We start from the raw sequence: 65225 nt of genomic DNA on the forward strand, positions 1-65225 counted from the left end.
ACATGGCAGTTGTGTTTTATGGGTATTGATAATAACAGTACATGACAGAACTGTTGAAAACATTCATTATGCAGGAGTTTTTCTCTTGACCTCCACCGGTCACATCACTGACACACTGTGAACAACACGCCGCAAACAACCACCAGAAACTCGTCTTTATTATGACTCTAATGTGTCTGTGTGTCCACAGCCGTTTGATGGCTTTGGATGTTTTTCTTCTGATAATGTTTTACATTGATACGTGACTGTATTCCCGTTCTGAGCAGCTCAAGGTTCTTGTCGTATTGATTTTGCTGGCACATTATTAATATAACAGCCCAATGGAAACATGCCAGAGTAATTAATGCGCTCCTACATGTTACACAACTCTGGATTTTATCCTGAGTCTGATGGAAATCACTGACACAATATAAACACCATTTACAGCTTACATGCATGAAATGTTTAATCTCAGTATCACTCAATGGACCATATTTTATCCAGTTTATCAGAACTTCCAGGTTTTCACTCAATGAAAAGCTGAACAGGAAACGATTGATTTGCGAATGATGTTGTAAAACATTGATAACAAGACATTGAGATAAAACAAGTGTATCATTATTGTTCTGTTGTATCTGTGCATAAAGGCCTCAACGAAATATTTTCCACATTATGACCTTCAGAGATTCAGCCAGTGAATTATAAACATTGTGAAAATCAATTGTGTGAATGAAGAATCATTAGTTGAGCAAAAACTCTGATGGAGAATGAATTTGTGCAGCTTCTAAAAGTATTTCGGGATCATTACAAGTGAAGCTCAATCGACAGCATTTGTGGCATAATGTTGATTACCGCAAAAATTTATTCTGACTCGTTCCTCCTTTTCTTTAAAAAAAAGCACAAATCTGTGTTCCTGTGAGACACTTACAATGGAAGTCAATGGGGTCAATTTTTGGAGGTTTAAAGACAGAAATGTGAAGCTCATAATTTTTTGGCCTTTTAATGACAGAGTTAGTGGAGAGGAGACAGGAAATGACAGGGGTGAAGAGTGGGACCAGAAAAGGACTTCACAAGCCAGGACTTGAACTCAGGTAACCCACAATGCATCAGCACCACATGTCATGAGTGCAGCCCGCTAGGCTGACAAAGCTTAAAGTTTTATTTAAGCACTTACATTAATTCCTCTGTTAACATTCGTGTATTACTGGAGCTGTAAAGTTGTTTAAAACATCATTTTTACAGTCGTTTCAGGGTTTTAGGGTTTGTTGACATTACATCGTCATGGTAATGAAGTTGTAAAATTGTCTATATCTTTCCACAGATGTGGTTAGTAAGTGATTTTATCACAGTAAAATCATGTTAACACACATAATGTTTATGTCTTGTGTCTATACTTTTGAAACAGTGAGTATTTTAATGTTTACAGATTATTGACCCCATTGACTTCCATTGTAAGTGTCTCACTGGAACACACATTTGTGCTTTTATTAAAGAAAAGGAGGAACGAGTCGACATTACTTTTTGTGTTAATCAACATTATGACACAAATGCTGTCGATTAAACTTAACTTGTATTGAACCTGGAATATTCCTTTAACCCTTCAACCTCGGATGGGCTTGCGAGATCAAAAATATATTGTCTAAATATTAATAACTCCAGTCTTGACCAACACAAAATAGTTATCGTTTGAAAGTTTAGAAGCTCTACTTTCCAATGCATGTAGACATTATGACCAAAACTGAACAAGTGCTTTAAAATTTACAGACAAATCAGAAGTGTTCCGTTTTGATCATTTATTAAAAACAAATTGCACTGTACATATTATTGTAATCAGTAAAAACATCAAACTGATCAAACATGTGTCATATGTTGTTGGAAAGCTCTCAAAGAGTAAAATACAACCAGCCTATTTGTTTTACTCACAGACAAAAATATAGTGAGTAATGGCTAAAGTATATGTCTTTGACAATTATGATGGTGTTGCTTATATGCCACGTTGTCACTTATAACTTTACGAAATATAAATGGAACATAAAATATCACATAGCATTACTTAGAGGAGGTGATTATCTTTCAAACGAGTCCACACACAAGATAATCAGATGTACAGATCATTAGATAATCCACATAAAGCACAATGTTACATATGACCACCAGGAGATGGCGCCAAATATATGACACAGACTCAATGATGACTCAAATGACACAGAATGAAACTCATTCTGTGAAATCTCATTACTAAAATCATGTCTGCATGCTATGCAAACCTTAAAACAAAAGCAGTTTTTCGGAGCCACCTCATTTACACCCAGAGATATATAATGTTAAATCAGAAAAATAAGGAAAAAAAGCACATTTTTGGCTCAATTTCTTTTGTGATTTTTCAGCAGTTTCTTAGGCTGAGTCTCAGAATGTATTATAATCTGTATCATTAAAAAATGGAAAAGTTTTCTTTATAATGATACAAAACACTTGAACCTCCTTTTTTTTTATTATTATTATTTTTTTTTTTTGAGTTATAAACATTTAATTTTGGGTATGCCACTGAAACAGGATAAATAGTATAGTTTTTAGGCTAGTTTTTAGCATAAAAGCAAATGCTCTTTCACACATTTAACACATTAAAGCACATCAGAAGAGGCATTTTACACAAATCATATTTGCAGGAGTATAAGCCCACCATTGCTTAAAGACAATAAAGAAATCTGTCAGAAACTATAAATACAACAGTAACACAAACAGCATTTGTGTAAACATTTTATTTACTTCAATGTTAACACAAAAAAAAAAAAAAAGAAAATAAAATATCCACAATGTAAGATTCAGTTAAATTTTAAATAAAACATCGAGGTGTAAAAATGCAGAGACCAAATATTTTCGTTCCCCGATATGTTAATTACTGACAGCAAGATTCATAAGAATAAACTCTGCACAGGTTGTAAAATCTCTACATTGAATAAAAAAGCATGTGATGTTACGGAGATTTCAAGGCATGCCAAATCAATACATTTCTCAACAGAAAGTGCTGCATTTTACGCTAAACTATTGTGTTGATCAAGGCACTATTTTCATTTGAGTGGAACAAAAGGAAAGACAAATAGTTTTTTCTCATAAATTACATCAGCCAAAGCGCTCACGTCCCGTAACAGTACAAAAGAGTGATTACACGCTCACAGACACACAGGAATGCTGGAATGGGGTCTTCTCAAACAACAAAGAGCAAATTCACAGCGCGCCTCGACTAATACGACTATTCAGACCTTCAGTCTCTCTTTAGCAGCGTTTGCCAACGTTAAACTAGGCCGTGATTAAACATCGTTAATTACCACAAGCTCCATTTTTCCACCGTCCTCTCCAAATATTTAAAAGTGTTGTTGGATCATTGCGTAAGTCACTGCAGTTGCTGTTTTTGTCTGTGAGTTCCGATAAGCATCGCAGAATGTCTCAGTTGTTTTCTTGTGAAACGGTCGTTTCCTGTGAGAAGAGAGAAACACAGATAAAGATAATGCTGCAAATGAAAAAATGAGGACATACTTAAAAACACGAGTTAATAACATCATGACGGGCTCATTGATACGTCCATATCTTATCTTATCAAAGTTCAGGCCTGATGTTGAAAACATTTTGTGCAGACAGCAATTTGGTCAAGGTAAACTTATGCAACTAGTGAATGAAAGATAAGTTCATTATATTTGGCCAAACTGGAGCACTGATGCCGTTTTCATTCGCTGGTAACTGAAGTGTGAGTGCAAGTTCTCACATGTGTATAAAATTACTCCCCACCTCCTTCTACATCTGGAAAAGCCATTCAATGGCAGAATTCCTGCATGCTGTGCAAAAGAGACGTTACAGCATTAAATCGTTGGCTCAACACACAGGAGGAATGTTGGCCGTGTTCACAGAACAAACAGTTCTTTACTGGTGACTGATACAGACTGAAGACAACAACATCACTGTACAAAACTCACAAACATCACTGCAATGAATAATACACTGATAAGGCTGTTCCTTCATTATCTGACCAGGACTAAATATTAACTTCTAAGCCCAAAACTGAGGTGCACTCTCCAGTGTTTCAGAGCTCATTCATATTCTTTCATGTTTATGAAAATCCTTTGCACTTTTCAGTGGTTGTGAAATAAAAATCATTTTAAATAGTCATGCAGGAATATTCAATTATGCTCTTCTTTTCACTTCTACACTGTCATCCACAGAGTGCTGAATCTAGAATTTCTTCTTAGCCAATCCTGAAAGTGACTGATACACAATGTGCACACTTACATACGGCGTCCTCTCGCCAAATTTACTCCAGAAGGTCATTTTGACGGTGTTGTGGTGTCCGGTGCGCTGGTCAAATGTCCGACATGTCTGGAACGGCGGACTGTACAGGTGCAAACTCACGGCGCACTCTGTGTGACTGACGTTCTCCACCCGATGGAGTCCGATGGAGTCTGAAACGAATTGACAAGAATGAAGCAGTTTCACTTCGCCAGAATGATCATGTTTGCGAGCCTGATCTCATATAAATAACGTGACTGTGGCGAAATTATATTACATGGTTCATGACATGTATCGCAGCAGTTCTGAAGTTAAATGTCCACTGTGTGGCGCTAAAAGAGAGTTAAATGTTCTCTCAAACAGATGAGGTTTTTAAGGATAATGCTCTATTGAGTTTAAAATCTACAAAATCGACCTCCCTACCCTAAACCTTAACCCTAACCCAAACACAACCACGTAATTTTGTGGTGCTTCTATGACACTTTCGTCTCACGTGACGACTCGTGCTCTTCAGGACTCGTACCCGCTCCTTTACATCAAGCTTGTAAATGTAGTTGATTATGTAATGTAAACATTAAAACAAGTCATGCACTATAGTAAAAGGGTTTAGATGTCATAAGATAGCATTGTGTGAGGCGGGGCAGACTGGGAAAAAAAATCGGTCCTGGAGAAAATTTGTCGAGCAGGTGGGGGGGTGTTGTGGCACCCTTCGGCATATCGTGGCACCTTTTTGAGGCCCACTTTGGCATATCGAGGCCCCGTTTCACTGCCGGTCCACTGGGAAAAGTCCCGGTTCTCCCGACGGCCAGTCCACCTCTGGTGTGAGAAACAGGGCGAAAAATAAGTGTTTATGAACTGATAATCTGCCGTTTTACTTGTGATTTGTGTGAAAGTGAATTAAGTCGTTGTTGTAGCGCCTCTAGTGTTCATTTCACCAGGAAACTGCTGTGATATGTACAACGAGCCACGTAAAAATGGCAAATACATTGCAATGCAAATAAAAATATTTATTTGAGACCAGGCTGGTTTTTACAACAGAAGCTTTCAAAGACTTTATTATCCTTCTCTGATCAAACTCACAAGTTCTGCAATATAATTAATAACCATAAAACCTGCATTTCTGACTTTGTGATATGAAGTTCTGCTCAGTCAGTATCATATTCCATGCAGTTTCATTATTGCCAGTCAAATTAAAGTGGTTTGGATGTTGTTACAGATTATTGATGAATTATTAAAGGGATAGTTCACCCAAAAATGAAACTCCTCACATGATTTACTCACCTTAAATATATCCCAGATGTGTATGACTTTCCTTCTTCATCAGAACCGAAGTGAAGATTTTTATAAGCACATTTCAGCTCAGTTTGTTCATACAATGCAAGTAAACAGGTGCCATCAGTCTGCTGACTATCTGACGGTCCAAAAGTCATATTTAAGCAGCATAAAAGTAATCCAAACGACTCTAATTGATCAATGAATGTCTTCTGAAGCAAACCGATAGGTGTGTGTAAAAAATACATCGATAATTAAAACGTTATTAACTTTAAATCGTTGCTTCCGGCCAGTGCTGGATTGCTGTTTGAAATGACCTAAAAGTGCATGCTTCTGACTTCTCGCGTGAACACGCCATAGGGCTTACGGTTCTTTAAAAGTTAATGTTTTCATTCTCAATTTATTTTTTACATAAACTATCGGTTTGCTTCAGAAGACATTCATTGATCAATTAGAGTCGTTTGGATTACTTTTATGCTGCTTAAATATGACTTTTGGACCGTCAGATAGTCAGCAGACTGATGGCACCTGTTTACTTGCATTGTATGAACAAACTGAGCTGAAATGTGCTTATAAAAATCTTCACTTCGGTTCTGATGAAGAAGGAAAGTCATACACATCTGGGATATATTTAAGGTGAGTAAATCATGAGAGGAGTTTCATTTTTAGGTGAACTAATCCTTTAAATGAGGGAATGTGAAGCTAATTACCTCAAAGAATATTTAAGCAAGAACACCATCAAGAGAAACAACATGTGAATGTACAGTTTTAACCACTACTGTTGATGTTACCGTTAATGTAAGCGCACTGGTTTTCCTGTAAGATCTGCTGTGATTTCTGGACCATCCCGCTCGCGAGTTTGCGATCCGGCCAGTCAAATAAAGTTTCCTTCAACTGTCCCTGTAGCAGCTTCAGGAAACAGTGTGAGTCTGTGTGATCGTGGATGCTGCTGCAATGATGCACAAACACACACAAACTCACAAACACATCAACACAGACTGACATCACAAATTAATATTCTGCTTTGTGATGATGGAATAATAGCCAGTTTACAGACATTTCACAGTCACAGTTTCATAGTTTCTGAAATATGCAAATATTAACAACAGATTCAGCCATCCTGTGATGATATTTTAATTTCTGGTTCTTTATTTTAAACATATCCCACTGTGAATAAATGCTTACATGTAACATCATAGGTTACGTCCTTATTCTGTTTCAATTATTAATGCTTTTCTGTAGATTATCTGTCTTTATGACTCAACTAATCACAAGACCATTGGACTCTATAATCAGGAGACTATCAGGTTGTTAATATCTCTGATTTATTGGCGCATGATTTCTGCTTGTTCAATGTCCACACATTCTTATTGATATTAATCTATAGCTTGAATATGACATAATTTGTAAATCATTTGAAAATAAAACACCTAAGAGATGTGAGTATATGAGTGAGTTCTCACCTGCCGTGCCCTTCACCCCAACATAAAATCATCAGGTTGAATTTTCCATTTCCCTCATCAACGAGATTCCTGGTGTATCTAAAGACATATTCAAAGAACAGTTTTAATCATATTTATGCTGGTTTAGGTTCAATGAAAAGACAAATGTGAAGTTTAAGGAGTTATGCGCACCTGTTCTGACCCATGAAAGACTTTTGTTGGTATAAATGTACAAAACATCTTTTACAGTGAAATGGGCAGATTCAGATCAATGGGAAGCTCTACTTTCAGTTTTACAAGTGAACACTGGAGTAACTTATAGGATATAATTAGAGTTATTGCTGTTAAATGTAATAACATGATTGCTCACACACATTGTGCAGATGTTGCTGAATGCTTTGGATTGTTAATTAAAAGGTTTTAATTGTGTTCATGGTGAATATTCATCCCCAGAACATGTTTAATGATGGGAAAAATCTCTTCTGCTCTCTCTTTCCTCTTGAAGCTGTTTGGGAAACAATGACATCAGATGAAGAATCTAGAAAGAACTGAATGTTCCGTGTGTTGGGAATATGATGCCGTCTGTTTGTGTTTTTCTTGGGGAATATCTGATTTGGAAACCGCAGGACGGGTGGAGAGCAGCGGGTGTGCGCCAGGAGCTGAACTCTGATTGGTTCCCTTTAGACACACCCCCCAACTGTGAAGCTCCGCCCCCACAGTCCCACACAACATCAGTGGAGGAAAAACTCTCCTCGCGGCCCGCGGCCACATCCACAGAGTTACAGACTTCAACAAGTATTTTCACCGAACAAACACGGGACATTCAATGTCAAAACCAGCAAAACAGCGATCATAGCACTCCCAACAATTCTGTCCTCTCTGATAATAAAGACAAATTATTATTATTATTATTTATTTATTTATTTTTTTTGAGGATGATGAAGAAAAAATGTACTATTGAAAGGTAAGCGTCACTCTTTGTGTTTACATTTGATGCTTAAAGATAGACTGGAAATATACAACATAAAAATGCGCATTTTGGCCCTGGTGATTTTAAGCAGACACGATAAACAAAAACTTAAATAATAATAATAATAATAATAATAATAATAATACAAATAAACAAACATATTTTGTATTTATATAATAATAATAATAATAATAATAATAAATATGTAAATAAAATAAAAATACCTGTACTGGTCAAATTTGGCAAACTTCATCCATTCCTGAGGATTACTGTCATAAGCTTCCATGATGCTCTGCACCTCCTCCACATTGATATTGTCACTTTCAAAAATCTTGTGCAGAGTTTTAATCAAATCGTCCAGAGTTTCTGGTTTGACTACTTCGGTTTGGTCCATCTTCGCTTGTTGTGCTGATGATGTTTGGAGTGTGTCTGTGCGAGTTCAGTATTTTATAGATTCTGCAGAACTTTTATGGACTGTACCACTAGTGTGAAAGGAGGGGGCATTAACTCACTTCAATCAAACCATTTACTACACAAGCTTTAATATAAACTAGCACTTTCAGACATTCATTGTATTGTATTTTATAACTTGCACCATAACAAATGAAAATATTAGAGTAAAATAAATATTATTTCTGTTTATTGTTTGATATTGGCCAACGGATCTCCCCTTGCACAGCTTGGATTCACCTGCTTTATTCTGTTGAGTTAACGTTCTTCAGTCGATATTATTGATTTACGATGTGTCATTAGAGATCTTTAATAATTACAACCCTAAATTTTACTGTACAGTAATTCAGTGAACGTGTCATAGTATTTGTTCTGAAGAAGAGCAGGATATATTTATATTTCTCTTGATAGTTTATATAGAATATCAACACGGGCGACAACAGTAGTAAAGAACACGCTTATTAAAAATTAATTTACACTTTTAAATGAGATTCTGTGTTCATTTGGCTCTTTGTGCATGCCACAGATTTATTATAATGATAATATTATTCTGCAATGTTACGAAATATATAAACGAATTTAAGAATGTACATGACATGTTCTCCCCGGACTGTAGGTAAAACAAAAGTTTGTCTTCACACTCTAAAGTACATGATTGTGTGATTGTGTGATTGTGTGATTGTGATTTCAGATTCTCTCGCGACATCATGTGGCGAATCATAAAGAAAAAAATCGAGTTTATTTGAAAGAGACACAGAAAAGGAAAATATGACACACTCTCTTTAACGTTCTACTTTATACACAATCTTTATTTTTCGTTTGTGGACTTTGCGAAGCGCGATTCTAACAAGTATATCTGGATTTATATAATTAACACAAACAAATGCATGCATGAAATCATGTAATAACATGCATGTAAGAAAGCAAAAAAAAAAAAAACAACAAAAAAAAAACACACAATCTAAAATATTAATCTATAAAGTATTTTTCTCTTAAGGACAAAGAAACTGACACGTGTAAATATAGCGTAGTAGTAGATCTGTATAAATCTGTAAAATCCGCTCTTGATGACTTTTATTTTGAAGATCTGTATAAATCTGTAAAATCCGCTGTTGATGAATTTATTTTGAAGATCTGTATAAATCTGTAGAGTCCGCTCTTGTAGATTTTTTTTTTGAAGATCTGTATAAATCTGTAAAATCCGCTCTTGATGACATTTATTTTGAAGATCTGTATAAATCTGTAAAATCCGCTCTTGATGACTTTTATTTTGAAGATCTGTATAAATCTGTAAAATCCGCTCTTGATGACTTTTATTTTGAAGATCTGTATAAATCTGTAAAATCCGCTCTTGTTGACTTTTATTTTGAAGATCTGTATAAATCTGTAAAGTCCGCTCTTGTTGACTTTTATTTTGAAGATCTGTATAAATCTGTAGTGTCCGCTCTTGGTGACTTTTATTTTGAAGATTTGTATACATCTGTAAAATCCACGCTTGATGACTTTTATTTTGAAGATCTGTATACATCTGTAAAATCCGCGCTTGATAACTTTTATTTTGAAGATCTGTATAAATCTGTAAAATCCGCTCTTGATGACTTTTATTTTGAAGATCTGTATAAATCTGTAGAGTCCGCTCTTGATGACTTTTATTTTGAAGATCTGTATAAATCTGTAAAATCCGCTCTTGATGACTTTTATTTTGAAGATCTGTATAAATCTGTAAAATCCGCTCTTGATGACTTTTATTTTGAAGATCTGTATAAATCTGTAAAATCCGCTCTTGATGACTTTTATTTTGAAGATCTGTATAAATCTGTAAAATCCGCTCTTGATGACTTTTATTTTGAAGATCTGTATAAATCTGTAAAATCCGCGCTTGATGACTTTTATTTTGAAGATCTGTATAACATCTGTAAAATCCGCGTCTTGATGACTTTTATTTTGAAGATCTGTATAAATCTGTAGAGTCCGCTCTTGATGACTTTTATTTTGAAGATCTGTATAAATCTGTAAAATCCGCTCTTGGTGACTTTTATTTTGAAGATCTGTATAAATCTGTAAAATCCGCTCTTGATGACTTTTATTTTGAAGATCTGTATAAATCTGTAAAATCCGCTCTTGATGACTTTTATTTTGAAGATCTGTATAAATCTGTAGCGTCCGTTCTTGATGACTTTTATTTTGAAGATCTGTATAAAGCTGTAAAATCCGCTCTTGATGACTTTTATTTTGAAAGAGCCGCTGCGTCATTGCGATGTTCTCACTGTAGCGGAAGTCACTCTGATGGCACGCGCTCTTCCGTGAGTGTCAGCTTCTGGTTATTGATTATTTGAATATTATCAGTCTATAAAAATAGACGAGTTCAGCCGCAGCTGGACCCGATCATACTCGGTAAACATGATAAAAGCCATTCTGATATTTAACAATCATGGAAAACCACGACTGTCCAAATTCTACGAGCATTACGTGAGTAACAGTCTGCTTTTAATTATTATTATTATTATTATTAATAGTATTGTTATATTAAAGATGAATATTGTGCGTATGTCTGCTTTAATAAACATTATTGTGCATTAATCATTGTAAGTCAGTGCGAAGAATTGATCTGTCAAGTATTTAACAGTTCTTTTTTAAAATATGTGAAGAGATTAAGAGATATTAATTATAACGCATGATATTAAACACATTAATAAAAAAATAGTTTAATGTGGTTGTCCTTGAATTTAATATTTCCTGGACAAATATTTGAGTTGTGTCAAAGACAGAACATAAAATAACACAAACCGTCTGTGTGTCTGTCTATCTGTGTGTGTGTGTCTGTCTGTCTGTCTGTCTTTGTGTGTGTCTGTGTGTCTGTCTGTGTGTGTCTGTGTGTGTCTGTCCTGTCTGTGTGTGTCTGTCCTGTCTATCTGTCTGTCTGTCTGTGTGTGTCTGTCTGTCTGTCTGTGTGTGTCTGTCCTGTCTGTGTGTGTCTGTCCTGTCTGTCTGTCTGTTTGTCTGTGTGTGTCTGTCTGTCTGTCTGTGTGTGTCTGTCTGTCTGTCTGTCTTTGTGTGTGTCTGTGTGTGTGTGTCCTGTCTGTCTGTCTGTGTGTGTCTGTCCTGTCTGTCTGTCTGTGTGTGTGTGTTTGTTTGTTTGTGACAGTGTGTGAGTGTGTGTGTTTGTCTGTGTGAGTGTGTGTGTTTGTCTGTGTGAGTGTGTGTGTGTGTTTGTCTGTGACCGTGTGTGAGTGTGTGTGTTTGTCTGTGTGAGTGTGTGTGTGTGTTTGTCTGTGTGAGTGTGTGTTTGTCTGTGACAGTGTGTGTGTGTGTGTGTGTGTGTGTGTGTGTTTGTTTGTTTGTCTGTGAGTGTGTTTGTGAGTGTGTGTGTGTTTGTGTGTTTGTCTGTGACAGTGTGTGTGAGTGTGTGTTTGTCTGTGTGAGTGTGTGTGTTTGTCTGTGTGAGTGTGTGTGTTTGTCTGTGTGAGTGTGTGAGTGTGTGTTTGTCTGTGTGAGTGTGTGTTTGTCTGTTTGTCTGTGACCGTGTGTGAGTGTGTGTGTTTGTCTGTGTGAGTGTGTGTGTTTGTCTGTGTGAGTGTGTGTGTGTGTTTGTCTGTGACAGTGTGTGTGAGTGTGTGTGTGTGTGTGTGTTTGTTTGTCTGTGAGTGTGTTTGTGAGTGTGTTTGTTTGTGTGTTTGTCTGTGACCGTGTGTGTGAGTGTGTGTTTGTCTGTGACCGTGTGTGTGAGTGTGTGTTTGTCTGTGACAGTGTGTGTGTGTGTGTGTGTTTGTCTGTGACAGTGTGTGAGAGTGTTTGTGAGTGTGTGTTTGTCTGTGACAATGTGTGAGAGTGTTTGTGAGTGTGTGTTTGTCTGTGAGAGTGTTTGTGAGTGTGTGTTTGTCTGTGACAGTGTTTGTGAGTGTGTGTTTGTGTGACAGTGTTTGTGAGTGTGTGTTTGTCTGTGACAATGTGTGAGAGTGTTTGTGAGTGTGTTTGTCTGTGTGAGAGTGTGTGTTTGTTTGTGTGTGTGTGTCTGTGTTTATCTGTGTGTGAGTCTGTGTCTGTCTGTGTGAGTGTTTGTGAGTGTGTGTTTGTCTGTGTGTGTGTGTGTGTGTGTTTATCTGTGTGTGAGTCTGTGTTTGTCTGTGTGAGTGTTTGTGTGTGAGTGAAAGTGGGTCAAACTCGCCTCAGATCTAGAACTTTCTCTCTTTATAAACAATATTTTCTCTGTACAGCTTTTAGAACTGATAATAAGCTTGGGGAAGTTGTATTCTTGTCACATTCTCTCTCAGTCATAAACTCATGATGTCACATGAGATTTGCCAGCGTGGCATTAATGTACCGAGTGAAACAGCGACATCTGCTGGTCAGACTGAGGAACTGCACAAGGCGTCACATGTTTCCATTGACGTTCATTTCGATATTTAATTCATTATAATGTGTGTTTTTTCTCTCTCTCCAACAGACTGAAGACACAGAACAGCAGATTATTAGAGAAACTTTTCATCTGGTGTCCAAAAGAGACGAGAACATTTGTAATTTCCTCGAGGGGGGAATGTAAGACACACACATGTATGTTTATGAAATTATAATTAATAATGTCACATAGCTCATTGTGTATTATTTGTGTCTTTTGTGTGTGTTCAGGTTAATCGGTGGGTCGGACAATAAGCTGATCTACAGACATTACGCCACACTGTATTTTGTGTTCTGTGTGGATTCATCAGAGAGTGAACTCGGCATTCTGGATCTCATTCAGGTGAAACTCACTGATCATATGGATTTCATGGAATATTCCAGGTGCAATGCAAGTTAAGCTCAGTTAACAACAGTTTTATGATTGCCATAAGAATAGTTTTGTTAAAATCCAATCTGTAAACATTAAAATACTCACTGTTTCAAATGTATAGCTGAAAGACATAAACAACACGTGTGTTAACATGATTTGACTGTGAGAAAATACTTGTAATTTTGGTATTGGATATCAGTTTGCACAGAAAAGGTTAGTAAGTGATTTTATCACACTAAAATCATTAATTTATGTAATGTTTACATCTAGTGTCTATACAAGTGTAGATCACAGATCTATTGTTGATGAAATACGTTGTGATGTCACACACTTGTGTTGATCTCTGCAGGTGTTAGTGGAGACGTTGGATAAATGCTTTGAGAATGTGTGTGAACTCGACCTGATCTTTCATATGGATAAGGTAAAGGTGTATTTACTACTTCCTGCACTGTCATTGACTGCCACTGAATTACACACTGCTACACAACAGCAGCTCACTTTTATTCTGAGCCAAATCTACTCTTAAAGAGCCCATATTATGCTAATTTACAGGTTCATGATTTTATTTTGGGGGTCTACTAGAATAGGTTAACATGCTTTAATGTTCAAAAATCACATTATTTTTCTCATACTGTACATTTCTTTTCCCCGTTCTTCATCCTCTGTCTCAAACGCTCTGATTTAACTCCTGTCCCTTTAAAGCCCCCCTTTCCGAAAAGCCTAGTCTGCTCTGATTGGTCAGCTGGCCTAGTCTGTTGTGATTGGCCAACCGCGTAGAGCGTGTGTTGGAAATGTAACGTCCCTTACCATAACCGAGTTTCAGCTCCTGAGTTTTCCTGGGCAGCTGTAAACACTACTGTAACTATGGTAACAGTGGCGTCGGTTTTTGCTGTACCAGTTCGAACCCGAGTCCAATAATGAAAGAAATAATGAAAGTTTGGAGGAACAAGCTGATCGACTCGAAACACCTTCGCAAGCATGATTTGAGCAGGACGTTTCACAGTGGTAAGTTTTAATTTTGGAGCTTTCTTACAAGAACACTGTTGATTATTGTGAACCTGACAAAGCTTCAAGTAAAAGACACGTAGTGCATCTAAGTTAGTCATCTTTTGCTGGAATGGGTGAAGCCGAACTTTTGTCGCCAGAGATATGAACGGAGAACAACGGCTTACTCCCAGTTAGTGAGCATTACCGATAGCGGCTGTAACATTACAGCTTGGAATTATATAATTATATAAGACTCTTGAGATTGACCATGTTGTTACACAGATTTAGGTAAAAGCCGGCCCACAGCTGAATAGTAAACCCTTACCAAAACAATAACATTACATAGCAAGTTAGCCGAGCACTAGTGTGGATTGCAGATGTAAAATTACCGTTTGTAAAAATAAATCCATCTCCACACTTGATCATGATTCATGATAGTAAGAATGACAAAAAATCTGCATAATTCTACACAATTGTAGGGAAAAGTGGGCCCGCGGCTGATTAGCAAAACTATTTCAACACAATAACATTAGCTAGCAGGTTAGCAGAGGCCTACAGCTGTGCACTGGGTATACACCATAACTACAACACAAAACTCTGCATATGAACACTTGGTAGCAGATAAATCCACAAATATTCAAGCATACTTACAGGTTGTGATCCTGAAGTGCCAGATTGTTCCAACAAAGTGGGAACTGCACCATCTTTCAGGAGTAATCTTCTTGAAAATCCTGCATTGGTTGTGGTTGTACTGGTAAATAATTAAAATACATTTTAACCACTGATACTTCAATTTGTCTGCCTTTGGAAGTCCAAATAAAGAGGTTTTGCATTCGCTGTGAAGAAAACAGCATCTAACCCAACTCATCCTGGCCTCGGCTGTAACTACGTTTGTTTGAGGGCGGGCCAAAGTAGCCCGTAGGCGGGCATTATGCAAATGTGTTACATAGTGACGTAGATACTTTACGGAAGAAATGTCTGGACTACAAACAGCACTGTTTCTTACAGTTCTTGAGCAGTGTTGTCTGTGGGAGGGAATAACTCCCTTTTGCAGACCTTTGACATGCACAAACAGTTATATTACACACTAAAGGAAAGGTACAATCCCAAAAAACATAATATGGCCTCTTTAATACACACAGAAGATTAAATATATATATAAACATTCCACATTCAGGACTTTAAATTTACTTCTGTTCACTCTGTTTACCTGTCTGTCTGTGTGTGTCTGTCTGTCTGTGTGTGTGTCTGTCTGTGTGTGTGTCTGTGTGTGTGTGTGTGTCTGTGTGTGTGTGTGTGTGTCTGTCTGTCTGTGTGTGTGTCTGTCTGTCTGTCTGTGTGTGTGTGTCTGTCTGTCTGTGTGTGTGTGTGTGTGTGTCTGTCTGTGTGTGTGTGTGTGTGTGTCTGTCTGTGTCTGTCTGTCTGTGTCTGTCTGTGTGTGTCTGTGTGTGTGTGTCTGTCTGCGCGTGCGCGCCTGTCTGTGTGTCTGTCTGTGTGCGCGTGTGTGCGTGTCTGTGTGCGTGCGTGTGTGTGTAGGTTCACAATATTCTGGCAGAGATGGTGATGGGCGGGATGGTGCTGGAGACGAACATGAGTGAAATCATCACACAGGTGGATGCACAGAACAAGATGGAGAAGTCAGAGGTCAGTGTGTGTCACAGAAGGATGTTGTGCGATGTCTGTGTTGTGTGTGTGCACTGCGGCTGTTCGTCTGTGATGAAATTAAAGATTAAACTCACGTGCGTGTGGAGTTAATGGCTTGTGCCTGTGAGATGAACACTCGAGTCGAGTCGCTCTGCATCATTTGAATGAAGCTTCATTTTCACAGTGAATCATTCACTCGAGAGTCGCTGTGACTCCAAACACAACTGATTCATTTTCATCAGAGCAGGAAGTTGATCATTTATATTGTTGTGATGATGCAGATTTTCAGTTCACACACTGATAAATGATACTGATTCAATCAAATTAATATTGTGTTAAAATCTTTATTCTCATATTAAATATTATTATTAGCACATTTATAAACATTGAATGCAAGTGAGTTTCTGACAGACAGATTTCATTCAGTTATTATATATATATATATATATATATATCAGCATATTTTTATTGAGTTTTACTTAACACAGAAAAAGAAAAAATGAACAAACAATAACTGAGCAGGAATTGCCAGTGTATATATACATACAACACTGTACACTTACATGTATGTTTATACATCACTTCACATACACATCCCATATGCGTACATACACAAATACATGTAATAACAAAAAGCACAAAAAAATAAAAACCCTCACACAAAGCAATAACATACAAATTGTAATATACGATATAGGACAATTTAATATCCGACAAGTCTGAAAGTTAGAAGTCTCGGCCGTATCATGCTCCTCTTGTGAAACCGAAGTTATATTCTGGGGGCTAATGAAAATGTGTGCTCAGTCAAACATGTATCTTCCCTTAAATACTACATCCCGCAGACTAACCGGTAAATTTTCCAATACTGGCAGCCATGTCTGCTCAAAAATGGTGACATCTCCTCTTATAATGGCTGTTAACTTTTCCAGAGGCAACACTTTAAAGATCTCTTGATACCAGAGACTAAGCCATGGGGGCCTAACTTGAATCCATTGGTTTAAGATGCATTTTCTAGCTAGAAACAATAGCTTGTCACAGAGTAAAAACTGTCTAGCTGTGACAGTGATCTGTTTTGGGGGAAGACTGAGTAAAAAGAACCCCGGATCTTTGCCAAATGGAGTTTTTTTTTTTTTCCTATTTTTCATGCCACATTATTCTAGAACTTTGCAATGGCAGGACAGAGCCAAAAACAATGCATATAAGTGCTGATTTCACTTAGGCATTTAATGTATATAGGAGAATGATCCTTATCCATTTAGCTAAGAATTTGTGCAGTAATGTGGAGTCGAAGTAGTATATTATATTGAGTCTCCCATTCTATTACAAGTAAATGGATCATCATCGATGTAATCATCATTGAGATCCTATTCACATGTATGGATAATATGATCAATACCACTGGGTTCCAATGAGTATAAAAGAGAGTACACATTTGAAATCAGGTGCTGTGTATCCTTCAGTTTAAGAAGAAAGAGGTCTATGTCGCCATATACAGGAACACCTGTGTGGATTTTTGAAGATATGGAGTTAATAAAATTCCGAATCTGGAGATATCCCCAGAAATGACCACTTTCAAGCTGAAATTGCTCCTTAAGCTGGTTAAATGACATCAATATATTGTCCTTTAATAGGTCGGCAATCACTTTAGCCCCCTTTTCATGCCATGTATGAAATATAGATTTTTGAGCACCTGGGAGGAAGTCTTTATTTTGTTAATGGCATCAGAGCTGATGGTAAGCTGCAAACTTCATCTCTTTCCAAACTCGAACAGTATTGTTCAGTATAGTGTTATTTTTTTTTCTCCAGTGAGAGTTTGTTTGCTCACTGCTTGTGAGCAAACTTAACAAGAACATGGAAGTACCGCCCACTCATGCACCAAGGGCTGCGAGTCTAAATGGGAATGCACTCATGTCCAGATTGTATGGCAGGCCCAGTTATAGAACATTAACTCTGCATGGGATATAATACTCTGGGGAGGATATTCATTTTAATGAGATTAATCCTACCCATCCATGAGATCGTAAGGTTATGCCACCGCACTAATTCGTCTTTGATACTCCTAATAAGTGGACTTCAATTTAATATCCCATTTCTTATATATCTGGTGAAAACCGAATTCCAAGATATGTAAGACCTGTGTAGGCCCATCTAAAAGGAAAATTAGAACGAGAGCCAATACGTTCAGTGCCTCCGAGTGGCATTGCTTCAGATTTATTATAATTTACTTTATACCCTGATATTGTGCTAAATGAGTTAATAATGTTTAGAACTGCTGGGACTGAAACCATATGTAGTGCGATCTTATGAACTGATTGACCTAAGCTGATGCCGTGTATATCAGCGTGGGCTCTGATTGTCTGAGCAAGGGGTTCAAGTATTAATGCAAAAAGGAGAGGGGAAAGAGGACACCCATGTCTCGTACCTCGTCCCAGTGAAAAAGGTGAAGAACGGAGACCATTAGTTATGACACGAGCATCTGGAGAGCAGTAAATAGTCTTTATCCATTTCACAAAGTCTTCTCCAAATTTAAATTTGTCCAAAACTTTAAACATGTGTCCCCACTCGACACGGTCAAATGCCTTTTCGGCATCTCAAGAAATGGCAAGGACCCGTGTTTTGGATATTTGGGCAAACTGTACTACATCAAGCAGTCTTCTGACATTTGGAGTATGACAATCTATGTTGAATAAAGCCTGTCTGATCTGGATTTATAAGTCTCATTGCTAACAACTTGGACAGTATCTTACAGTCCATATTTATAAGACTCACAGGCCTGTAAGAATCACATTCATCAGGTGGTTTATTTGTTTTCTTATCAGGGGTATATATGCCATGTTTAAAGGGGCAGAAAGGCAACCTTTGTTAAATCGGTCGATATACATTTCTGTTAAAATAAACGTGCTCATTTTCTTGTAGAACTCTGGGCTATACCCATCATGGCCTGGAGCCTTACCACCCTGTAAGGATTTGATTGCCTCCAACACTTCTATCATGGTAACTGGTCTATTCAAGTCCTCCTGTTGTTCTTCAGAAAGGCATGCAAGTTCAATTTGGTCTAGAATTGATTGTCTTAAATCATCTGAGGATCCACTCTCTGATGAGTACAATTTCTGATAAAACTGTCTCATAATGGTGTTAATTTGTTTTGAATCATGAGTTGATTTGCCACTGTCATCTTTTAGTGATGAGATGATACATGCTTCATTTCTTCCTCGGGCCAACCGAGCAAGTAAACGGGCCCGGTTTGTTGCCATGTTCGTATAGCCTCTGTCTAGTGAAGGACACAGATTTGATTCAGGGCTGAAGGTGCTGCATCTAATCCACAAAACCCGAGAAGGGGCAGTATTAAATTTGTTCTCCAGCTCCCTGATGGAGCGTTCCAGCTCTAGCTGTTTTTTCTGTGCTGCGTTGTAAGATATTATTGACCCCCTCATGTAAGCTTTTGCTGTCTCCCATAATAGAGAAGGATCTATGTCTGGCTGCTTGTTAGAATCCATGAATAGCACCCATTCTTTTTATAAAAAGTCTAGAAACTTCAGATTTCTCAGCACTGCTGGATGTAATTGCCAATGGCGAATCATGTGGTCATGAGGTGGGGAAAACACTACCCAGACTGAATTATGATCAGAAAAAGCACATATGCCAATGTCACAGTTTTTTACTCTGTCCAGAATATGTCTGGAAGCAAACATAAAGTCTATTCTAGAGGATGACTTATGGGGGCGTGAATAAAATCTTTCACTTTAGGGTTCATGATTCTCCATACGTCAAGCAGGCCCAAATCTTCACAAAGTTGTTTTAATTTAGCAGTCTTGCCTGTTGCAGCTGTAGTTCTTGGCGGATTAAGGTCCATGCTTTGAGTCAATTACACAATTGAAGTCTCCCCCAATAAATAAGTGATTAGTAGTAAATGATGATATGTCAGCAATTAATTCCAAATAGAAAGGAGGTTCACATGTGTTTGGGGCATAAACACAACCAATGAGCACTTGTTCTCCAAACAACTGACCAGATATTAGGATATAACGACCTCCTTTATCTTTTATCATCTCCTCAAGCCTAAAATGTAACTTCTTATGTACCAAAATAGCCACGCCCCTGCTATGTGAGTTAAAGGAAGAGCAGAAGACCTGGCCAACCCATCCCCGCCTTCATGTGCTCCACATCAGTCAGATGGGTCTCCTGCAGTAAAGCAATCTGAGCCTGCTCTTTTTTTACAATAGGAAATTATTTTCTGTCTCTTAACTACATGATTGACCCCTTTAACATTCAAGGAAACAATTTTAATATCACTCATATTTTACTGTTGTAAAGTTGTAGGAGTGAGTTGGAGTGAGATGGTGAGCTATAAAATGTAAATCTGAAGAGTGCATGATAGGCAACCGAGAGTGCATGGATATTCTGCATGTCCATATTTGTTGAGTAAGTATCCGACAAAAATAAATAAACAAATCACTGTCCACATTTAAAAGACCTCCCGAACAAAAAAGAACAAGGTATCGAGGTTCTTTATAATAAACCACAACCTCAAACAGAATACAATGAACCAAACTGCCAACCGGCATCTAAACCTCAAAACCAAATGTTCAAATATTTCAATGACACCAAGAGGCATGCCAGTGACGCCAAAACATTTGAACAAATTAAAACCACATACTGGAATTAGAAAATTAGCCATCACCTTTTAACAAGCCCCCTACCTCCTGCATCAGTGACTAGAACGGAGACCCCGAACAAAATTGGTCTGCCCATTATAGTCCTATATATATATATAATACACACACACACACACACACACACACACACACACATACACACACAGTCTTCACCAAATTCGATATTAAAGCCTAATTTAACCCTCATATGCCAACTGTAACACCAGTTATAATCGCTAGACAAATAATAAATGAAAATAACTCACCAGGATGAGTAGTCACGTGATTTAGACCTAACATACAGATAATCTAGGCCACAAGCACTCTTCAGGTGCTGTATGTAGAGCTGTAGTATCCCATGTTCAGGGCAGTCCACTTAGGAAGGCCTGGGCCTCCTCTGCACAGTGAAATTAATGTTTCTCACCCTCATGCGTGAAACAGGGTACTGCTGGAAAGCGCATGGTGAAGCGAATGCCACGCTGAATCAGCTGTTCGCATGCTTTATTAAAGCTCTGTCATTTTTCTTTGACAATTGAGAAGTCTTGCTGGGTATACACTCTCTGTTCATCAACCGTCAGGTGGCGCTTAACCTTCATTGCAGACATTATACATTGTTTGTCGGCAAAGTTATGAAGTTTGATGAGCACTGTCCTTGGTCTGTCGCTCCGCTGAGGTCCGAGGCTTCTGTGGGCCCGGTCAATTTTAAAGCGGCCGCTCTTCGTATCTAGTTTCAGAACTTTTGGTTGCCAGGACTCGAAAAAGGCAATGGGCTGATGGCCTTCCATTCCCTCCTCCATCCCTACAATCCGTATTTTGTCCCGCCTCGACCTGTTGTCCAAATCATCCAACTTTTCAGACAGCATCTGTACTTTCCTTTCGGTTTATTTCAGCTTGCCTTCTGTTGAAACCATGCTGTCTTGAATGTCCGACTCTCGGCACTTGGCTTCATTCAGAAGTTTGGTGTTGTCCTCCATCTGGGATGTAATAACGTCCAGGGCATTCGTGAATTTGGTTAGTTTTTCATCCAATACTTTGCCGACACAGTAACCGCAGTTGCACGAGCCGCCATCCTGCGTCGCCGTGTCAGCATGTCTACTTCGCAAATTTCTTTGACGTTTAGGGCCTTTGTCGGCCGATATGGCAACACCCTCATTGCTAGGCATGGACTGCTTTTAAATATCAGGTTGAAGTGAAAATAACTGTTAGTCAAGTTAAAATTAGAAATAAAGTCAAAAGATGCGGGAGCTCACACCTGTGCAACCTCTCAGCCCTGTGATGTCATCCGGACTCCCTAATTTTATATTTTTGTAAATCAGGATGTGTATTTGTGATGATGAGTTTATTCTGATGTTTCACAGATTCACTCTCTGATTTGAATGTTTCTAGTAACACTTGATGTAAATTCAGAGTTTAATTGCAGCTCGTCTTCAAACTTTTCTGATTGGCCGTCATGTATGATATGATGTTTGTAGGACAGTGTTGAACAGAAATATGACCCCATTGTTTCTTGTTAGTTTTTTTTAAAATGTTCTAATTGTTAACGGTCAGATGAACTAATACAGTAGATTTGATTGACAGCTGAATCATGTTCAGTGTGTGAATGTGCTCTCTCTCTCTCTCTCTCTCTCTGTTTCCTCATTTAAAGACCCACTGTAGACTGGCACTGACCACAGAGTGAACTCCGACCTTTGTGATGACATTTCATTCTTGCATTTGTTCTGTTTGGCCTGTAGTTTCACTCAAATTGAATTGATTGACAGTCACAGTAATTATTAGGGCTGGGTACTGATTTCCCAATTCGATTAAATTCCAGTTCATTAACTAATGCAGTTAATTATACAGAGGACCTTCTATCTAGGTACAATATGAAAATATTAATATTAAATATTAAAGTACAAATCCTTGAAATGGGATAGCTTATATATACTGTATATATAGTAACATGTTCATTGTTTAAATGCATAATTTATGCTGTTCCGAAGTATTTACATTGATTCGTAGAACGAGTGTTAAAATGGTACTGTCTCTTTAAGAACACCGTCAGTTCAGTGAGCATCTCGCAGAACTGTTTCATTGAGCGCATATTAATGAGTGGAGTTGAACGGCTTCTTTATTAGAATGAAATGTTTCTATTTTTGTTGTTTTTGATCAACTAACTGTAAAAACAAAGGATATAAAAAGAGACATTGAATGAAAAATGGATTGTGTGGATCTTGTCTTTGGACACATTATAATCAAACGTTTACTCTAAACACAGTGCTGAACTTCTCCATTATACTACTCAATCACTGCTGAGTGAAATATCAACATTTACCAGCCAGTGGACAATCACAGACATTTATAGTCACATACATGAGTGATTGACGTGCATTATAAAGGGTTAAAAGTGTGATCTAAGGATTTAAGATTTAATATTGGGATTAATTCAAATAGATACAGTAGTCCCAAACTAACGGCATTGGTTGAGTGAACGTTGACGTGTCTGTCCACTCAAACAGAACAATGGGGAATCATCTTCTCTGTGTAATAATGACTGATTGAGCTGTAAACGAGTGACATCTGTGTTGTGTCTTCAGTGGGTCTCTCTAATATAAACTGTATTAAATCTGCCGTAACTGTCTCTTCACTCTCTCCTGACTGTCTGCAGTTCTGTGCATTTCTCTCTTTACAGACATTTATCTTTCAGTGTCCCAGACAGGACAGGTAGATACAGGTACTGCTGAATTCCACTTAATGACTGTCATACAGTGTCATCCTCTGGAACAACATTCAAATCCTCCATTAAAACACTAAATGAGCTCTCATTAAACATGATCTGTATACTCACATGATGAGTCTCTGGTGTTTACTAGAGAAATTCAGATAATAGAAGACTGAAGCCTAATAAAATAATAACCCACAAATGAGCAGAATTGTCGTTATAAAGTCACTCGACTGATGTTAATCAATTAGAAATATATATATTTTTTAATATAATGATTAAACAAGTGGCATTAACACAATAGAGCAAAATATAGAGCGATATTTGTAGAAACATTTGTCCTGCTCATCTGTAGTTTATTGTAATATAATGTTGTAGTTGTGAATTGGTGTGAATGTTGGTCCTCAGGATCACAGGAGAGAATAGAGCAGAATTATGTCAATATTTTGTGGAATTCTCTAGAATTAATCCAGTAGACGTGTAGCACGTACAGATAGATTTCACCAGTGTAGATCACAGAAGTATTGTTGGTTTAATTATGAGCGATTCCATCTGGTAAGTACAAGATTCTGTTCTCTGTCTGAACACTGTCCCATAATGCATTGCTACAGCTGAACAGATGACTGTAAAGGCTTGACTGATTGAAGAGCGTTTGATTATTAGTAACTGATTAATACAGTACATCTCATTATTTTACACATGTAAAGCGGGTTTGAAATCAGATTGCTCTCAGTTAGTCAGTCTTTACTCTGTTCTGTGTACTAGTTAGTACTTGTAGTTTCATTTTAATAAGTCATCATTTGTGTATTCGTATGTTTAAGCATCATTTGTTGGCTGTAAAACAGACGTCACATACTAATTACATACTGAAGATTTGCATAGTTCATAAACTACATTCAACCAGAAAATAAAGATTTTATGAACTCAACATGACACCGTTTGTACTGCTTGAAAACAAATCAACTAAATGGATATTAATCTGAGTTTAATTGGATTTATATCAGCAGGACTGACCCGTTTGGATTAACTGTGTAATCCTCTAGTTTAGTGAGTAGATACGGTCTACTTGAGTTCTGACTGAAGTGACACTAACCTTGAAAAGATGCTTGTACTAGATTAATTCTGATGTTTGTGAAATGTCTGTGAATATCAGATTATTCTAGTAGATCTGCATCATAAACAGCTCTTTATATCACATGAGACTCAACTGAAGATTGTGAAAGTAAATAGACATGCTGTGGATTCATTTAGACTCGTCTGTTTACAACATTTCCACTTACATTGGAAATCACCTGTGCGAGATTTCTTACTGTCATATTTGTTTTAAACTGAAGCCACTCCTCACATATACAGTGCATTCAGGAAGTATTCAGACCCCTTCATTTTTTTCCACATTTTGTTGTTGCAGCCTTATGCTAAAATATCAATCTACACTCCATACCCCATAATGACAAAGCAAAAACCAGATTTGCAAATTTATAAAAAATAAAAGAATGAAATATCACATTGACATAAGTATTCAGACCCTTTGAAATTGAGCTCAGGTGCATCCCATTTCTCTGGATCATCTTTGAGATGTTTCTACACTTTGATTGGAGTCCACCTGTGGCAAATTCAATTGATCGGACATGATTTGGAAAGGCACACACCTGTCTATATAAGGTCTTACAGCTGAAAATGCATATCAGAGCAAAAACCAAGCCATGAGGTCAAAGGAACACCTGCAGAGTTCAGAGACAGGATTGTGTCGAGGCACAGATCTGGGGAAGGCTACAAAACATTTCAGCTGCATTGAAGATTCCCAAGAGCACAGTGGCCTCCATAATTCTTAAATGGAAGAAGTTTGGACAACCAGGACTCTTCCTAGAGCTGGGAGCACCTGGCCAAACTGAGCAATCGGGGAGAAGGGCCTTGGTAAGAGAGGTGACCAAGAACCCAATGGTCACTCTGGTTGAGCTCCAGAGATCATGTGTGGAGATGGGAGAAACTTGCAGAAGGACGACCATCACTGCAACACTCCACCAATCTGGGCTTAATGGCAGAGTGGCCAGACGGAAGCCTCTCCTCAGTGCAAGACACATAAAAAAAGCATCTAAAGGACTCTCAGACGGTGAGAAACAAGATTCTCTGGTCTGATGAAACGTAGATTGAACTGTTTGGCCTCAATTGCAAGCGTCATGTCTGTAGTAAACCAGGCACCGCTCATCACCTTCAGTATACCATCCCAACGGTGAAGCATGGTGGTGGTAGCATCATGCTGTGGGGTGTTTTTCAGCGGAAGGGACTGGGGGACTGGTCAGGGTTGAAGGAAAGCTGAAAGCAGCAAAATACAGAGATATCATTAATCAAAATCTGGTCCAGAACACTCAGGACCTCAGACTGGGCCGAAGGTTCACCTTTCAACAGGACAATGATCCAAAGCACACAGACAAGACAACACAAGAGTGGTTTAGGAACAACTCTGTGAATGTCCTTGAGTGGCCCAGCCAGAGCCCGGACTTGAACCCAATCGAACATCTCTGGAGAGACCAGAAAATGACTGTCCACCGATGGTCCCCATCCAACCTGACAGAGCTTGAGAGGATCTGCAGAGAAGAATGGCAGAAAATCCCCAAATCCAGGTGTGCAAAGCTTGTTGCATCATACCCCAAAAAGACTCGAGGCTGTAATCGCTGCCAAAGGTGCTTCAACTAAGTACTGAGTTAAGGGTCTGAATACTGTCAATGTGATATTCCAGTTTTTATTTTTAATACATTTGCAATGTTAAGAAAAATCTGGTTTTTGCTTTATCATTATGAGGTATGGAGTGTAGACTGATGAAGAGTGACCATTCCAGTAGCAATAATTAATACACATGTAGAGATACAAACATAAAACACCATCAGGGTAACACGTGACACTGAAATAATGTAATAAACATTAAACTACATAAAATATAACATGGAACATCCCAATGTACAGAACTGATATTAGAAATAAGAAGAAACATAACTATTCCTATAAAATATAATCAAATGTGATGGGCATGCGGGGAATTCTGGGAATGCCGATTGTTGTTTTTTATCATAATTTTAACAATAATTTACAGTAAAAAGTGCATGTACTGTCTTAAACATAATATACAGGTGCATCTCAGTAAATTAGAATGTCGTGGAAAAGTTCATTTATTTCAGTAATTCAACTCAAATTGTGAAACTCGTATATTAAATAAATTCAATGCACACAGACTGAAGTAGTTTAAGTCTTTGGTTCTTTTAATTGTGATGATTTTGGCTCATATTTAACAAAAACCCACCAATTCACTATCTCAAAAAATTAGAATATGGTGACATGCCAATCAGCTAATCAACTCAAAACACCTGCAAAGTTTTCCTGAGCCTTCAAAATGGTCTCTCAGTTTGATTCACTAGGCTACACAATCATGGGGAAGACTGCTGATCTGACAGTTGTCCAGAAGACAATCATTGACACCCTTCACAAGGAGGGTAAGCCACAAACATTCATTGCCAAAGAAGCTGGCTGTTCACAGAGTGCTGTATCCAAGCATGTTAACAGAAAGTTGAGTGGAAGGAAAAAGTGTGGAAGAAAAAGATGCACAACCAACTGAGAGAACTGCAGCCTTATGAGGATTGTCAAGCAAAATCGATTCAAGAATTTGGGTGAACTTCACAAGGAATGGACTGAGGCTGGGGTCAAGGCATCAAGAGCCACCACACACAGACATGTCAAGGAATTTGGCTACAGTTGTCGTATTCCTCTTGTTAAGCCACTCCTGAACCGCAGACAATGTCAGAGGCGTCTTACCTGGGCTAAGGAGAAGAAGAACTGGACTGTTGCCCAGTGGTCCAAAGTCCTCTTTTCAGATGAGAGCAAGTTTTGTATTTCATTTGGAAACCAAGGTCCTAGAGTCTGGAGGAAGGGTGGAGAAGCTCATAGCCCAAGTTGCTTGAAGTCCAGTGTTAAGTTTCCACAGTCTGTGATGATTTGGGGTGCAATGTCATCTGCTGGTGTTGGTCCATTGTGTTTTTTGAAAACCAAAGTCACTGCACCCATTTACCAAGAAACTTCTGCTGACCAGCTTTTTAAAGATGCTGATTTCATTTTCCAGCAGGATTTGGCACCTGCCCACACTGCCAAAAGCACCAAAAGTTGGTTAAATGACCATGGTGTTGGTGTGCTTGACTGGCCAGCAAACTCGCCAGACCTGAACCCCATAGAGAATCTATGGGGTATTGTCAAGAGGAAAATGAGAAACAAGAGACCAAAAAATGCAGATGAGCTGAAGGCCACTGTCAAAGAAACCTGGGCTTCCATACCACCTCAGCAGTGCCACAAACTGATCACCTCCATGCCACGCCGAATTGAGGCAGTAATTAAAGCAAAAGGAGCCCCTACCAAGTATTGAGTACATATACAGTAAATGAACATACTTTCCAGAAGGCCAACAATTCACTAAAAATGTTTTTTTTATTGGTCTTATGATGTATTCTAATTTTTTGAGATAGTGAATTGGTGGGTTTTTGTTAAATGTGAGCCAAAATCATCACAATTAAAAGAACCAAAGACTTAAACTACTTCAGTCTGTGTGCATTGAATTTATTTAATACACGAGTTTCACAATTTGAGTTGAATTACTGAAATAAATGAACTTTTCCACGACATTCTAATTTATTGAGATGCACCTGTACATTACCATTAATACAGTAAAATTATACTTTTTACATCTAAAAAAACAATATTTTTACTACAAAATTACATGTATTGTCTTGTTAAACGTATTGTCATTTTATACCGTATATTTTAAGGTAACTTACCTGTTAACCAGTTAACATTTTTGCTTTAAACAGTTTCTGAAGTATTGTTTCATTTCATCTGAACTCATTTCTGCTTCAGTCTGATCTGCTTTCTCTCTCTTCATGGCTTTTGTCGTTTTTGCTTTTCAAAATCTCACGCCTTCATTATTCTGCCCTTTTATTTTCAAATGAAACCACTGAATTCATCATATTGATTTCAGGTGAAGTGTGAGATCCTGCATGCGCACAGCTGTGATGTCCCGAGTCTGTCAGTGTTTTGCATCGTTCAGCGTGACTGACTGTGATTGTGTGTGTGTTTGTGTATCGAGTCGTGTGCTGTGTGCGACACTTTCTCCGTGTTTAACTGTGTGTTTGTTGCACGTACAGGCTGGTATCGCAGGAGCTCCGGCACGTGCCGTATCGGCCGTAAAAAACATGAACCTCCCAGAGATGCCCAAGAACATCAACATCGGAGACATCAGCATCAAAGTGCCAAACCTGCCGTCATTTAAATAGTGAACGCTGTACACAATCAATCAAAATGTGTTTACCACAAACAAATATAGATAATGAAGGTACTGTGTGATGACTGTAAATGAAGAATTTATTTCATTCTTCTGTCTCTCTGTGTGTGTGTGTGTGTGTGTGTGTGTGTGTGTGTGTGTGTGTGTGTGTGCATCTGTGTGTGTGCATCTGTGTGTGTGCATCTGTGTGTGTGTGTGTGTGTGTGTGTGTGTGTGTGTGTGCATCTGTGTGTGTGTGTGTGTGTCTGTCTCTCTACAGTATTCGGAGGTCATATGTGTTTATAGTGCTTTATCAAACATTCCAGTAGGGAAATATCTCAATGACGCTGTATATGACTAAATTATATTGCTGGTCTTTTACTGTATGTATTCAGAGTATTTTATATATAATTTGTCTTCTCTTTTCTTATGCAAATAGTTTTGCTTTGGTTTTAAATTGGTGCATGTATTTTCTTTTTTGCAACAAAAAATAAAGTATAAAATATTTTTTCTTGCAAGTCTGTTATATGGGGGGGTGTATAAAGCATGTTTTAAAAGGACATATGGCCAAATATTCAAGTTGGTATTTTGCACAACTTATTCCAGAACGTAAAAGGCTGTTAGTTTGTGTTAATGCAGATCACTGGAGGGTTTTTACTTTATTAAACACCGATGATGTGACCTTAATTTGACCTTTAACACACAGTAAAGGATGCACTGAATTTAAACATGTTGCTCACATTGATAACATTTATTATTTAAAATATGCAAGTTATTTCATATAGCAATGCTTCAGTATATTTGATTTTTACATTTCTCATTCTTAGGTTGAATTTACAGCCCTTATATGCATTCACCATGAAAATCATAGTTTCTGCAAAAATATAAATCCATTTATTTAAATGACATTAGTGGCTAATACTGAGCTACCTCAGATTTATTACAGTAACTGTTATTTTGACCTTTTTAAATGGGACGTTCAATGTTTAAAAATAAGTAACAACAACATTCATATTTCATCTCAAGAAATATATACAGTTTAATAATGTATATAATAAGAAATTATTCAAATAAATATTTTTCATTCTTTTTGCATTTGTGCGTGATTGTCTGCACATTGACGTCACGTGTCATTTGAGCAGAAGGAAATAATTGATGATGATGAATTCAATAATCACAGAGACTCTTTAACAACATCATACTGAAGGAAAACACTGTAAATGTTTGTCCTGTCAGTTTATTTGTATAGTGCTTTTCAAAACATCGTTTGTAATGTCTTCAAGTAAATTGTGTTCATTAAAAAATGTGATTAAAAAATATGCCTAAAAAATAAAGTGCGGAGAGTGTGATATGTCATTTATCCATTAATCTCTATATGATCTTATACTAATAGTCTTAAATAATACTTTGAATTAAAGATGAATTAATGAATGTAAATATACACAGTGATCTATATTCAGTCAATCATCTGTACAGCTGCAATAATATAATCATTAATTATCATCAAGCCATATATTATTTTATATATTTATGTAATTGTCATATACTCAGCACATGATATAATCTTCTGTTAAGTTCTGTGCAGTATTAATAAAGATGTTTCATCTGATCCGCAGTGTTAATAAAGATGTTTTATCTGATCCGCGGTGTTAATAAAGATGTTTTATCTGATCGGCGGTGTTAATAAAGATGTTTTATCTGATCGGCGGTGTTAATAAAGATGTTTTATCTGATCCGCGGTGTTAATAAAGATGTTTTATCTGATCCGCGGTGTTAATAAAGATGTTTCATCTGATCCGCGGTGTTAATAAAGATGTTTCATCTGATCCGCGGCGTTAATAAAGATGTTTTATCTGATCCGCGGTGTTAATAAAGATGTTTTATCTGATCCGCGGTGTTAATAAAGATGTTTTATATGATCTACGGTGTTAATAAAGATGTTTTATCTGATCTGCGGTGTTAATAAAGATGTTTCATCTGATCGGCGGTGTTAATAAAGATGTTTCATCTGATCGGCGGTGTTAATAAAGATGTTTTATCTGATCGGCGGTGTTAATAAAGATGTTTTATCTGATCGGCGGTGTTAATAAAGATGTTTTATCTGATCGGCGGTGTTAATAAAGATGTTTTATCTGATCCGCGGTGTTAATAAAGATGTTTTATCTGATCCGCGGTGTTAATAAAGATGTTTTATCTGATCGGCGGTGTTAATAAAGATGTTTCATCTGATCCGCGGTGTTAATAAAGATGTTTTATCTGATCGGCGGTGTTAATAAAGATGTTTCATCTGATCCGCGGTGTTAATAAAGATGTTTCATCTGATCGGCGGTGTTAATAAAGATGTTTCATCTGATCGGCGGTGTTAATAAAGATGTTTCATCTGATCGGCGGTGTTAATAAAGATGTTTTATCTGATCGGCGGTGTTAATAAAGATGTTTTATCTGATCGGCGGTGTTAATAAAGATGTTTTATCTGATCGGCGGTGTTAATAAAGATGTTTTATCTGATCGGCGGTGTTAATAAAGATGTTTTATCTGATCGGCGGTGTTAATAAAGATGTTTTATCTGATCGGCGGTGTTAATAAAGATGTTTTATCTGATCCGCTGTGTTAATAAAGATGTTTTATCTGATCGGCGGTGTTAATAAAGATGTTTTATCTGATCGGCGGTGTTAATAAAGATGTTTTATCTGATCGGCGGTGTTAATAAAGATGTTTTATCTGATCCGCGGTGTTAATAAAGATGTTTCATCTGATCGGCGGTGTTAATAAAGATGTTTTATCTGATCCGCGGTGTTAATAAAGATGTTTCATCTGATCCGCGGTGTTAATAAAGATGTTTTATCTGATCGGCGGTGTTAATAAAGATGTTTCATCTGATCGGCGGTGTTAATAAAGATGTTTTATCTGATCGGCGGTGTTAATAAAGATGTTTCATCTGATCCGCGGTGTTAATAAAGATGTTTCATCTGATCCGCGGTGTTAATAAAGATGTTTTATCTGATCGGCGGTGTTAATAAAGATGTTTTATCTGATCGGCGGTGTTAATAAAGATGTTTTATCTGATCCGCTGTGTTAATAAAGATGTTTTATCTGATCGGCGGTGTAAATAAAGATGTTTCATCTGATCCGCGGTGTTAATAAAGATGTTTCATCTGATCCGCGGTGTTAATAAAGATGTTTTATCTGATCCGCGGTGTTAATAAAGATGTTTTATCTGATCCGCGGTGTTAATAAAGATGTTTTATCTGATCCGCGGTGTTAATAAAGATGTTTCATCTGATCCGCGGTGTTAATAAAGATGTTTTATCTGATCCGCGGTGTTAATAAAGATGTTTTATCTGATCCGCGGTGTTAATAAAGATGTTTTATCTGATCCGCGGTGTTAATAAAGATGTTTTATCTGATCGGCGGTGTTAATAAAGATGTTTTATCTGATCTGCGGTGTTAATAAAGATGTTTTATCTGATCGGCGGTGTTAATAAAGATGTTTTATCTGATCGGCGGTGTTAATAAAGATGTTTTATCTGATCCGCGGTGTTAATAAAGATGTTTTATCTGATCTGCGGTGTTAATAAAGATGTTTTATCTGATCCGCGGTGTTAATAAAGATGTTTTATCTGATCCGCGGTGTTAATAAAGATGTTTTATCTGATCCGCGGTGTTAATAAAGATGTTTTATCTGATCGGCGGTGTTAATAAAGATGTTTTATCTGATCCGCGGTGTTAATAAAGATGTTTTATCTGATCGGCGGTGTTAATAAAGATGTTTTATCTGATCGGCGGTGTTAATAAAGATGTTTTATCTGATCCGCGGTGTTAATAAAGATGTTTTATCTGATCGGCGGTGTTAATAAAGATGTTTTATCTGATCCGCGGTGTTAATAAAGATGTTTTATCTGATCGGCGGTGTTAATAAAGATGTTTTATCTGATCGGCGGTGTTAATAAAGATGTTTTATCTGATCGGCGGTGTTAATAAAGATGTTTTATCTGATCCGCTGTGTTAATAAAGATGTTTTATCTGATCCGCGGTGTTAATAAAGATGTTTTATCTGATCGGCGGTGTTAATAAAGATGTTTTATCTGATCGGCGGTGTTAATAAAGATGTTTCATCTGATCGGCGGTGTTAATAAAGATGTTTCATCTGATCGGCGGTGTTAATAAAGATGTTTCATCTGATCGGCGGTGTTAATAAAGATGTTTTATCTGATCTGCGGTGTTAATAAAGATGTTTTATCTGATCGGCGGTGTTAATAAAGATGTTTTATCTGATCGGCGGTGTTAATAAAGATGTTTTATCTGATCCGCGGTGTTAATAAAGATGTTTTATCTGATCCGCTGTGTTAATAAAGATGTTTTATCTGATCCGCGGTGTTAATAAAGATGTTTTATCTGATCCGCGGTGTTAATAAAGATGTTTTATCTGATAAAATAATTTTATCTGATTAATAAAGATGTTTTATCTGATCCGCGGTGTTAATAAAGATGTTTTATCTGATCCGCGGTGTTAATAAAGATGTTTTATCTGATCCGCGGTGTTAATAAAGATGTTTCATCTGATCCGCGGTGTTAATAAAGATGTTTTATCTGATCGGCGGTGTTAATAAAGATGTTTTATCTGATCCGCGGTGTTAATAAAGATGTTTTATCTGATCCGCGGTGTTAATAAAGATGTTTTATCTGATCCGCGGTGTTAATAAAGATGTTTTATCTGATCCGCGGTGTTAATAAAGATGTTTTATCTGATCCGCGGTGTTAATAAAGATGTTTTATCTGATCGGCGGTGTTAATAAAGATGTTTTATCTGATCGGCGGTGTTAATAAAGATGTTTTATCTGATCGGCGGTGTTAATAAAGATGTTTTATCTGATCGGCGGTGAGAATAAAGATGTTTTATCTGATCCGCAGTGTTAATAAAGATGTTTTATCTGATCTGCGGTGTTAATAAAGATGTTTTATCTGATCCGCAGTGTTAATAAAGATGTTTTATCTGATCCGCAGTGTTAATAAAGATGTTTTATCTGATCTGCGGTGTTAATAAAGATGTTTTATCTGATCCGCAGTGTTAATAAAGATGTTTTATCTGATCTGCGGTGTTAATAAAGATGTTTTATCTGATCCGCAGTGTTAATAAAGATGTTTTATCTGATCCGCAGTGTTAATAAAGATGTTTTATCTGATCTGTGGTGTTAATAAAGATGTTTTATCTGATCGGCGGTGTTAATAAAGATGTTTTATCTGATCGGCGGTGTTAATAAAGATGTTTCATCTGATCTGCAGTGTTAATAAAGATGTTTTATCTGATCCGCAGTGTTAATAAAGATGTTTTATCTGATCTGCGGTGTTAATAAAGATGTTTTATCTGATCCGCAGTGTTAATAAAGATGTTTTATCTGATCTGCGGTGTTAATAAAGATGTTTTATCTGATCCGCAGTGTTAATAAAGATGTTTTATCTGATCTGCGGTGTTAATAAAGATGTTTTATCTGATCGGCGGTGTTAATAAAGATGTTTTATCTGATCCGCAGCGTTAATAGATGCTTCATCTGATTTGCAGTATTAAAGCAGCTGTGATTAACATCAACTCACGACTTCTGACTCGTATCCTGTAGACACTTCATCTGAAGGTCAGTGTCACACCATCATGAATGAATGAACATTTCAACATTCACTCTTGATAATGTTTGTGTTTGTTAGGAGTGCTCGTTCACTCCAGATGAGGAGAAACTCCAGAGCGCTTTATCACTGGACAAACAAACTCTTCATCTGCTGCTGGAAACTGCTGTGCCCTTCATCCTCGATCAGGTCAATCCAGCACTCTTCAACATCAAACATTCTGCATTTGAAACGGAGCCTGTAAAACATTCTGTTTTTCTGATTTAATCATGTGTTTTGCAGGTGGTGTATCACAATGTTAAAGTGGCATCTCAAACAGCAGCTTGAGAACATCAGTGTCTCGTCTGATAAGCAGAAGTGTTCAGTCAGGTTTGGTCTTCAACAGGTCCAGATGTGATGGAGAAGATCTGACAGAACATATTCACTCCTCAGAAGGCCAGTTCATGTCAAATCAAGTGTTAATTATAGACACTTCATTAAACTCCACACAATTACAACACTGGAAAATCTTTAAATGGGTCATGCCTTAAAGGCCTCCTTTAATAATCGCCTCCTTAAAACTTCAAAGTAAACGCCCACTGTTTTGATTGTCTAACATATTGCAGCCCCTCAAATAGAGCCATATTTGAAACTCAATCAGAAGAGAATGAACAATTGAAACAATTTACACATAACGAAAATCCAGCACATTGCCTCTGAATAATTAAACTGTTCATCTCAAGCACATCAGCACCATAAACTATCAAACAGTCATGACATTTGAAATATTCATGAATGGAACTGTTTACTCACATTTTGCGATCGGGTCCAATAATGTTTTGTACTGCCCCGTTCTTCAATAATAGTTCCTTTACAAAGCTTGAATCGTATTATGACTGTTCATAAGCAATCCACACTGATATGAGCTGAAAAAACGAACATGCATTGCTGTGAAAAAGATTTTTGTGTATCTCTCATGCTAAATTGTTCCAAAAATTCAAACAAAATCTAACATAAAACAAAAGCAATGTGAGTAAACACAAAATACAGTTTTTAAATGATCATTTTATTTACTGAAGCAAAACAGTTATCCAATATAAACTGGGCCTGTTTGAAAAAGTATTTGCCCCCTTAGTTACTAAATCCCCAAATCTATGAAACTGCATTCATAATGGGGTTCAGCTGGACTAGACACACCCAGACCTGATTACTGCCAGCCCTGTTCAATCAAATCAACACCTAAATACAACTTTTTCAGCAGCATGAAGATGGCTAAAAGGTCTCACCCAGTATCACACTATGCCAAGGTCGAAAGAAATTCCAGAAATGATGAGGAATGATTGAAATACATCAGTCTGGGAAGGGTTACAAAGATATTTCAAAGTCTCTGGGACTCCAAAGAACCACAGTGAGAGCCATTATCTCCAAATGGAGAACACGTGGCACAGTAGTGAACCTTCCCAGAAGTGGCCGTCCTTCCAACATTCCTCCAAGAGCACAGCGATGACTCATCCTGGACGTCACAAAAAAGCCAAGGACAACATCCAAGTAACCGTAGACCTCTCTCGCATCAGTAAATGTCACTGTTCATGACTCCACTATCAGAAAGACACTGGGCAAAAATGCCATCCATGGAAGAGTGGCGAGGTGAAAACCACTGCTAACCCAGAAGAACATAAAGACACCTTGATGATCTTCAGTGCTTTTGGGAGAATGTTCTGTGGACTGATGAGTCGAAAGTGGAACTGTTTGGAAGACAGGGGTCCCGTTACTTCTGGCGTAAATGAAAAACAGAATCCCACAAAAAGAACATCATACCTACGGTCAAGCATGGTGGTGAGAGTGTGATGATGTGGGGATACTTTGCGGCTTCAGGGCGTCTTGCAATAATTGAGGGAAACATGAATTCTGCTCTCGACCAGAAAATCCTAAAGGAGAACGTCCGGTCATCAGTCCGTGAGATGAAGCTCAAGCGCAACTGGATTATGCAGCAAAACAATGATCCAAAGCATAGAAGTAAGTCCACCTCCGAATGGCTCAAAAAAATTCCCCCACAGTGTTGTGAAAGACTGATCTCCAGTTATCAGAAGCGTTTGGTTGCAGTTGTTGCTGCTAAAGGTGGCACAACCAGCTATTGAGTTTAAGGGGGCACTTAGATTTTCACATGGGTGATATAGGTGTTGGATAACTTTTTTGCTTCAATAAAAAAAAAAAAAAATATATATATATATATACAGGTGCATCTCAATAAATTAGAATGTCGTGGAAAAGTTCATTTATTTCAGTAATTCAACTCAAATTGTGAAACTCGTGTATTAAATAAATTCAATGCACACAGACTGAAGTAGTTTAAGTCTTTGGTTCTTTTAATTGTGATGATTTTGACTCACATTTAACAAAAACCCACCAATTCACTATCTCAAAAAATTAGAATATGGTGACATGCCAATCAGCTAATCAACTCAAAACACCTGCAAAGGTTTCCTGAGCCTTCAAAATGGTCTCTCAGTTTGGTTCACTAGGCTACACAATCATGGGGAAGACTGCTGATCTGACAGTTGTCCAGAAGACAATCATTGACACCCTTCACAAGGAGGGTAAGCCACAAACATTCATTGCCAAAGAAGCTGGCTGTTCACAGAGTGCTGTATCCAAGCATGTTAACTGAAAGTTGAGTGGAAGGAAAAAGTGTGGAAGAAAAAGATGCACAACCAACCAAGAGAACTGCAGCCTTATGATTGTCAAGCAAAATCGATCCAAGAATTTGGGTGAACTTCACAAGGAATGGACTGAGGCTGAGGTCAAGGCATCAAGAGCCACCACACACAGACATGTCAAGGAATTTGGCTACAGTTGTCATATTCCTCTTGTTAAGCCATTCCTGAACCACAGACAATGTCAGAGGCGTCTTACCTGGGCTAAGGAGAAGAAGAACTGGACTGTTGCCCAGTGTTCCAAAGTCCTCTTTTCAGATGAGAGCAAGTTTCGTATTTCATTTGGAAACCAAGGTCCTAGAGTCTGGAGGAAGGGTGGAGAAGCTCATAGCCCAAGTTGCTTGAAGTCCAGTGTTAAGTTTCCACAGTCTGTGATGATTTGGGGTGCAATGTCATCTGCTGGTGTTGGTCCATTGTGTTTTTTGAAAACCAAAGTCACTGCACCCGTTTACCAAGAAATTTTGGAGCACTTCATGCTTCCTTCTGCTGACCAGCTTTTTAAAGATGCTGATTTCATTTTCCAGCAGGATTTGGCACCTGCCCACACTGCCAAAAGCACCAAAAGTTGGTTAAATGACCATGGTGTTGGTGTGCTTGACTGGCCAACAAACTCACCAGACCTGAACCCCATAGAGAATCTATGGGGTATTGTCAAGAGGAAAATGAGAAACAAGAGACCAAAAAATGCAGATGAGCTGAAGGCCACTGTCAAAGAAACCTGGGCTTCCATACCACCTCAGCAGTGCCACAAACTGATCACCTCCATGCCACGCCGAATTGAGGCAGTAATTAAAGCAAAAGGAGCCCCTACCAAGTATTGAGTACATATACAGTAAATGAACATACTTTCCAGAAGGCCAACAATTCACTAAAAATGTTTTTTTTTTATTGGTCTTATGATGTATTCTAATTTTTTGAGATAGTGAATTGGTGGGTTTTTGTTAAATGTGAGAAAAAATCATCACAATTAAAAGAACCAAAGACTTAAACTACTTCAGTCTGTGTGCATTGAATTTATTTAATACACGAGTTTCACAATTTGAGTTGAATTACTGAAATAAATGAACTTTTCCACTACATTCTAATTTATTGAGATGCACCTGTATACACTGGCAGCCAAAAGTGTAGAATAATGTACAGATTTTGCTGTTCTGGAAGGAAATTGGTATTTTAATTCACCAAAGTGGCATTCAACTGATCACAAAGTATAGTCAGGACATTACTGATGTAAAAAACAGCACCATCACTATTTGAAAAAAGCCATTTTTGATCAAATCTAGACAGCAGCCATCACTCCAACACCTTATCCTTGAGTAATCATGATAAATTGATCATTTGGTACTAGAAAATCACTTGCCATTATATCAAACACAGCTGAAAGATATTTGGTTCATTAAATAAAGCTTAACATTGTCTTTGTGTTTGTTTTTGAGTTGCCACAGTATGCAATAGACTGGCATGTCTTAAGGTCAATATTAGGTCAAAAATGGCCAAAAAGAAACAGCTTTCTCTAGAAACTCATCAGTCAATCATTGTTTTGAAGAATGAAGGCTATATAAGATTTCATACAAAGGTGTACACTACAGTCTTCAAAGACAAAGGACAACTGACTCTAACAAGGACAGAAAGAGATGTGGAAGGCCAGATGTACAACTAAACAAGAGGATAAGTACATCAGAGTCTCTAGTTTGAGAAATAGACGCCTCACATGTCCTCCGCTGACAGCTTCATTGAATTCTACCCGCTCAACACCAGTTTCATGTACAACAGTAAAGAGAAGACTCAGGGGTGCAGGCCTTATGGGAAGAATTGCAAAGAAAAAGCCACTTTTGAAACAGAAAAACAAAAAGAAAAGGTTAGAGTGGGCAAAGAAACACAGACATTGGACAACAGATAATTGGAAAAGAGTGATATGGATTTTAACCCCATTGAGCTTTTGTGGGATCAGCTAGACTGTAAGGTGCGTGAGAAGTGCTCGACAAGACAGTCACATCTAAGGCAAGTGCTACAGGAAGTGTGGGGTGAAATGTCACCTGAGTATCTGGACAAACTGACAGCTAGAATAACAAGGATCTGCAAAGCTGTCATTGCTGCACATGGAGGATTTTTTGATGACAACTCTCTTTTCAAATTGTAATAGTAATTTTTCACATTATTAATGTCCTGACTATACATTGTGATCAGTTGAATGCCACTTTGGTGAATAAAAGTACCAATTTCCTTCCATAAGAGCAAAATCTGAACAATATTCCAAACTTTTGGCCGCCAGTATATCTATATATTGTTTTACCTTGTGAATTTCATTGTTTTTTGTCAAATCAGATGATTGCAACACGCTCCAGAAAAGTTGAGACGGGCAATTTAAGACTAATACCAATCTGATGAGTTGAAATAAGGCGATGTGAAACAGGAGATGTTAAACAGGTGAGGCAATCGTGTCATAGGAGCCTCCAAAAACAGCCTAGTCCTTCAAGAGCAAGGATCATTCGAGACTTGTCAATTTACCAACAGATGCTTCAGCAAATAATCCAGCACTTTGAGAACAATGTTCCCCAAAGACAAATTGGAAGGATTTTGGGCATTTCACCCTCTACAGTGCACCATATAGTTAAAAGATTCAAGGAATCTGGTCAAATCTCGGTGCGTAAAGGACAAGACGAAAACCACTTCTGAATGCGATTGATCTCTGATCCCTCAGACGTCACTGTCTTAAAAAACATCATTCATCTGTAATGGATATCATGAACATGGGCTTGGGATTACTTTAGTAAACCAAATGCAGGCTATAAATGCAGGAGTTTGAAGTAAGTGACAGATCAAAGCAACAGTCAGTGATCTGTCAGAATCATCATGGTAAAGAAAGTGCTGGAGGTTTGTGATTCACTCACTGATATTCATATGAAGCGTCTGTAACACTTTTATAAGTGTTTCATGTAACAAAGGGAGACCATTTGTTCATCATACTTTACATCAACATAAGTTAGCTTTGTACAGAATGTATCAACTTATTTGAATGAATATTGCTTGAGTGATACAATCTTACCCTCGTTAAAACGTTACGGATGTGACAGCGTTGACACGCAGTGACATCATAAATGTGGCTCATAATAAAAAAAAGCGCTGTTATGATAAAGTGTGCATATTTTTCAGATAATTCCTTGTCTGTCTGGAAAATAAAAAATAAATAGTCCTTCGATCCCACTTTTGCCATTATAAAATATTGCTGTTTGAAAATGTTGCTTTGGAAATGGTGCACCCCTCATGTGATTTTCTAAAAAAATTCATTATAGCACTATTTACAGTACAATATAGATTAAATGAACAATTTAAAAGGGGTTTCGTGCCTTTGCTTAAAACTGAATTTTTCCATGGTATGGTTGACATTTTCGTGAATTGCTGAGCTGTAGAGGCGTTTTTGCAGCTTGGTTTCAATAAATGCTTTTATTGTCAAAATATCAAGGGAAATTTGATTCCTCATGACACGATCCCTTTAAAGTCAAATTAACTTGTTTTTGAAAATGTAAATGAATTGTAATAATCACAAAATGATGTTTTGTCCTTTTTACATGAATATTAAATGAGATTGGGTCTTGTTGTGTTGTTGTCTGGTGTTATATCACAGATCTGGTGTCAGGACACAAATATGAAGGCCTTCACTGACCTGTTAAATAATCATGTACTGAATTGTTTGATAATCAAGTGAAGAGCACAAATCTTATTAACGTTCTAATATTAATGTGAGAATTTGTCACAAGGTGAAAGCAGCTTAAATTTAACCAGAAAGAGTTTAAATGAGCTGCTCATAATTACATTATAATAACCGCAGATGTGTGTCATTCAGCTTGAATTAAGAGCGTGTCAGTTACAGTCTGTCACAGATATTATAGCAAATATTGTGTTTGACCTAATTTTTCAAAAAATAATAAAAATAAAAACCAGTAAAATGAAAGAGCTGACATTGAACTATTCTGTTTTATTCTGTTCAATAACACACTTTTGCCTGAATGTAAAGGTAGTAAATAAATGTTTTGTGTTTCTTCAACAGTGATGAACACACTGTCAATATGAGTTTGTGTATTCGAGGAGTATCTGGAGTGTTTATGTGCAGTTTCTCTTGTGTTGTTGTTCTTGTCGTTGGATCACGTCGGGTGGCAGTTTAATCTGCAGATGTCTCGGTCTGATCAGACCCAGTTAAAAGCATCACACGCAGTTCTGGATCTTCTGGATGATTCACAGGTAAAACTCACATGAAACTCTGTGATCTGTGAATCTGCAAATAATACTGGTAACATTTTCAATGAAGCCCATATTTATAATGCATTGTAAAGGCGTTATAAATGCATTATACTGCATTCATAATGTCTCACAATACGCATTATAATAAGTTATAACTTCTCATAAATATTTATAACTACAGTTATAATACATTATAAGACGTCCCCTATTCTTTAGAGTATAATGCATTATAATGAAATCATAACGTCTCATAATACACCTTATAACATGTTATAACTTCTCATAAATAATTATAACTACAGTTATAATACATTATAAGACTTCCCCTATTCATAGTTATACTTTAGAGTATAATGCATTATAATGAATTCATAACGTCTCATAATACACCTTATAACATGTTATAACGTCTCATAAATAATTATAACTACAGTTATAATACATTATAAGACGTCCCCTATTCTTTAGAGTATAATGCATTATAATGAATTCATATTGTCTCATAATACACCTTATAACATGTTATAACTTCTCATAAATAATTATAACTACAGTTATAATACACTATAAGACTTCACCTATTCATAGTTATACTTTAGAGTATAATGCATTATAATGAATTCATAATGTCTCATAATACACCTTATAACATGTTATAACTTCTCATAAATAATTATAACTACAGTTATAATACATTATAAGACTTCCCCTATTCATAGTTATACTTTAGAGTATAATGCATTATAATGAATTCATATTGTCTCATAATACACCTTATAACATGTTATAACTTCTCATAAATAATTATAACTACAGTTATAATACACTATAAGACTTCCCCTATTCATAGTTATACTTTAGAGTATAATGCATTATAATGAATTCATAATGTCTCATAATACACCTTATAACATGTTATAACTTCTCATAAATAATTATAACTACAGTTATAATACATTATAAGACGTCCCCTATTCTTTAGAGTATAATGCATTATAATGAATTCATATTGTCTCATAATACACCTTATAACATGTTATAACTTCTCATAAATAATTATAACTACAGTTATAATACACTATAAGACTTCACCTATTCATAGTTATACTTTAGAGTATAATGCATTATAATGAATTCATAATGTCTCATAATACACCTTATAACATGTTATAACTTCTCATAAATAATTATAACTACAGTTATAATACATTATAAGACTTCCCCTATTCATAGTTATACTTTAGAGTATAATGCATTATAATGAATTCATATTGTCTCATAATACACCTTATAACATGTTATAACTTCTCATAAATAATTATAACTACAGTTATAATACACTATAAGACTTCCCCTATTCATAGTTATACTTTAGAGTATAATGCATTATAATGAATTCATAATGTCTCATAATACACCTTATAACATGTTATAACTTCTCATAAATAATTATAACTACAGTTATAATACACTATAAGACTTCCCCTATTCATAGTTAAACTTTAGAGTATAATGCATTATAATGAATTCATAATGTCTCATAATACACCTTATAACATGTTATAACTTCTCATAAATAATTATAACTACAGTTATAATACATTATAAGACTTCCCCTATTCATAGTTAAACTTTAGAGTATAATGCATTATAATGAATTGATAATGTCTCATAATACACCTTATAACATGTTATAACTTCTCATAAATAATTATAACTACAGTTATAATACATTATAAGACTTCCCCTATTCATAGTTATACTTTAGAGTATAATGCATTATAACACAAGCAACATCCAATGTTAATGCAGCAGAAGTTAATAAAGTTAATGTTATAAATGCTGTGTAATGTAAACAGTCTAAAGACTTTATGACATGATCATATTATAAGTGTTCTTTGACTGCTTTAAATTATAAAAGAATTATCTTCTTATAAACAGTCATAACATAAACTTATAACATACAATACATTACAAGTCAAACTTCTATAATGGAAGTTATTTATAAAATAAATCTCCAAATAAGATGCACAAACATTAAAGTTTATTGAATAGAGTTCAGTATAGAATCAGTTATTCTTGTGTGTGTTTACATGTGTGTTCAACATACATATTTAGAGTTTCTGATAGATTTTAATCTTGTAGCTTTACAAGTGTTTACATTAAATATGTGTTATTTTGTATTTTGTGCATGTGTAATGTTTATAACTTACAACATGACTTGTAATGTCTTATAACCACTTATAAATATCTATTATATATTACAAATATATATAATACATTATAACTTCTGCAGATAAAATCAGATGTTGCTTGTGTTATAATGTATTACACTCTAAGGTATAACTATGAACAGGTAATTATTATAAAGTATTATAATTGTGGTTACAATTATTTATGAGAAGATATAACATATTATAAGATGTATTATGAGACATTACTCATGCATTATAATGCCTTTACAATGCATTATAAATATGGGCTTCATAGAAAGTGTTCCCAAAAATGTAGCTTAAATGTTCAATTGCTATAATTGAATTTAATATCTATATCATATTGTTTAAATACTATAAGCACCCTGCTGTCTAGTTATTATCAGTAGGGCTGAATTAATATAAATCATACTTTTGTCTTCATATTGTAATTGCAATGAATTTAGATGAAAATATTTATTTTGGGTGTGTTATCTGCATGCTGTATTCTTTATGTCAGCTACACATCCAAAACTGTGTTCCTGAATGACTTTATTTCCATTATATACATCAGTAAATCAAAACTAGTTCCCTTAATGGTTGACTTGACATTGAACCTCTCAGCAACATAAAAACTAATGAGAGACGATTTGGTCTGTGATTGATTACATTACAACTGCTGCACAAAACAGAAAATTTGGACACAACAGGAGTAGATCTACATAGGGCCTGGCGATATGACAATATATATGGTGGCGACAATATAAAGTGTCAATCGATAGAGATTTTATCATGTCGTGTATATCGTGAAATGTAAATATCCATGTGTGTGGTGTGTGTGTATCGATCAGTGGGCGGGGCTTCACGTGAGACTTGAAGAAACATGGACAGGGTTTTCCAGCATTGAAAATTGTTCTTCTGCCGCCCAAGAAAATTCAATGACATTCATCTCGTGATCGGCGCTTCAAAAGCACTAAATATGCTTCTCATCTGACACGTGCATTCGTGTTTCACTCACGCTACTCAATCATTTTTGACCCAGTGAATCCCTAATGGAGAGAGACATCTCCACAGAACGGGACGACTCCCAAACAAATTTTTTTTTTTCTCCCCAATTTGGAATGCCCAATTCCCAATGCGCTCTAAGTCCTCGTGGTGGCGTAGTGACTCGCCTCAATCCGGGTGGTGGAAGATGAATCTCAGTTGCCTCCGCGTCTGAGACCGTCAATCCGCGTATCTTATCACGTGACTTGTTGAGTGCATTACCATGGAGACATAGCGCATGTGGAGGCTTCACGCTATTCTCCGCAGCATCCACACACAACTCACCACACACCCCACCGAGAGCGAGAACCACATTATAGCGACCACGAGGAGGTTACCCCATGTGACTCTACCCTCCCTAGCAACCGGGCCAATTTGGTTTCTTAGGAGATCTGGTTGGATTCACTCAGCACGCTCTGGATTCAAACTCGTGACTCCAGGTGTGATAGTCAGCATCAATACTCACTGAGATACCCAGACCCCGAGGAGCTCGTTATTAAAACAGGTACGACATCTGTGGTGTGGGTTCACAAAAGACAACACAGAGCAGAAAAATGTAATCTGCAAACTGTGTCGCACAACAATAATCACTCCTAATACAAGCAATCTGTTTTACCACCTCAGAATGAAGAACGCAAAAGAACATTATGAAAGTCAAAAAGTTGCGCTCTGCAGGCTGCTGAGAATGTTTCCTCATTTTGTTGCTTTGGATAAAAGCGTCTGCTAAAGGAATAAATGTAATGTAAATGCATTAATTCAGTCATAATTATTGTTTTGTGTGTGTGTGTGTGTGTGGAAGAAATGTTTATATTTATTTAATATTTATTTTCTGCAATGTGTTTACATAATTTTTGGATTTTTTTAATTTTTTTTTTACTTGTGTATTATTTTCTTTGTTGAATTTGGGAAGATCTTGAGTTTCTTGAGAAAAGTTTATAATAATAATAATAATATTGGTCAACAACATAACATAATGCTAAATTTCACATTGTCACATTTCAGTTTGATAAGAATGATTTAAAACAATTTATTTATTTATTACTTGGACTATTGTCAAATTCCAAATAAAGAGAAAATCATATAAGAGGAAGTATTTGGAAGTATTTAATTCACTGAATTAATAATCTAGAAAATAGGACGTACAATATGGCTACTTAATATTTTAAATATTTTCTATTGATTTTCCCCAAAATGTACTATATTGTGATATCCTTATCGTGATATAAGATTTTGATCTACATAGATTGCTTTTCGTGATTGGCTATTGTGACTGCTGTAATTGTAATCTTGATCGCTTTTATTCGATTAATTATACTAATTATCAGCCACTGAAATTTCTACCAAACATTACATATTAATACAACACTTGAAAGCATAATACATTACCACCAACAATACAACATTAGATTGTGAACACAAACAGAAATATTCTGAGTTGTACAGAGAAAGTCTATATGGTCTTTACTCTGATGGTATAATAGTGTTCAGCTGAGAAGATTACATGATGTTGAACAGTCGAGTGATGGCACTGTTGCTGTTCTCATCAATCTCCTGCTGTGAGAATGAGGGATTTTCTCCACAGAATCTGACACTGTGTCTTTAAATGGACGTTTTAAAAGTCAAAGATCAAATTTAAAAAACAGTCACACATTCTCTGTTCAATCTAGTCATGATACATTTACAAATGTGTTTTCTATTTAGCACTATTAATATAAATAAACTCTTTAGAAGAATTTAGTACAATTATCCACCTCTGATGAATAACACAGGAAAGGCCTGTAGTATATAATGTCTTATAAAGATATTCTTAATGTTTATAATACAGATTGCAATCAGTTGTATGAAATCACTATTTAAAGAGTATAAAATGTTAAAACACATTATCAACACCCAGTTTATGTGTTACAATTCACTATACCTTATAACAGTGTAAAGAAGAATAGAAAAGCATTCTAATTTTAATAACTCTGCATTATAATGTCAAGTGTTCTTGATTTGATTGATCTCGTCTCAGTTGATGTTCACACTGCTTCTGCAGGTCATTATGATGAATTCTTTAGATGTTTTCTTTGTGAATGTTTGGACAGATTGAGCTGTGAGATACTGTAGATGATTGTGGATGTTGGTGGTCTTGATTTTGTCTCTTGTCAGGTTCACTGTGATTTATGAGATGATCATGAGATTATAATTACAGCTGCTTTTGAGTTTGAAACGGTTGATGTTTGAACATTCATTCTGCAGGATAAATCTGCTCAAATGTGTTTTACATCATGATGATTATGACATAATAGATGAGTTTGTGTTTGATGAATCAGCTCTTGACAATCACTTCACGGCCAGTGAGTTTCCTGCATTCTGAAGGTCTTTATTCTTCTCATAGAAGACGGACCGCTTGAGTCGAGCTCTCTGATGTCAAGTTTATACACATTTAAAAACAACAGCTATTGAGCCAAAGTGCTGTACAATAGTTATAAATCGAATAATAAAACATAGATAAGAATAACAGCAATGAAGATGGAAATAGCACTACAAGAAATAATTAAGAATTACAAACATGGAGCTTGGGTAGCTCAGTGAGTATTGACGCTGATTATCACACCTGGAGTCGCGAGTTCGAGTCCAGGGCGTGCTGAGCGACTCCGGTCAGGTCTCCTAAGCAACCAAATTGGCCCGGTTGCTAGGGTGGATAGAGTCACATGGGGTAACCTCCTCGTGGTCACTATAATGTGGTTCTCGCTCTCGGTAGGGCGCGTGGTGAGTTGTGCGTTGATGCCGCAGAGAATAGCGTGAAGTCTCCACATGCGCTATGTCTCCACGGTAACGCGCTCAACAAGTCACGTGATAAGATGCGTGGATTGACGGTCTCAGACGTGGAGACAACTGAGATTCGTCCTCCGCCACCCGGATTGAGGCGAGTCACTACGCCACCACGAGGACTTAGAGTACATTGGGAATTGGGCACTCCAAATTGGGGAGAAAGAAATAAATGAACAGAAACAATAGAAGACACAAACTAACAAGGAAACACAACTGGAACATAAACATAAAATCCCTTTAGACCTCAAACTCAAAAGCTATGGGGTAAAAATGAGACTTTAAATTTGATTTAAAAATGGCAAGGGTAGGTGAAGACCTAATGTGACATGGAAGACTGTTCCACAACTTAGGGGCAGCTCCTGAAAAAGCCCAATTACTCTTGGACTTTAAGCGAGAGTGAGGAACAGAGAGAAGTAACCAGTGTAAAGATGCCAGCACAGGGGAAATGTGGTCTTTTCTTTGTTCCCATTAAAAGTCTTGCTGTTGCATTTTGAACCATCTGTAAATGTGCAAGGGAAGACTGAGGCAGGCCCACATGCAGGGAGTTACAATAATGATGTTCTCCTGATCTTCTGAAGACTCGTGGTTCTCGTGCACATGTGATTATTTTCAGCGTTTTATGTGATATGAATGTGTCACATCACGTGTTTGTTCTTCGACTGTAGTTGCTGTTTATTTTGAACTCATTCTGTTTTCTAACCGTCATCAAAGAGGCTCATGTTTTTAATGAGATTTTCTGGGTTCCGTCACGGAGGAGCTGAAACTCTTTGTTGAATTCTCGCCGGTGAAGCAACGACCTCATTTACCATCAGTGCCTGATAAAGACACTAATTAAACATCTCGTTTAGACTGCAGCGCTCGTTTTCTGTCAGAAGCACAGAGTCTCAGAATGATGTAAAAGTTCTATGTGCTTCTGTGAGTGAATGAATCAGTGAATGAATGAATGAATGAATGAATGTGATTTTGAGTGTCATGGATGTTCAGTTTTGTGGCTTGTGCTTTCATTGTCTGCGGTGGCTTTATCCGTGTGTTTACTGCGGTGCAGCGGTGCATGATGTCACCACATTGTTCCATCTCTCTTTTCTCTGAATCTGGCTGCAGTTCAGCGTTTGAGGCCCGTGTGAAGGAGACGAGACATTCCAGCGGGAATCAGGCGTCTTTTTGTTATGTGTGAGTGGTGGTGGCGTAGTGGGCTAAAACACATAACTGGTAGAGTTACTGGTTCAATCCACACAGCCACCATCATTGTGTCCTTGAGTAAGGCACTTAACTCCAGGTTGCTCCAGGGGGATTGTCCCTGTAATAAGGGCACTGTAAGTCGCTGTGTATAAAAGTGTCTGCCAAATGCATAAATGTAAATATGTGATACTGTATATTCACTCTGCCTTTGTGTTTATGTATGATATTAATAGCATGTTGATATTTCTGCAGGTTTGATTCTAGGATTGGTTATAGTAATATTCATGTTAAACGCAACTGAAAAATGTTCTGATGATCAAGATATTTAAGGATAAGTTTGACTGAGGTGATAAATATTTGCAATCTTTTAAAACTCTGGTTTAAAATGCATCATGTGTCATGTTTGTAGAAATGCAATCTTTGTTTCCATGTTGGTTTCACACATTTTTGGAGAAACAATGTTGATAACACTTTCTATGAAGCACATATTTATAATGCATGAGTAATGTCTCATAATACAGCTTATAATATGTTATAACTTCTCATAAATAATTGTAACCACAATTATAGTACATTTATAAAACTGACCTATTCATAGCTATACCTTAGAATATAATACATTATAACACGAGCGACATCTGATTTTATCTGCAGAAGTTATAATGTATTATATATATTTGTAATATATATATAATAGATATGCTTTAAGTAAAGTGACAAAAGCAATGTGTTCTTATAAACATCCATAAGATATTTTTAAGTGGTTATAAGACATAACAAGTCATGTTGTAAGTTATAAACATTACACATGCACAAAATACAAAATAACACATATTTAATGTAAACACTTGTAAAGCTACAAGATTAAAATCTGTCAGAAACTCTAAATATGTATGTTGAACACACATGTAAACACACACAAGAATAACTGATTCTATACTGAACTCTATTCAATAAACTTTACTGTTTGTGCATCTTATTTGGAGATTTATTTTATAAATAACTTCCATTATAGAAGTTTGACTTGTAATGTATTGTATGTTATAAGTTTATGTTATGGCTGTTTATAAGAAGATAATTCTTTTATAATTTAAAGCAGTCAAAGAACACTTATAATATGATCATGTCGTAAAGTCTTTAGACTGTTTACATTACACAGCATTTATAACATTAACTTTATTAACTTCTGCTGCTTTAACATTGGATGTCTCTTGTGTTATAATGCATTATACTCTAAAGTATAACTATGAATAGGGGAAGTCTTATAATGTATTATAACTGTAGTTATAATTATTTATGAGAAGTTATAACGTGTTATAAGGTGTATTATGAGACATTATGAATTCATTATAATGCATTATACTCTAAAGTTTAACTATGAATAGGGGAAGTCTTATAGTGTATTATAACTGTAGTTATAATTATTTATGAGAAGTTATAACATGTTATAAGGTGTATTATGAGACATTATGAATTCATTATAATGCTTTATACTCTAAAGTATAACTATGAATAGGGGAAGTCTTATAATGTATTATAACTGTAGTTATAATTATTTATGAGAAGTTATAACATGTTATAAGGTGTATTATGAGACATTATGAATTCATTATAATGCTTTATACTCTAAAGTTTAACTATGAATAGGGGAAGTCTTATAATGTATTATAACTGTAGTTATAATTATTTATGAGAAGTTATAACATGTTATAAGGTGTGTTATGAGACATTATGAATGTAGTATAATGTATTTATAATGGCTTTGCAATGCATTATAAAAATGGGCTTCATTGAATGTGTTACCAGTTTTCTTAGCCACTTTTTTATTTTTATTTTTTTTTACAACAAAATAACATTTATTGACTTAAAAAATATCATGTGGTGTAAACATCAAATAAAAGGTATTAAAATACTCTCCTTGCACCTTGAATACATGAGAATTATGTTTCAAAAGTTTTCAAAAAATTTGGGTTAAAGTTAGGCTTATCTAACACTAATCCCTGAAGTTTTAAAAAATATATTCTTTTTTACAAATATGAATTTTTGAGTCACAAATATCAAGATGTTTCAACATTTATTTTTCACACACACACACACACACACACACACACACACACACACACACACACACACACACACACACACACACACTCTTCAAAACTTTAAAGGCTTACAGTGAGCAGAGGCTTTCAAACTCCAAAAAGTAGTTTATTTTCAGACTAAATAAAACCCTCCAGTGTGTTTGAATCCTTCTGTGTGCAGCCAAAACTTCCACAATCCAATCAGTCACAGTTTTATCTGTCTGCGGTTTCGTCCTCTTCAAGCGTTTATTTTGCCTGAAGCTGAAGTTTGACGTTAAGCTTGTAGTTTGGTCTTCTAGCAGAGCAAATAAACTAGCAACAACAGCAGCCGTTAACTGTGCGTTTAATTCAGCGGACATCAGAAATGTTCACTGGATGTATGTCATGTGACTGATGTTTATAAATGATTTATAATTGTTTCAGAGATCACCTGTGGGAATGTGTGGTGAATGAAGAAACATCAGCATTGATGGTCTAAACAAGCGTTCGGTTTACTCTTCAGTTTTACTGTGAGCGCTCGTAAATTCACCTCAGCAAAACATCATCACACTATATGTCAAAATCTCATTTGAGCATCAGATGTAAACAGCATCATGTGTCCGCTCCCGCGAGATCAGCTCAACATGTCTCGAGATGTTCTCATGAGGATTCTCACCGCCTCACTCACTATATCTTATGTAGGCCAAAACCGACCCAAGAGACTTATTAATGCAACATATAAAGACTTCATTTACTCACAGCTTTATCGCTCTTGCATATAAATCACCTCACATTTGCATTTTGGATTTAAGTCTGATTGTGTGAAGTCTCGTATGATAATGAGTGATCATGTTATATAGTGATAATGAGAGCGCATATTAATTACATCACACGATGAGCGAAATGATACTTTTGCATTTAAAGTTTCACTAAGAAGTCCTGATGTTCTGTCTGTAATTAAACAGATGATTTACTATATGTGAGTCCACTGCAAAAAACATTTACATTTGTGCTCAAAAGTCTGCATACCCTTAGTTCTTAATACGGTGTATTGCCCCCTTTATCATCAATGACAGCGTGCAGTCTTTTGTAATAGTTGTCTATGAGGCCCCAAATTCTTGCAGGTGGTATAGCTGCCCATGAATATTGGCAAATGCCTCCAGGTCATGCAAAGTCTTTGGTCGTCTTGCATGAACCGCACGTTTGAGATCTCCCCAGAGTGGCTCGATGATATTAAGGTCAGGAGACTGTGATGCCCACTCCAGAACCTTCACCTTTTTCTGCTGTAACCACTGGAGGGTCAACTTGACCTTGTGTTTAGGGTCATTGTCGTGCTGGAAAGTCCAAGAGCGTCCCATGTGCAGCTTTCGTGCAGAAGAATGCAAATTGTCTGCCAGTATTTTCTGATAACATGCTGCATTCATCTTGCCATCAATTTTCACAAGATTCCCCGTGCCTTTAGAGCTCACACCCCCCCAAAACATCAGTGAGCCACCACCATGCTTCACAGTGAGGATGGTATTCTTTTCACTATAGGCCTTGTTGACCCCTCTCCAAACATAGCGCTTATGGTTGTGACCATAAAGCTCTATTTTGGTCTCGTCACTTCAAATTACAGTGTGCCAGAAGCTGTGAGGCATGTCAAGGTGTTGTCGGGCATATTGTAACTGGGCTTTTTTGTGACATTGGCGCAGTAAAGGCTTCTTTCTGGCAACTCGACCATGCAGCTCATTTTTGTTCAAGTATCGTCGTATTGTGCTCCTTGAAACAACCACACCGTCTTTTTCCAGAGCAGCCTGTATTTCTCCTGAGGTTACCTGTGGGTTTTTCTTTGTATCCTGAACAATTCTTCTGGCAGTTGTGGCTGAAATCTTTCTTGGTCTACCTGACCTTGGCTTGGTATCAAGAGATCCCCGAATTTTCCACTTCTTAATAAGTGATTGAACAGTACTGACTGGCATTTTCAAGGCTTTGGATATCTTTTTATATCCTTTTCCATTTTTATAAAGTTCCATTACCTTGTTACACAGGTCTTTTGACAGTTCTTTTCTGCTCCCCATGGCTCAGTATCTAGCCTGCTCAGTGCATCCACGTGAGAGCTAACAAACTCATTGACTATTTATACACAGACACTAATTGCAATTTAAAAAGCCACAGATGTGGGAAATTAAACTTTAATTGCCATTTAAACCTGTGTGTCACCTTGTGTGTCTGTAACAAGGCCAAACATTCAAGGGTGTGTAAACTTTTGATCAGGGCCATTTGGGTGATTTCTGTTATCATTATGATTTAAAAAGGAGCCAAACAACTATGTGATGATAAATGGCTTCATATGATCACTATCCTTAAATAAAAGACAGTTTTTTTGCATGATCAGTCATTTTTTCAAAATCAATGCCAAAATGTCACAATTTCTGCCAGGGTGTGCAAACTTTTGAGCACAGCTGTATGTCTTATTATCTAAAGATTCATAAACTAGATACATTTACTTGAGAAGCAGAATGACATGAGATATTAAGTCTTGTTTACAGAGAAATCAAACTAGATGTATTAACGTTTATGCTTATATACACTACCAGTCAAAAGTTTTGAAACACTCATTCTTTATTATATATTTTCCTCCTATTTTAGAATAATAGTAAAGTCATTAAAACTATGGAATAACATAAATGGAACTATGGGAATTATGTTGTGACTAAACAAAATCCAAAATAAATCAAAACTGTGTTATATTTGAGCATCTTCAAAGTAGTCCCCCTTTGTCTAGAATTTGCAGACATGTACTCTTGACATTTTCTCAAGCAACTTCTTGAGGTATCACCCTGGGATGCTTTTTAAACAGTATTGAAGGAGTTCCCATCTATGTTGGGCACTTATTGGCTGCTTTTCTTTATTATTTGGTACAAGTCATCCATTTCAAAAACATTTTTATTTATTAAATTTTAGTTTTATAATGAAATAAATTCATATGGTGGCACAATTATATTTTTGTCTACAAAACTAATTTCAAACATTTAAGCATACGCCTTCAGATCAAAAGATTTTTAAGATCATGAGAAACATTTCAGTCAAGTGTTTTAAATCTTTTGACCGATAGTGTAAATATATTTGCCAATGCGGTAAGAGAAGAAAAACTTCAAAGGGAAAGCATGTTTATTTTTCTGACCCTATTCATTTTGTTTTTCTATCTTGTTTTAAGCATAAACCCCACCCAATTAATTTCAATTTCTCTGAAAACAAGACAAAATATCTTATTACATATTTTTTATTGTTTTATGGATGTTTAAATATTTTTACCACAAAATAAGACAAAAATACTCATATTAAGTGTCTGTGAAACTGAGCTCATCGTGACAAAACTGATTATCAGTTTAAGTGTTAAATCTTTCACTCAATAATAAAGAGTTGTTGAAAGACTGTGTGAATAATAAAATGTTAAACGGATAGTTGAAGATAACATGTCCATAGACTTCAACATGAAGACTTCATATGAAACGTGTATGAATGTTTCAGGGAAACTGTATATTTGCTAGAACTGGTGAGAATTTATTTTAAGATTTAAATGTTTTTAATCACCTTTTTGCTGTTAAATGTTTCTTTAGTTTAACCAATTATTATTTTAAAATATTCTATATACTTTCTTAATTAATATGAGCTCATGAATCAGATCGCATCATTTATATGTATAAATGTTTTCCATCTGAAAGGACTAAATATTAAATGAAACAAATGACAATAAAATGCAAAGTAATCTCTTCAGTAATCTAAATACTTTTTAAATGTAACTGTATTCTAAATATCAATTATTTAAATTGTAACTGTAGTGGAATACAGTTACTTATATTAAGTATTTTAAATATGTAATTACATGTAATATGTATTGCGTTACTCCCCAACCCTGTATGTCAACTACACAAATATAGACTGAATTTAGGCAGTAAATGTGTCAAAGCAGCAGATCATGAACTGATTTAATCCAGTTGAATGAGTTTAATGAGTTTAAGTCACTTGGAGAACTAGAGAATCTGTGGATGGGAAATAAAACAGAGCAGAAATATTGACAGATGTTAGCTGATTTCTTTTATCTGTGACGTTCTAACCTCATTATAGACAGAAATATCTGTCTGTCTGTGAGTTGTCTCTCTCTCTCTCTCTCTCAGTACAGTGAAGTTAAGTTGATTTTGACTGTTTACATGATAAAACACTGAGTCTCTCCAGCCACAGATCTGGGCATGTGCGGGCAGCTCATTTCCCGTCAAATGAGAAACAGACGGACCGAGTGTATCTGTGATGTGGTGAAACACAGACTGAAGTCACTTGACCACAGACAGGAGAAGATTCAGTCATCATATACACTCAAAGGAACTCTATATACTGTAGATCTATAAGAGCCTGATGTTTTTAATGAGAGAACTTCACCACAATACATCTGTGTTTAAGCTCAGCCAAACATGTTTGTATTACTTCATCGTTTACACTGAGGTCAACTGATAATGTTAGTCAGGCTTTTTTTATATGATTTTGTCATTTCTAACATTGGGATTGTTCAGAAGGATCTGCAAAGCAATAGGTGCTACACACACACACACACACACATATACACACACACATATACACACACAAACACACACACACACACACATACAGACACACACACTCACTCACACACACAGACACACACACACAGACACACACACACACACACATACACAAACAGACACACACACACACATACACACATACACAAACAGACACACACACACACACACACACACATACAGACACACACACACACACACACATACAGACACACACAAATACACAGACACACACACACATACAGACACACACAAATACACACACACACAGACACACACACACACACACACACACACACAAATACACACACACACACAGACACACACACACACATACAGACACGCACACACACACACACATACAGACATACACAAATACACACACACACACACACACATACAGACACACACACACACACTAACAGATTTTACTCTCATCATTAGATTCATAATATTTAATCCTACTTGCTCATTATTACCTCACTGTGACTGGACGGGAGTTTGTGATCAGCCAATAGATGCCATTGATTTGTAAACGTGGATGATCATGTGTTGATGTTTTCTGATGTTCAGAACGAGTGGTTTTTGCTCTTGTTGAACTGGAGAGGAAATGTTGACTATGTTTTCATCTGTTTTTTCTCATTAAATGTTTATTTTCAGTGAGGAATATTATTTAACAACAGTGATTTCTATCTTGGCCTGTTTTGATATTTGCATTTCAAACATCTGCATCTGTGAATATTAAAGACGCTTCTGTCAGATTTCAGCAGGATTGAAAGATGTTTTCTCATGAGGAATGAGGCCTCTCATTTGTGTTTGTGAGGAAGTGAAGATCACATACTGTACTGCAGTGCTGTGAGATGAGCGTGTGAACATGACCTTTGACCTACATGCATTCATGCTGCTTTTGGGGACTCGAGAACCTCAAAGGAACAATACGAGAACACAGCAGCGTTCAATCACAGAGCCACAATGTTCAGTGTTGTCATTATGGATGTATATGGTGCGGTCTGACAGTCACATGATCAATCTCTGTGATATGATTTGACCACAGCAGAGGATGTGGTTTATTCTAATACAGGAAGTGTGGTGAGCTCGACCCGTCCCAACTCACCACATCTTTACTAAACAAATCATCTCACAAACTACATCACTGCTCCAGTACAGTTTGGACACACACATTTTTAGTTTTGTAAAAAAAATTAAAAATAGGCACAATTTATATCTGTCTTCAAAACAAGCCTTGAAGCAAGAGCCTTTAGATGAAAAGCTGTTTAATTCACTCAAGAGTGTCTAAATGTTTCACTGCTGGTGTATTTAAATGAAAAGCTCAGCAGTCACTGTGCTGTCTGAAAACAATGTTTATTTCTGCAGTCTCGTTTAGTGAGACAGAAATGACACGAATTAACGCTTGAGAAAAATAGTGCTGATTTATTAGACACAAAGTTCTTCTTTAGTGATGTGGACTGTGAGCTTCACTGCTTTCTTTGTTGACATCTGTTAACCAGCGCTGATTTGATCTCATCAGTTATGTTTAGTGCATGAAGACAACACACAACACATGATTTATCTCATTGCTGGTACAGTTGTGTCATTCTGCATCAAGGCCTCGATATACTTCTGAAGAAGTTCTTCTGCGTTCTTCGTTCAGGGGTAAAAATAAGTTGTAAACAGCCGAGCAACAGTATACTGTTTCCGAACATTCAGACACCCACCACACCGCTGTAGGAGGCGTTTAGAGGAGCATTAAATATATGAGGACACTACATGTAAAACCTGAACTAATGTGACATTAAAATGTGTTATCAATGACTTTATGCCTCATTCTGTGAGTAGAATTCACATGAGGTCAGTAAAGGAAGCTGTTTTAAGCACTCAATGATGATTTAAAGTAATATATATATGCAATAGAAAATGTTTAATTTGTCTTGTTTACATCTTGAATTCATGAACATGCTATATGCGGCCATACTATGCACCGACTGAAAACATAAACAAAGTAGTAGGTGGAGCTTCAGGCCACACCTACCGATGACATGGACCAATGGCAGTAAGAAGGTGTTTAGCAGCCAGTTAGAAGTGTTTCTAAAGGTTCACCCAGGTGAGCAGTTACGAACCACTGTCACACACGTTCGTTCTTCGATTTCGTATGAAGTATATCTGAGCCTTCAGAAGTGCATGATGGGACACACGTCACCCTCCGTTGACCTCCAGCTGACCTCTCATCACTGTGTGTCTCTGCACCATTCACCCTGTTTGTTCTGTTTATTCAGTGTTTGTTTTGTCTGTAGCTTTTGTAACATAATTCTTTGTTCATTGTTTTGAGCTAAATTTAGATATTTGTAATATTATTGAAATATTTCCTACTGGAGGAGGACATTCCACAAGCATCAACATATTTCTGTCACAAACATTAAACTCTTCAGATGTTTCCTGTGTATTTAACAGCAATTCAAAGAGGTTAAAAAAAGTAAAATTTTCAAAACAAATATGAGCAGAATCAAATAATTTGAGCAGCATATTATTCGTCGAGTAAATGTCAAACCCTTGTGCGTAAGAACAGTCATTTACAGGTTTGTGTAACTGCGTGACTTTCCCATTTTCACCGTCATTCCTGAGAATGTTGCAGCAGCGGCGTGACTGACATACAGCAGGACTACACTGTAAAGAGAGGGAGAGAGAGCTGGTGACCATGACAACCATTTCACCCCTGACTCATAGGCTTTATTCATAATCAAGAGGTTTAGAAAGACACTTGAACTTCAATATTTCACTAAGAGACTTAAAGGGATACTTCGCTCAAAAATGAAAATTCTCTCATCATTTACTCACCCTCATGCCATCCCAGATGTGTATGACTTTCTTTCTTCAGCAGAACACAAATTAAGATTTTTAGAAGAATATTTCTGTTCTGTAGGTCCATACATTGCAAGTGAATGGTGACCAGAACTTTGAAGCTCCAAAAGCAGTGGTTAAATCCATATGACTGGAAGTTATGTGATAGGTGTGTGTGAGAAACAGATCAATATTTAAGTCATTTTTTTACTCTAAATATCCACTTTGACTTTTAAATCTTTACATGCTTATTTGGTGTCTTCTCTTTGTAACACCATGGTCAGGTTTGATTGCAAGCGTAATTATATTAACTGCAAAAACTGACACTTCAAATCAAATTTAAAATGCTAAACTTTGACAAATAATAGTTTAATAATGTCTAAATATATATCCAAATGTATATCTTGTGATAAAATATAAAATTAGGTTACAACAAGTCATCAGACTACACAGTATGTGTCTACAGTCATCTACTGGCTGTTACTGACATGACATGGTGTTCAACTCATGTTATTTATATTTTGTTCACCAGATGGTAGAAATCTGCCTCCAGTTTATGCCACATTCTCATATTCTCTTCATGTATCAATGTATAGAAGGTGTAGAAGTGTAGGTTCTTAATTTTTTTATTTTTTTTTATGCTTATTTGTATGTGCAAATTAATGGTAAAATTTAGAAATGTACATGTAAATAAGATCAAAATAGCATAAAATCCCAAATGAAATGGATAATTTTATTGTTTATTATTTCTAACCCTAACCCTAATCATCATAAAAAAAAGGGCGACACATCTGACCGTTCTGGTCAAAAATGACAGTGAATACCAAAGGGAGGTGCCATTTTTCAATACCATAGGAGGGTTAAGGTGCGTCCCAAACCGCACACTTCTGCACTATTCTGTAATATATGTACTGCGAGTAGTATGTTCACACTAAAATGCAACAAAAAAAAAGTGTACTATGAGTACCCTGATGATGTACTTCAACCGTCAAAACAGAGCGTGTAATGTTGGACACTTTATGCACACAGCACTTGCGGTTTGCCGTATGTAGCAAAAGGGGCGGAGTTATCTGACTGTGATTCTAGTCTGACAAAACAATTGTAATAATGACTGAGGTTGACTAACGCACTAAAGCTAACAGCAACACATCACGTGTGCTTGAAACATCACTTCCATCAGCCGTTAAACTGCGAATGCTCCTGTGTAGTAAAAAAACATTAAGTGTTCTATTTGGGACGACAATACACTTTAAACATTCATAAACTATAAAAGTGTAAGGGTATAGTGTATAGTGCATCATCTTAATCAGCTATATACAGGTAGATCATTGATATGAGGAATAATCTAATCTGATTAGAGGTTGTAGTCCAAAAACTCAGAAGACATGGTTTTCCTCAGGATTTTCCTATGAGTTTTTATAATGCCAGTTTTGTATTTATGAGTAAAATAAGGTCTGTGGTAAACATTACTTGAAGATACTTGAATGTTGATAACATTGCTAAATAAGGACAACAACGGGTTTCTGTTTCATCAGGCAGGTACACTCACATGCTTGTGGTATTTGTAGTCCTTATTAAGCATGCATTTTTGTTATTAACATTTTTTATTAATTCCATACATAATAATAATAATAAAAAAAATGAAGACAAACAGAATGTAAATACATGGAATCATTTATATCCCTATGTAGAGCCGAGGAGGGCGGGGCCAGGCTGGAATGATGCACGCCCAGTCCCCAATCAGCCTGATGGGGCGCGCGAGGGATAAAGGCGGCCGGGGACGACAGTTCGAGAGAGAGAGAATTACAGGCAGCTGTACTGTGTGTGTGTGTTTACGGTTGTGTGGTTTTGTTTAAGTTGTTCATTAAATTATTATTTAAGTTCTCAAGCCGGTTCTCGCCTCCTCCTTTCCCTTGAACCCCCTTACACCCTATTATTCCCCTCCCCCACCCCCCAGTGGTCAATATAAATACAAATAAAGGACTTACATACATGTATAAACAACACACAGAAAAAAGTGTTTATCCATATAGAAAAACAATAAAAAAATAAATAAAAAAACTAAAAATACTAATCATTTAAATGACTACATACAACAAAACAACATTGTCTCTCTCCACTAACCAATGTTGAAACCCTCCAGGAAGGACACATGTCTGCCCCATTTCTTCCTGTATGCCTCCATGTTACCCAGCCGTCTATGCGTCATTTCCTCGAAAGCCGCCACATTGCCCAATTCGGTGCACCACTCCTGAAAGGAGGGAGAACCAGCTGCCTTCCAACCCCTAAGAATTATTTGCCTCCCAATCATCACACTGGATAGAACCCACTTTTTTTTATATATTTGTCATTTATATCAATGACTGTCCCACCCCCCAAAATACACAGTCTCAGGCAGAGAGTAACGTCAGTGCCCAAGACCTCACTGATAAAGTTCTGGACTTCCGACCAGAACTCCTGAATCATAGCACGGAACCAAAAGGCATGGGCTATGTGCCCATCTTCTGACTGGAATATCCAACAGGTAGGTGTGTCTATTAAACCAAGTCTATACAACCTATAGGGGGTCCAATAGAAATGATGTATGATCTTAAATTGCATAAGACGTACCTTAGCGTCTCTTGACATCTTTTAGAATCCTTTCCCACTCCCCATCCTCCATGGCCATGTACAAATCATTTTCCCATAACCCCTTGAGAGATGATAAAGCTCCGTCGCCAAGACTCTGAATCAGCAAAGAATAGTACACCGATGCTTTCCTAAAAGCAGCTATCACCACACTAAGGGTGTCTGCCGCTTTAGGGGCTGTATACTACTTCCAAAGACAGTACATAATAAATGGCGCAACTGTAAATATCTGAAGAATTAGGAATCCGGAATCCCAAATTGCTGTATAATATTATCAAAAGAACTAAATTTTCAGTTTTTGTACATGTCTCCAAGCGTAGCAACACCCCTCTCAATCCACTCCATCCAGCAAAAGGGGGACTTATCAATGCATAATTTAGGGTTCAACCATATGCTTGAGGCAACATTCAGATAAATATCTGAACTGAACATCGCTCGAAAACCTTTTTATTAAAGGGTCAAAATTAACTCTAATTAAATCACTCAAACTTGATGGAAATAAAATGACCAAATACTTAATGCCCTGTTTGGGCCACTGGTAGATCTTTAGACCAATTAATTAAGCATGCATTTTTAAAACACACAGGAGCTTCAAAAGTCAACTTTGAGGTAATTTATGTTGTAGAACAAAACGTCCAAGTATCTTCAAGCAATGTTTACCACAGACCTTATTTTACTCATAAATCCAAAACTGCCATTATAAAAACTCATAGTAAAATCCTGAGGTAACCCATGGTGAATTAGACTTCTGGTTTCACCTACAAACTGACATCACGGCTGAACAGCTGTTTTACATTTATATTTATTCGTTTGGCAGACACTTTTATCCAAAGCAACTTATAAAAGAGTAATACATTATAAGTGAATCATCTTAAGTAGACAGTGGTACAAAAAGTGCCATATTACAAGTTTCACTAGCATCAGAATAGTAGTTTTCAAGACAGATTAAAGTGCAACAAGAATTATTATAATTTTTTTTAGTGACTGATTAAGTGCTCATGGAAAAGATGTGTTTTTAGCCATTTTTTGAAGTCAGAAAGTGAGTCAGCTTCACAGATGGAGTTGGGAAGGTCGTTCCACCAACGTGGTATGATGAAGGCGAAAGTCCGGGAAAGTGTTTTGGTGCCTCTTTGTGTTGGTACAGCAAGGCGCCACTCATTAGCCGACCGCAGGCTTCTAGTGGGCGCCTAGCTCTGCAGAAATGATTTTAGGTATGCTGGAGCAGACCCAGTGACTGTTCTGTATGCCAGCATCAGAGCCTTGAACTTGATACGTGCATCAACTGGCAGCCAGTGAAGAAAGACAAGGAGTGGTGTAACATGCGCTCTCTTTGGTTCATTAAAGACCAGACGTGCTGCTGCATTCTGGATCATTTGCAGGGGTCTAATTGCACATGCAGGGAGGCCTGCAATGAAGCGTTAAAGTAGTCCAGTCTAGGTATGACAAGTGACTGAACAAGCAGTTGTGTGGCATGTTCAGAGAGGAAGGGTCTTATCTTCCTGATATTGTAGAATGTAAATCTACATGATCGTGCTGTCTTTGAGATGTGATCTGTGAAATTTAGTTGGTTATCGATGGTTACCCCCATGTACCTGAATGATGGGTCCCAGTGATGTTGTGTATATGGAGAAGAGAAGTGGCCCAAGCACTGAGCCCTGAGGTACCCCAGTAAGTAGCTGATGTGACTTGGATACCTCACCTCTCCAGGCTACCTTGAAGGACCTACCTGAGAGATAGAAATTAAACCAGTCAAGCACAGTTCCTGTGATGCCCAGAGTAAAGAGGGTGGAGAGTAAGATCTGATGGTTGAATGTGTCAAAGGCTCTAGAAAGGTCCAGCATAATCAGGACAGATGATCTGGATCCAGCTTTCGCCTGTCTCAGCGACTCGGTGGAGTGTCCACTTTTGAAGCCTGACTGATTGTCATCCAGCAGCTTGTTCTGTGAGAGATGGGCAGAGATCTGATTGAAAACTGCCCTTTCAAGTGTTTTCGCCATGAATGGGATGAGAGAGACTGGTCTGTAGTGTTCTATTTGTGTGGGGTTAAGTGTGGGTTTCTGAAGCAGCGGGGTTACTCGAGCCTGCTTAAATGTAGTGGGAAAAGTGCCTGTAAGTAAAGATGTGTTCATTATGTGTGTGAGTGCAGGTTGGATGGACAGAGAAATGGCCTGGAGAAGGTGAGAAGGAATGGGGTCAAGGGAACAGGTGGTGGGGTGGTTGGAGAAGAGGAGTTTAGAGACCTCAGTGTCAGTCAGAGGAAAGAACATAGAGACAGAAGAGTTGCATACAGGAGGTGGGTGTTTGACAGGGTGTGGTGCTGAGATTGTATTGCTGATGGCTGTAACCTTCGTATAAAAAATGTGGTGAAGACATCTGCTGTCAGTGATGTGTCAGGTGGTGGAGGGGGAGGGCAGAGGAGTGCGTTGAATATTCTAAATAAGTTGCGAGTGTCTGTGGTGCTGTTGATCTTGTTCTGGTAATAGGAAGTTTTTGCAGATTTAACGTTATCTGAAAAAGTTGCAAGCAGAGATTGATACTTACCTAGATCTGCTGGATCTTTAGATTTCCACCATTTCTATTCACATCATTATTGTTCAAAGCTTTACTGTGTTAGTACCACGGTACAGTGATGATATCAGATGGTACTGAATGATAAACAAATTAATGAACTGTAGTATTTACTTGGAATATCATGCTATTAACATGGTACTGTATCCAAATTAAAAACACATGCTACTGGTACTTTTTGTGACTTGCTGTCATTGTATTTAGTATAGATTGATGATGTTTTTAGTCACGTTACGGAGTGCAGCAGAACACACTCAACAATGTCCTGTGGCGCTGTTTACTGATATATTCCATCTTAATCTGTTGGCGGATCTGTCAGCACCGCCCGCAATATGTTTGACAATTCTTTCATAAAGAGCTTTAAGAGGACGATCTAAAAGTATTTCAGCAATGGTTCTTTAGGGTTTATAGACTGGACTGAGAGTTCATGACACAGCAACACTAGTGCTTTATTAAAAGATTTACATTTAATGTATGTATCTGACTTAGAGTGACTTAAACAGGTGTTTACTTTAATTTTTAGCAATCAAATATTCAGTTGTTATGAGAGTTTTTGTTTCTGATTGTGAGGTCACTGATTAAATGCATCAGTGTTTGAATGTGAAAAGAGCTTTTCTGTGTCTCTGAATCTGCATCACTCATTAATGATTCATTTTAAAGCGCATCATATAAAAATAAAAAATACATTCAGGAGTGATGAAAACTGCAGCGACGAGAAACAGGCAAATCTGTGATTTTCCCCTCAGTGTTTTAACATTAGCCTAGATCTGTCACAACACTTAGCGCTCACATTAACCCTTTATTACTGACACACACACACACACACACACACATGCTCACACGCTCACACGCACACTCACACACACACACACAAACACACACACACACACACACACACGCACAAACACTCACACACAGACACACACTCACACGCACAAACACACACACTCACACACACACACACACACTCACACACAGACACACACTCACACGCACAAACACACAAACACACACACTCACACACACACATAAACACACACACACACACACACACACACACACGCACACTCACACACACACAAACACACACACACACACATACACACACAGACACACACGCACAAACACTCATACACACACACACACACACACACATACACACACACACACACTCACACACAGACACACACTCACATGCACAAACACACAAACACACACACTCACACATAAACACACACACACACACACACAGACACAAACACACACTCACAGACAAACACACATGCACACATCTAAAAGAGTCAGAATCATCATGTGGATTTAATGTTCTTCAGACATTTGAACAATAATATTTTGAATCAGTGTTGAATGTCTGTTGTGATCATATTTCATCAAGATCACGATCACCCACATGAATATTAGTTCAGTATGTCGTTCATCTCCAGCGGCTGATTCTACAGATAACGTCCCCTTGAACTCTTCGTTAAATATGATAATGTTGTCTCAATGTTAATGTGACCTGACACAAAACTGTCCCAGAGACTCACACTCACTCTAACAGGAAACAGATTCATGATCGTTCAGTGTCTCATAATAACAGTGTTAAAGATTGTTTATGTTTTTCACCTGTTGTTTCAGTCAGAATGAGACTTTGTGTTCATCATGTCATCTGTACATCAGCATGAGTGACATGTGTTTACAGTTTTATGTTTATTATTATCATTGTTGGGTAACTTATTCAATATAGGAATCCACCACAAATTACAAAATACTCCTGTAAAATTGTAATCAGATTGATTAATTTAGGGTAATCACAGTACTAATTACTTTTAAGTTACTTTCTAAAACAATTTTCACAGAAATATTAGTTTTTCTGCTCAACAAACTAAATAATGTCAGTATTTCCTCCTGGTTAATTGTTGTCTCTTCAGCTGTGTGAACATATTATAAATGTATTCTACGTGTTATTTTAGAAATATGTGTAACTCAAGTAATGTACTTCAAAGTTATTCACTTAATTGAAAGTCAGTAGCTGTAATGTGACTGCAAGAATTTCAATTGTAATGTGCTACAATATTTTTTAATGTGAAATTAATTAGATAACAGTAACTAATTACTTTGTAATCAGATTACACCCAACACTGATTATTCTATTGGTCAAACCCTTCAGTCACATGATCACAAACCACTTGTTTACTCATGACATTTTATGCAAAGACAATCTGTATAAATCATCTAACACAAGCAGATCATTCCTTCATTCAGCTGTTGAATGTTACAACATTTCATTTGATACATTAACTCAGTTTTATCA

General features: G+C 36.8%; 2 protein-coding genes and 1 pseudogene across 2 annotated transcripts; 2 read left to right on the forward strand and 1 right to left on the reverse strand.

The window, feature by feature from the left end:
- Nucleotides 1-2951: 2951 nt before the first annotated feature.
- LOC127414587 (cysteine dioxygenase type 1) lies at nt 2952-8358 on the reverse strand. Its single transcript, XM_051652721.1, has 5 exons — nt 8166-8358; nt 6993-7070; nt 6321-6478; nt 4261-4430; nt 2952-3453 (listed from the first exon to the last, which is right to left on the reverse strand). Exons 1-5 carry the CDS (start codon nt 8333-8335, stop codon nt 3424-3426), a joined length of 606 nt encoding a protein of 201 aa, XP_051508681.1. The 5' UTR covers nt 8336-8358; the 3' UTR covers nt 2952-3423.
- A 2295-nt stretch (nt 8359-10653) lies between these two features.
- LOC127414588 (AP-3 complex subunit sigma-1) lies at nt 10654-28621 on the forward strand. The gene is made up of 6 exons (XM_051652722.1): nt 10654-10860; nt 12836-12927; nt 13018-13129; nt 13509-13580; nt 15683-15790; nt 28327-28621. The coding sequence occupies exons 1-6, from the start codon at nt 10792-10794 to the stop codon at nt 28453-28455; spliced, it is 582 nt and encodes a 193-aa protein (XP_051508682.1). The 5' UTR covers nt 10654-10791; the 3' UTR covers nt 28456-28621.
- Nucleotides 28622-33982: 5361 nt separating this feature from the next.
- Nucleotides 33983-60223, forward strand: LOC127415346 (COMM domain-containing protein 10-like; annotated as a pseudogene).
- The last annotated feature ends 5002 nt before the right edge of the window (nt 60224-65225 follow it).

This window comes from Myxocyprinus asiaticus, chromosome 24 (genome assembly GCF_019703515.2).
Source record: "Myxocyprinus asiaticus isolate MX2 ecotype Aquarium Trade chromosome 24, UBuf_Myxa_2, whole genome shotgun sequence".
In the NCBI taxonomy this organism is placed as follows: Eukaryota; Metazoa; Chordata; class Actinopteri; order Cypriniformes; family Catostomidae; genus Myxocyprinus; species Myxocyprinus asiaticus.

Bases quoted from the DNA above. Each gene is read 5' to 3' on its own strand.
- LOC127414587 (XM_051652721.1), bottom strand. From the start codon at position 8,335: ATGGACCAAACCGAAGTAGTCAAACCAGAAACTCTGGACGATTTGATT. The intron at 6,479-6,992 runs GTGAGAACTCAC...GCATCATTGCAG, and splicing joins TGGGGTGAAGGGCACGGCAG to CAGCATCCACGATCACACAG. The intron at 3,454-4,260 runs GTAAGTGTGCAC...CTCTTCTCACAG, and splicing joins TTGGCGAGAGGACGCCGTAT to GAAACGACCGTTTCACAAGA.
- LOC127414588 (XM_051652722.1), top strand. From the start codon at position 10,792: ATGATAAAAGCCATTCTGATATTTAACAATCATGGAAAACCACGACTG. The intron at 12,928-13,017 runs GTAAGACACACA...GTGTGTGTTCAG, and splicing joins AATTTCCTCGAGGGGGGAAT to GTTAATCGGTGGGTCGGACA. The intron at 15,791-28,326 runs GTCAGTGTGTGT...TTGCACGTACAG, and splicing joins ACAAGATGGAGAAGTCAGAG to GCTGGTATCGCAGGAGCTCC.